The sequence below is a fragment of the Oenanthe melanoleuca genome, chromosome 4A (assembly GCF_029582105.1).
Source record: "Oenanthe melanoleuca isolate GR-GAL-2019-014 chromosome 4A, OMel1.0, whole genome shotgun sequence".
In the NCBI taxonomy this organism is placed as follows: Eukaryota; Metazoa; Chordata; class Aves; order Passeriformes; family Muscicapidae; genus Oenanthe; species Oenanthe melanoleuca.
Window position 1 is genome coordinate 14755438 of NC_079338.1, and position 60528 is coordinate 14815965.

Below are 60528 nucleotides of genomic sequence, written 5' to 3' on the forward strand. Positions count from 1 at the left end.
CCCGCAGCGCCGCTCCGCTGGCCCCAGCCCTGCGGGGCAGTCCTGAGGACAAGGGTGGCCACTGCCACCTTGAGGCCAGCCCGGGCATCGTGTTCCCAAAACCGGGGCCACCTCGCGTGTCGCGCAGCCGGGACACTGCCGGATCGGGGTGTCCCTGTGTTTTTGAAGGGGTGTCGCTCTCCCTGTGCCGGGCAAGGGCTGAGACACCCGTCACTTTGCGATGGGCAGGGCAGCCTCCAGGGCAGGGTTCCCATGGGACGGGACAGGTGCGGGGCAATGCCTTGGAGCATCCAGGACACAGGGAGCCGCTGTTTTCCCCACCCGGCTCGGCTCTTTTTCTCCTTGCCCTGTCGCAGAACCAGGTGTGCAAACACGCACCCAGTCCCCGACACTTTATTCAGGATAGCGATAGCAAAAGGAGCCACGGGAGCTGCGCTGCGGGGAAACTCCTCCGGGAACACGGTGTGAGCAGGGCAGAGCAGAGCAGAGCAGAGCAGGAGGGAGCAGCTGCCGGAGGGCACAGGGCTGGGCACGGCTGTCGCTACATCCTGGCAGGCTGCAGGTCGGAGGGAGGAGGAGGTTGAGCCTGCAGGTCCAAAGCACCCAGCGCTCCGCGCTTGCCCAGCGGCCTCGGCCCCTCCCGGCAGGGCCGCGGGGGCGGCTCCAGGACCGGGTGGGTTTTCTGCCTGTCCCCCCGGCCCTGCGGTGACACCTGCTCCAGCTGGCCCAGCTGAGTGGCCACATACAGCAAGCAGTCGCCCAGCCCCACCGTGTCCCTCGTCAGGACGGCCGACTTGGGTCTCTCGTGGTGGCCCGCTCTGCGGGGGCTGAGTGCGTGCCCACGGTTCGGGCTCGGTGGCCCACAGCGGGGCCGGCCCCGCCACGGCTCCTCCTCTGAGGGCAGCGGGACCCGCGGGCCAGCGGGGCTCCGGCACCGCTGCCCCCCGGCCGGGCTCTCCGCCTGCTTCCTGGGGGCTTCTCCGGGGCCCGGGAGCCACGCGTTGGGGATCCCCTCGAAGATGAAGTAGGCGGGGTTGGTGTAGCCGCTGGCCGGCTCCGGGAGGCTGCGGGGGCGGCTCCTGCCAAGCACGGAGAGGGAAGGGGCTCAGCATCCCCCCGCTGCGGGCTCCGGCACGGCTGAGCCCACCCGGGTACCTGAGGCGCTGCGGGGGTGGCTGGGGGCACATCTGGGGCTCTGCCGCCGGCTCAGCATCCTCCTCCTCAAAGCTGATCCATTCTGCAAAGGCAGCGAGGTCTGGCCTCACCCCACGGCCGGGGACAGAGGGCAGCGTGGCCCAGGATGTCCCCGAGCCCGGGGCAGCGGGAGGGGCTCCGTGTTACCGTAGAGCCGCTCGCGGGTGCCGCAGCGGCCCCGGGGGATCCGGACCCGCATCCAGCCGCGCACCGAGCCCGTCTCCTCGCCGCGGTGGAACAGGAAGGTCTCGAACTGCTGCGCCGTGCTGCCGATCGCTGACCTCAGGGCGAGGCAGCACTCGCCTGCGGGCACAGCGTCAGTCCCCGGGGCTCGGGGGACATGGAGCAGCCGCAACACACAGAGCAAGGTAGGTGCCAGGCTCCCTCCTGCCAAACTCCAGCTACCAGCCTCACACCCAGCAGGTTGTAACCTGGGGGAAGCTGTGCTGGCACCCCCATGCCACCGTGGTGGCCCCAGTGTCACCATCCCCACATACCATAGGACTCGCAGCTCTCCACGCCCTTGATGCTGAGGAGCAGGTGCTGGTCCCCCAGGTACTCCAGGTCGGGCAGGATGGGGTTCAGCTGTGCACAGAGAGGGGGGTTTGGGGAGCTGCCACAGGGAGGCTCTGTCTTGGGGCTGGTGACAGCTCCAGCTCCCCTTGGGGCTCAGGGTCCAGAGCCAGAGGCAGGGATGGGGATGAGGATGCTCCAGGCTGCGCACCACAGGCAGATGCTTGCAGGACCAGCCCAGTTTGAGGAAGCCAGGGATGTCACAGCTCTGGAAGGTGTTCTCCCCGCTCCGCTGCATCTCTGAGGGGGACAGAGGGGCACACAGCTCCAGCCAGGCCAGCTCACCCCCACAGGCACCCCCAGCGCCCCAGGCAGCCCCTCACCCTCCAGGCAGTAGGAGTGGAACTCGATGTAGCACTTGCTGCGGCTGGTGGTTTTCAGGATCACCTCGATGCTCTCCCACTCGATGCAGGCCAGCGCCTCGGGGCTGGAGCCGGGAGCTGCAGGCAGGTCCTGGCAGGTCAGGGTGTGCTGGGCTCACCCCAAACCCAGCCCGAGGGGTGCACACTCCAGCCCTTACCCTCCTTGGGCACAAACTGAGACGTCACTCCCACCTCAAAGGTGGCAAAGACAGGGGAGTGGTCACTGGTCACGATGTCATCAGTACAGCCTGGATGGCAGAAGGGGCAGCGTGGGGAGGGTCCCTGGGGTCCTGGGCAGCACTGGCCACGCCTGGCTGCTGTGTCCCCGGGGTGTCACTCACCATAGGAGTTACAGACCACGTGGGTCTCCGGGTGTGACTTCCACAGGATGCGGTCACACCACGAGGGGACGTTGATCCGCATCTAGAAACAGGGAACCCTCAGGTCTGGGTCCCCCTGCCAGAAGAGCATCCCAGCACCCCAAAATGTGAGTTCCCTCCTGCCCAGACCCTGTTTTAGTAGGGAACAGGCTGATGGAGCTGTGGGGACTGAGCATCACCGCGCAGCCCCTCAGCACCCTGTCCCTGTCCCCAGAAATGTCCTGCTTGGAGGAAACCTCTGGAACTCACCCCTGTGGGCTTGGACTTCTGCCACACATAGGTGTCCCGGGTGCCCCGCTCGTACCGGTACGTGGGAGGGAAGGAGATGTCACCCTCACCTGGAATCGGGACACACAGGTGGCGCGGGGGCCATGGTCCCTGCCTGTCCCCATGGGGTATCATGGTCCCCACAGGAGGCTCACAGCGATGGCTGCACAGCCCTCAGGCTCTGGGCACTTTGTGCGGGGCTGTGCCAGGACAGGGGACCCCCAAGATCTGGGGGTGGCACGGGGAGAGCCGTGGGGACCCTGGTGCCGCTGTCCCCACACTCACTGAACCGCAGGAACACCTTGTTCTTCTCCCGCTCCAGGTTGAGCTGGTCAACAGCCAGGAGGGCTTGAAACTCCTTCTTGACTATGTGGGTGAGGATGTCCTGTGCCAGGGAAGGGACAGTGACTCCCCGGGCTCCTCTCCCCCTGCTGTCCCCAGCCTGGCGCCTGCAGGGTCCCACCTGCACGTCCATGTCCAGGCGGTAGTTGAGGTCCCCGAGCCAGAAGAGGTGGGTGAAGCGCAGGGTGAGGTCAAAACCCCCCAGACGTTTGTCCCCCAGGGCCAGGGAGTGCAGGATGTCACTGTAGTTCTGGTTTCGCCTGCAGGGGGGACAGCAGCACCGTATGAGCCACACCTAGGACACCTCACTCTCAATTCTGTTCCTGCCAGCTGGGGACACGGCAGCCCCACAGCCTCTCAGGACTCCTTCAGAAACTCCCACCTGGCCCAGGGCAGCCCCATCCTCCCCATCCCTGCATCACCTGTGGGTCTTCTCGCTGCCAGAGGCCAGGTGGCAGTTGACGAAGCCAAAGGAGGTCCCGTTGAAAAGGAAGGAGACGCCCACAGCTCCCTTGTTCCCTGCAGGGATGTGCCACCTCTGAGCTCTGGGACAGTCCAGAAGTCCTGTCCTGTCCCTCAGGCTGTCCCCTCCCTCGGGCTCATCTCCCCGCCCCATCCCCTCCCTACCCAGCGTGTTGGCGATCCCGGTTTTCACGCTGGAGGTGTGGACGTGGCTGATGCGCCGCTGGTGCTCCGGCTTCACCAGCACCACCATCTTGATGCTCCACAGGCACTGCAGGGCCACCTGCGGTGGGGCAGGGGGTGAGCCTGCCTGGCCCCCATCCTGCCCCACACCCACAGAGGACAGGGCTGGACACGCAAGGTGGGTCAGCGACCCATCCCTGCCTCCTGGGGATGGCCCTCATGGAGTCTGTGGGGCACAGGATGTTCCCTGGGCTGGTTTGGGGTGGGGAAGGAGCTGTGGGGTGATGGCTGCTGGTACCCAGCCCCCCAGCTGTCGGGGCCTGGCTGTGCCCACTGTTACCACTCGGTAGTCGATGGCCATGAGGGTCTTGAGGGAGGCGCAGAGGAACTCGACCCACTCGTGGTCGCCCAGCGAGTTCTCCTGGGTGCCGATGACGTAGATGTCGTGGGGGATGCAGGCTGTGGTCTCGTCCTGCGTGCGCCCCAAGCCCCTGGAGGTCAGCCAGGAGGCCAGGGAGCGGGGTGGGGGGGTGCTGCCTGCGGGCAGGGACACGGGTCACACAGAGGGGACGTGCCAGGTGCCCGAGCTCCTCTGCAGCACGGGCTCCAGGAGCTGCTGGGAGTGGGGAGCAGCATGCCAGCCCCACACTGCTGGGATTTACAGCCCAAAACTCTCGTGGTATCCCTGTTTCTCTGTCTCCCCAACACCCTCCAGGTGAGTGGATCACCAAAGATAAAGCCCATGGCAGCCAGATTGGTGTCTTCTCCAGCCTCAAACTGACAACCAGCTCAGAGCTGAGATTTCCTGAGACACCTCCCAAAACTCACAAAGAGCCACAACAACCTCTCAGGACAAGGCCACCTTCTCCTGGCTCCTTACCCATGTTCCACGTCCCAACATACACCGAGATGATCTCAGGCTCATCCAGGTTGGAATGCTGGATCTTCATCAGCTGCAGCAGCTGGCAGAAAGCCTCTCTCTTCTGCAGGATGGTGAGTGTGTCTTAGAGAGATGGGGGGCACAGCACCCCAGGATCAGGTGCACATCAGCCCCAGGTGTAGGAGCCAGCTTGCAGGGGTGGTCTCAGCCCTGAGAGCACTGATTTGCTGCTTCCCATATTCCCAAAGGCCCCATGTTCCCCCAGGACACGCCGGTGCTGCTCACCCGCGCGCTGGGGAAGATGAAGTCCCTGCTCAGGCTCTTCTGGTTCTCACGGGCACACACCAGCCTCACCTTGCTCTGCACACTCTGGTACTTGATCAGCTGCAGGACTAATGATGGGGGTCAGGGGGGCGATGGTGGCTCCCACCTCCCACCACAGGGCAGTGTGGGATGGGGTGTGATAGGGCATGTGACAATCCCTGTGGCATCAGGCCGATGGCAGGGAACACTTCAGCCCCAAAAAGTCCCACAGGCAGCCAGCAGGAGTGCAGCAGCCCCTTACTTTTGTCGTGTGGGATCACCTCCTCCAGGGAGCCGCTGCCCCGCTTGGTGACTGTCACTGTCCCCGACTCCACATCCACCGTCAGGGCTGCACGCTGTGACTTCCCCACCTTCACCTGCACACAGGGACGTGGCTCTGCAGCTGTCCCCACTCCTGCCCTGCCCAGCAGTGACACCGGGGTCCCTCCGAGCCCCCAGCCTCACCTCAAAGTTCTGCATGGCCAGGGGCCTGGCAGCTGGCTGGGGGGCCATGGCCACGCTGGGCAGTGCCAGGTTGTGCCTTGTCACCGTCTCCTGTAGTGACTTCAGCACCTGCCAGAGGGATGGGCAGTGTGCTGGGGGCACTGGGGCAACTGGGAGCCCTGGGCTGTGCTGCCACCAGAGCTTGGTTTGACAGAGGGGTTAATTTAGGGGAGGGGTAGCTGTGCCTCCCCTGCACCATGACTGGGGTCAGGCACCTTCTTCTCCAGCGAAGAGAGGAGGTGGTTGACAGTGGAGATCTTGCTGAGGAGCAGCTCCAGGTCTGGATCGCTGCTCAGGAAACCCTGAAGGGGAGGATGGATAATTTTGGAGCAGAGCAGTGACACTGGACTGGTGGATTCCTCGCTGTGGCTCTGGGCTGCACCACAAGATGTGGAAGTCCCTGGGGGCTGTGGGGGCACCCACCTGCTCCCTGGCCGGGCTGCGAGGGGACACTGGGGGGTCGAACACCCTGGCTAGGGTCTCCAGACCCGCCAGCGTGAAGTCGATCTCACTGCAGGGGAGGAGAGAGCGGGCGGTGCCTTGACGCGACACTCAGCCGCCACAAAAGGGACAGGGACAAGGTGGGTGGCCCCGCTCCAGCCCCACGTCCCCAGGCACTGACCTGTGCAGTGCCCGGCAGGCGGTGGCGAGCGCGGTGCTGAAGTGCCTCAGCTGCGGGTGCCCGTGGCACAGAGCCTGCAGGTCCTGCACGTGGTGGGCCAGGAACTCGGCCATGAAGCCCATGGAGTCACTGGCCGGGCTGGGAGAGGGGTGAGCGTGAAGATTCCCCCCGGGCACGGCCATCCCATCGCCCGGGGCGGGCAGGGGTGCGCTACCTGCTGTGCAGCTGCTCCTGCAGCCGCTGGTGCAGCTGCTGCGGGATGTGGGTCCGGCTGGAGGGGGGAGCTCCGGGACACGGCAGCGTGTGCCCCCAGCCTCGGGCATCCTCCCCGTCTGCGGGCAGAGCCACCAGCTCAGCGGGACCGTCCCCAGCCTGGCACAGCCCCCGGTCCCTCCCCGGCTCACCCGAGTCCTCGGCCGGCCCGGGGCGGTGCACGGCATGCAGCAGCGGGGTCACCAGCCCGTTGTTGGGGTGCTGGTAGGCGCCGATCAGCTCGGGGAGGGTGCGGAAGCACTTGGCTTGGATGCCCTGGATGGTCTGGGGAGGCAGAGCAGGGGAATCACCGTCACATCCCCTCCTCTGCCAGGGCAGTTCCAGCCTGCAGTGTGTCCGGTGGGTCTGTCCCTCAAAATGTGCCCGTGGTTTGTTGGAAGAGCCAGCTGGACACCGGACCCATGGGGTGAGGAGACATCAGCCTCCTTCAGCAGAAGGGATTCTCCCTGTGGACACCCAGCTCTGTTTAGGGGGCAGAAAGCGCAGCTGCAGAGAGCTGGGCACCAGAAGAAACCCTGAGGGGACATCGAAGGGGGCAGGGACAGGCTTGGTGTGGCAGGGACAGTGTCAGGATGCGGCCCCGAGCGGGAGTGGCTGCACAGCGCCCGCATCCTGCAGCTCGAGCAGAGAACAAACCGCAGGCTGATGGCACCCAGCAGGGAGGGGGACGAGCACCCCGAGCCCTGCACAGCTGCATCCTGCCCAGGCCAGCTCCCAGGCACCGCCCCTGCACCCACCTGCACGGAGAGCAGCCCCTCCTCATCGCGGAGGATGCGGTAGGTGTAGACGTGCCTCTGGAAGCTGGAGAGAGCAGGTGAGGGGCCCCATTCCGCTGCCCGCGGCACTGTGGCAGCGCTGGGGGCCCAGCCCTGAGGCAAACACCCCATCCCCTCTGCAGAGAGAGGAACTGAGTGAGCAGTTCTAGAAATAAATCATCGTCCTCAGCTCGGGGGCTGTGGGAGGATGTGCAGTGTCCCCCCTGCTTCCAAACAGCCCAGGACAGCCCTGACTCCACCAGCACTCACTGGGGTACCCACAGCACCCCAGCTTTTGGCCAGACAGAGCCTTTGCTGTGCTGCCTGTGGGGCCACTGCACATCCCTGCCTGTGCCACCAGCCTGTGCCACCAGCCTGGACTCTGGCTCGTGCCCCGCACCCCCAGTGCTCAAATTTGCATTTTGTCTCACACAAAAAGCCAGGCCAGTGAAGGAAAGGGGTTGCATCCTGCCAAACCTGCCCACACAGATGTGTGACAAGCAGGCAGGAAGGATGCAGAGCAGGAGGGGTGCAGAGCAGGAAGGGTGCAGAGCAGGAGGGGTGCAGGAAGGGTGCAGAGCAGGAGGGGTGCAGGAAGGGTGCGGAGCAGGAAGGGTTCAGGCAGCAGTGCTCTCAGGTGGTGCACACCTGGTTCCAGGTGTGGGGATGGCAAGAGACCCCACGTTGGGAGCCATAGCCCCAAAGCATGGGAGATGCTCACAGGCCAGCAGGCAGCCCAAAAACAGCTCGGTGTGCCCTGGATTTGGGGTTATCTGTTCAGCAGTCATGGTGCTGGGCAGGGCTGTGGGCCCAGCCTTTATCCTTCTCCCAAGGACGTGGCTCCACTGCCCTGGCCCGGGGGTCACTCAGAGGAGCTGCCACCTCGCTCACCCCACTGCCATCGCTGCAGAAAGCTCTTCCAAGAGTTTTTGGCAGTGCCTGGAGCAGGGAGAGGCACAGAGGGAGGCAGGCCAGAGACAGAAGCCGCACGCAGAGGCACTCACAGCAGGCACAGGGCGTACGCCCCCTTCACCGACTCGCTGTCCCGCACCAGGAAGGAGCCGTCCCGCCCAGCCTGGGCCAGCAGCTCCTCGGCCACCACCTGGCTGATGTCGCGGTGGTACCACCCTGCTGCCGCCATCCTGCCGAGCCGTGTCCTCGTCCCAGAGCCACATCCAGTTCAGCAGGGGCTGCGGGCAGCCACGGGGGCTGCGACACCGGGCCCCCGGTGCCCGGGCGGGGTGCTGGCTGCAGGTCCCGGCGGGTGACAGGGAGCCACCGAGGTGATGCTCATGGGGACGGGGTACCCTGCGGGCAGGCAGCGTGGCAGGAGCACCAGGGGGGCAGCTGGAGGAGGCTGGGGGTGCGGATGATCCTCATCCAGCCTGCAAGGAGCACGGGGGCGAATCAGCGAGCGCATCTCTCCTTTTGGGGGGCTCACAGGAAAAGCGGCCCTGGGCCACCATCCTGCCGTGGTGGTGGCACCCAGGCATCACACTCACCGTCCCTCACAGACGCCGTGCGGGGCTCCCGGGGGAGCTGAGATTTTGGGGTTCAGCCGAGCGGGAGCGGAGCCGTGGTGCTGCTGGCTTTCCCGGTGTGTCACACCGGCCCCTGCCCGTCGGGGCGGCAGCTCGGGGTCGCGCCCTGCTCACCGCGATGCCCTCGGGTCCCGGCCCGCTCGGTGCTGCTGCGCTGCTCGCTCGGCACCTCTTCCTCCTTCTGTGCCGCCTCCTCGCTCCTCCTCCAGCCCCGCTACCGGGGCAGGGCAGCGGGGACAGAGGGGACAGTCCCGCAGCGCGCTCTGCCTGCCCCCGCTCCCTCCGCATCCTCCTCGGGGATGAAGGATGCGCAGAGCCCTGGCAGAAGGCGCTGCCCGTGGTGCAGGGTGGCAGAAAGCCCCTGAAACGCGTTCGGGGCAGGGTTTGAGCTGCCAGCTCCTGGGGATGTGCTGCCCGCCTTGGGGCCGAGCTCTGCCCTTGGCACAGAGAGACTTAACTTTTACCTTTTTATCTGGGACATTAAAACCATTTCTCCTTAATATTCTAAATAATCATACATATATTTCTGCTCCTCGAACACACTTTCCCCCCTTTCTACAGACTCACCACAACACTTAACTCACTTTAATATGTTATTATAAATTCCATATCCTTTCACATACTCTTACTTCTGTTCTTTAAATATGTTTTCTCCCTTCTTTATAGATCTACCCTGGAGCTGCTGGGGGCACCAGGCACTACAGTGGCACTCCTGTCACCACTCCTGTCACCACACCTGTGGGTGGCAGGGGATTTGGGTTCAGGGAAGGGGTCGGGAAGGAGGGAGATTTTCCCAGCAGGACAGAATTCAGACAGCACCACAGGTCTTGGGTGCAGCCCCAGGGGTTTTAACCTCGTGGCAGGGAGGGAGCAGAGCCCACTCGTGTGTGGCTCGAGCTGCCAGGAGGGTGATTTAGCAGCAATTAATTACAGATGAGCAGCAGCCACTGTCTGCTGTCCAAGTGCCTGGCAGCTCCAGGGGAGCTCAGGGGATAGATGGAGAAGCAGATTCCTGCTGGAGGAGGATGAGGATGAGGATGGAGGGCTGTGCCAAGCCTCACTCCTGACAGTTCCCCCCCGCCTTGGCATGACTGCATATCCCTGCAGCACTAAGGGATTGTTCCTCCCCACCCTGCAGCCCCAGCCCTCCAGCAGAGATGTGCCAAAACCCCCTGTGAGCCTTCCTCCAGCTCCCAGCCTCGAGAGGAACCTGTGGCCATGCCAGTGAGAAGTTGGGCCAACCAGTAAATTTTGAGCTGGTGTTGTGGTCACACAGCAGCGAGTGCAGCTCTGCCCAGCACCTGCCATGGGCACACACAGAGGTGGCAGGATTGTGTGGGGCTGGGGACCCCCGTCCTGCTGGAGCCCCAGCCCCAGCAGTGCTGCTCCCTGCCATTACTTAACAGCACGGCAGTAATTCCTGGCACGCGTGGAGGTGCCTGTCCCCTGATTAATGCCATCCACGCCACTTAATCGGATCAGGGGAGGAAGGCCTGGAGCTCTGAGGGGCTTTGGGAAATCAGCAGCGCCTGCTGTGAGTGTTTATGTAAGGTGGCTGTGGTGTGTAGTGCCAGAGGAGGAGCTGGGACAGTGCCAGAGGCACCTGCACCTGGGCACAGGTGAGGTTGGGAGGGCAATGTGGGTTCAGCAGGGCCAGACTGGGGCTCTGGGTGCACCAAGGCTCCCTGCAGAGCCTGTGGGTGCAGGAAGCCCCACGGCCTTTCCCTGGGGAGGCAGGATGCTCCAGGGCACTGTCCCTTGGGACAGAGGGATGAACCTGCCCCCACCATGCTCCACCAGTGTCCTGCCCCTCTGAAAGTGGCTGTTTGAGCTGTGCTTCACACAGTGCATGTACCTGGAGGGATGGTGGGATGAGGAGATGAGAGGAATCTCTGGTCATTCACTACACAGGAAAAAGGAAGATGGTCTCTTTCATTTCTCTATTATTTTGAGCTCTGCTTCCTTCCCTGGTGATGGTTTGGAGCACAGTGTGAGCGTGGGAAGGGATGTGGGCTCTGTCCATCTCCCCACTTTTTGGGGAGGGCAGTTATCTGCTCCCCAACTTGGGCAAGGCTGAACCACCCAGCTGGGTGAAGGGACTCAACATGAGCCCTGCTCTCCAGCTCACCACACTGTGCAGACCCTGCAGAGCCAGCGAGTGTCCCTGGCCGCAGGGCTCTCATTAAGAGCCTAATGAAGAGCCACAAACAAAGCTCAGGGTTAGGTGCCCCAGGCACAGTGCCTCACCCTGGCCAGGCTGAGGGTGCCCAAGCAGGGCTGCCTCCTCCTCCTCCTCCTCTTTCACCCGCCAGTGTGAAGGTCACAGTTCACGTGTCCCCCTGACTGTGGCAGGAATAGCGCCCGTTAATCTGGGGTGTAAGCAGCTCTCCTGTGTGCAATTAAAGAGATCACAAGTCTCAGCCCTGGGGAACGTGTGCTGGCAGCTAAAGCCCTGGCACTGGGGCTGCTGGGCAGGGCAGGGCACGGCAGGGTGGCTCCCAGTGGGGGAACAGGTGAGCGGTGTTTGAGAGGAGCTGGTACCTCTCTGATAAATGTTGTTGAGCTGATGCAGGGTCCTGGCAGGAGGCACAGCTCCTACAGGGATATCCTGATCCCAGTGCTCAGCTCTGGGGGTTGAGCCAGAACCAAGAGCAGCCCCAAAGGAAGGGCTTGAGTGATGGTGGAAGTGAGGAGTGTCAGGGAAATTAATCCACAAACACCAGAGGTTTATGTCCAAAAAGGAGACAAAGGAGTCCTTTTTGCTTTATTCAAATAAAAGAAGAGGCCATGGGACATTCCACTGGGATCTCTGAAATTTTTGGAGGATGCAGCCTCCTTTTATCCCAATTTCCCGGCCGCTTTTCCCTCTCTCTTTCCTGGGCTGAGGCACTTGAGAGGCACAGACTTCCTGGAACACCTGATACTAGAGATTCCCCTCTGATGTACAACCCTCCCTTTTAATTTTTAATTCTTATACAATTCATAGTTTTTCCCCGTTGCTTCTTTCATCTTCTGACATCCAATTTCACTTATCAGCAAACCTACAGTTTGTTTGTACAGGCAAATTTCTTTTCCCATTCATCAATCAGTGGAATCCATCCCATTGTTTCTTTTACCTCTCTCAGTGCTAACCTTACCTACCAGCAGATCTACAGCTTGTTTGTAAAGACAAATGTGACATTCCTCTCAGGAGGATGAGTGGGGCTTTGCTGGAGCAGTTTGTAGCTTGTGCCCCATCCCTAGAGCCAGTCCCACAGCCATTCCCATGGGAGGGTATCCCACACAACAGCTGTGGCCAGGACAGGGTTGCAGTGGGAATTCTGCTTGCCTGGCAGCCACAAGGTAGAGCCACTCTGGGCTCCCCACAGTCTCCTGTTTGCTGCAGCAAAGCTGGAGTTAATGAGGTGCTAATCGGGTCAGGCGAGGCCAGCCTGGGAGTTATGAAAGGAGGCTGGGCTGGCTGTGCTGGGGACAGTGGCAGCTCTGTGTCCCACCCTCCAGGGGTGGCTGGTCCTTCCCTCTCGGTTCAGGGAGGGTGAATCCTGCCTTCATCCCATCATCTCGTGCAGCAGTGTCCCCATGGGAAAGGTGTCCTGTGTGCCCTGGGCCGCGGCAGGTCACCTCTGTGTGACCAACAACACGGACACTTTGGCCATGCAGGAAGCTGCTTGTGCCTCCATCCCTCTGTTTTCCAGCCAGGAGGGTGAGGGAGAGAGTGAGAACTCCAGGCTGGTCTCTCCTGCTCTGCCATCTCCATCCCATACCATGCCCAGGCTCAGCCCATCTCCCCTCACCCTGGGAGCAGCTGCAGAGAGCCCCTGTGGGAATCCACACCCCTTCCTTCCTTCCTTCCTACCAGGAGCAGAGCTTCCACCTCAATTACCATCACCTTGCACCTAAGCCCTCTTTGCCAATCCCTCTAAGCTGCTTTCCCAGGGCTCCAGCAAGAGATGTATTTATAGCCCACTCTTACTCATGAAGCGTCTCCCCAATTAATCAACTAATAGGATTCTCCCTCAAGTCCCTCTCCCTGAGCACTCACACAGACACACACCCCCTGCAGCCCCAGCCAAGGCTGAGTGGGTGAGATCAGATGCCAGGGGAGGGACAGCCAGGGGGGATATAAGAAGCTGCAGGACTGGGAGCAGCCTGTAGTGACTGGGTGGCTCTGGGACGTGCTGGGAGAGGAAGAGGAGCACATCTGTCTGTCCATCCAGCTGCCAGGTGAGTGCTGCCTGCTCTGCTGCCTGGGCCCTGCCACGGCTTTGGGGTTCTGGGGTTTTGGAAAATCAGGCAGGGACACTGGTGCTGGGTTGTGCTTGGAAGGAGGGTGGTTTACAGTTGAAAAATGGGGGAAATGTGGATGAAAAGGATTCCAGTGTGGCCAAAGGACATGGTGGAGGGGTCAGGTAGTGGAATGGGACAGCTGAGTCAAGCCAGGGAGAGTCTGAGTCCCCTCTTTGGGGTTGGGAGATGCAGAGCAGGAGTTCAGCTCTTCTCCCCTCCACCCTTCATTGCCTCATCCCCAATTTCTGGGTCTGGAGGGAGCCAAACTCTGCTCCCACTCCCTTTGCACCTCCTCACCCTGTGAGGATTCCCAAACTTCACATCCCACAGCACCCAAGGGCCTCAAAGATCCTGAGCTTAGGATTACTCTTATCTTCCTGAGAATCATCCCCTCACCTAATGGGCATTTCTTCTCTCTCACCAGCTTCCCTGAGGTTGTGTTCAGAGGCCACTCTGTCCACGTGCCCCTGGGGGCTTAAAATCCTACCTGGGCTTAAGCTGTGCTCGTGTCAGAGCTGTCTCTTCCCTAAGAAGTTGAGCTCATCCCATTTAATATCCCAGAGAATCAGCTGGTGATCAGTGGGATCTTTACAGGCTCCTTCTGGGCTTGAGCCAGGGGAGCTTGGGCAGGGCTGGGCAGCTCCAGCCCCACTCCCAGCATAAAGAGATGGGAATGGAGGGACCCTGTGCCCTGAGACTCCTCTTCCCATGGGGCAGGTGAACTTCCCTTGACCTTTCTCTCTGTGTTTTCCTCACCTTCCTGTGAGTGACAGGACAAAACAAGCCCATTCCTACCACTGAGCCATGACAGCCAACTTCCAGCAGATGGGAAACAAACTATTAAAATTGAGAGTCCATAAGGCCTTTTGTTCCTTTTCTTGCCTTTCCCAGTCTTGAACCTGCTCCATTGAGGATCACCCCTGTGTTTCCTCTTTTCTGGAGCAACACTCTCCCACTTCATCACCTTTTTGGCTGGGAACAAGGAGCTGGCTCAGCTCCCATGTGCTGCCCCAAAGCCAAACCTGGAGCTCTTGAGCTCTGCAGGGGTGGCAGTGCTGTATCCCAAGGGCTCTGAAGATTTTTGGGATGTGCAGGATGTTGGATGGAGGCCATGGCTGGGGTTGCCTCTTCCCCAGCACCTCATCCAGTGCTTTCCCTGTTTCTCCCCACAGATCTCCACCTGGAGATTCCTGCACTGATTTAAAATGGCAGATGGATCAAAGTAAGTGTCTTTATTGATTTATTCATCTGGAATTGGGATGGAGCAGGGCACTGCAGGGCAGGAGCAGAGGGAGAGAGTGAGACCCCAGATGCTGCTCCCAGGGGCTGGAATGTGAGATCCCATGGAGCTCTGTGTTGGTCTTTCTCATTTAAGACACAAAATCCACTCCTCCGTGGTCACCCTGAGCTCAGGAGCCACACAGGGTGGGTTTGGCCCTGAATTTGCAGGATATGGGAGTCCCCAGGGACAGGACACCCTGGCACAGCTCTTGGTGATGCACCACATCTGTAGGGCAGCCCATCAACTCCCTGTGCCCCATCCAGCTTTGTCCAAGGCATTCCCAAACATCCTTCTCTGTTTTCTCCACAGGGTTTTCAAGAAGACCAGCCCCAACAGCAAGGTGAGTCTCTGTGCCCTGTCCCCTCGTGTGGCCAGCCCAAGGTTTAGGCTGTGCTGGGATCCCTCTGAAATCTGATTAATTCCTGGACCTGCCACGATGCCCCTGCAGGATTGGCTTTTCAGAACAGAAATTTAAAAATACCCTGATAATACCCTGATATGACCCCTTAAAGGTGCAGCCTGATGACAAACCCCATGATACAACTCAGGGCTTTGAAATTTGGGCCAATTCAATGGCAAACATTAACTTGCTTCCTTCCTCCCTTTCCCCATGTGCTGCCTCCAGCTTTCCCTCTACCTGGGGAAGAGAGACTATGTGGATCATGTGGATTCAGTGGAATCTGTAGGTGAGTGGGGCTGTGCTGAGGGGGAAGTACAGGCAGGAGAGGCTGGGGAGACCAGTCCCAGTGCTGTGAGCTGCTGGTAGAGCAGGAGGAGCAGCTCTGGATGAGCAAATGCCATGTTTTCCTGCAAATACCCTTAGGGAAAATAGTGGGGAAAGGGATAAAGTCCCTTTGCAAAACAACCCAGCCACACTGCTGGTGGAGACACTGGAGGAGGCATCACCTCCTTGGTAACAGCTCCTTTCAGTCACCTTCCAGCTGTTCAGAGTGGATTATTTTGGTTTAAAAAGCTGTGTTTAGGCAGCTGAGCTCACCAGTCCTTCTCCTTTTGCTTGTTTGCAGATGGTGTCTGCCTGATCGACCCGGAGTACCTAAAGGACAGGAAAGGTATTGGTACAGAAACACAGCCTGAGGGGAGGGATGGGACCAGCTCAAGGCTCAGCAGCAGCCTGGGGCTGTGCTCAGGTTAAAGCTGCTCCGTGTCACCGACAGCTCCATGGGGCAGCAAAGGACACGAGGGATCCTGTTCATGTTTAGTGGTGAGCAGTCTCATTTCTGCTGAAGTGTTTGAAATAGTTTTCCTTGCCTCCTCCTGGCAGTGTACGTGACGCTGACCTGCGCCTTCCGCTACGGCCGCGACGACCTGGACGTCATCGGCCTGACCTTCAGGAAGGACATCTACGTGCTGACCACCCAGCTGTACCCCCCTGTGCCCGACCAGGCCCCCAAAACCCTCACTCCTCTGCAAGAGAAGCTGATGAAGAAGCTCGGGGAGCATGCTTACCCCTTCACCTTCGAGGTAGGGGCTGCTCAGCCCCTCCCGGCCCTGCGGCTCCATGCTGTCACCAGGCTCTGAACACTTTGTTCCCTTTTGTCTCTCTCTGCCCAGATTGCCACCAACCTGCCCTGCTCCATCACCCTCCAGCCTGGGCCAGATGATGTGGGAAAGGTGAGCTGCTGTCCCCAGCCTGTGTCCCCTGGACTGTCCTCCCTGGCAGGGGTTGAGCTGTGTGGTGTTAAAAATGAGAATTGATTCTCGTGGCCTGTGGAAAGGGAGGATGGGCTGGAGTCAGTGCCAGATCTCTGGGAATGCAGGGGAGGAAGGAAGAAAGGGAACCTAAAGCTCAGGCAGCTCTGAGCCCCTCCTGCTCAGTGACCACATTTGTTCCCCCAGGCCTGTGGCGTGGACTTCGAGGTCAAAGGATTTTGTGCTGAGAATCTGGAGGAGAAGATTCACAAGAGGTATTTCAGGGAATCCCTTTTGGCCCTAAAACTAAACCACAGGATCTTTTTGGGGTGACCAGCTTAGGGGTCAGGCTGAGCTTCTGTCAGCCTGTGCCATGCTAGGATGGGGAACTCTGCCCAAAACTGGGGCAGTGGTCCCTGTGTCACGTCCTAAGAACCAGGTGAAACGTTCTGTGGTGACCCCAGAGAGTCCCTGTGCCCCCCTGAAGGCCTTGCTGTTGCTGTGGGGACACTGGGGGTGGCACTGTGTCCCCACAGGAACTCTGTGCGCCTCATCATCCGCAAGGTGCAGTTCGCCCCGGCGCAGACGGGCCCGGCCCCCAGGGCCGAGACCACCCGGCAGTTCATGATGTCAGACAAGCCTCTGCACCTCGAGGCCTCCCTGGATAAGGAGGTCAGCAGGGACACTGTCCCCCCCACCCAGAAACAGGGACCAGGATTTCTGGTCACATCACTGAGCCCCTTCCCATTGCAGATCTACTACCACGGAGAGCCCATCAATGTGACCGTCAACATCAACAACACCACCAACAAGGTTGTGAAAAAAATTAAGATCACAGGTGAGAGAAGGGCAGCAGGGACATGTCCCAGCACCCATCACTGCAGAGATGGGGACTGTGAGCCCCTGCCCTGTCACCAACGCTGCTCCCCCTTGTCTGTCCCCAGTGGATCAGATCACAGACGTGGTCCTGTATTCCCTGGATAAATACACCAAGACTGTGTGCACTGAGGAGATAAAGTAAGGGGCAAGGGGCTGGAGGTGGTGTGGCATTTCTGAGAGGGAGGAGGAGGAGGATGGGAGAGTGATGGGGGAGAGAGGGTGTGACAGTTTTACACCAAGCAGCAAAAATCTCTGCGTTAGAAAAGCAGGTGCAGAGGAAGCAGAGGACAGAGAAGCCATGGACAACTTCCCAGTGGTGGCTGGGAAGGTCCCTGGGGAAGGTGCACAGCTGCTCCCAGGCTTCTTCATCTCCCCACTTTGCATTTTTGAGGCCAGACAGAGCCTCTGCCCCCCTGAGAAGGAGAAGGGAGGGAGCAAAGACGAGGGGAGAAAAAAGAAGTGGTCATAGAGGGGAAAGAGAGGAGGGAACGAAAGGAGGAAATGGCCCAGCAGCTGCATGGGGAGGGCAGGGCTGGCCCTGCACAGGTGCCTGCAGTGATGCTGAGCACCCCAGGCTGGAGCTGGCTCTGATCTCTCCTGTCCCACCCTTCCAGTGAGAATGTGGCAGCCAATTCCACCTTCTCTAAAACGTACTCGGTGACCCCCATGCTCTCATCCAACCGCCAGAAGCGAGGCCTGGCTCTCGATGGCAAGCTCAAGCACGAGGACACCAACCTGGCCTCCACCACCATGTAAGAGCTGCCTGGGCTGCCCCTGCTCCCACCACACCTTCCCCCACTTCACTGCTCTGGGTGCTCTGGGCTCTCACCAAGGGCTGCTGAGCCCACCCCACCCAGATGGAAAACAGGGATTTTGTGGCATTGTCACAGAGCCACCTCCACATCCTGTAGGAGAGATGTAACTTCCCAGTTCCAATGTTGTTCAAAGCTCCTGGATCCCTCTGCAGGGCTGGGCCTTGTCTTGGAAGCTCCAGAAGCTGCTCTGTGGCTTCACCCAAATGCCCTCCCCTCTCTTCTCCCATTTTCCTCTCCTGTTAAACCCCAGTGCACCCCACATGCTGCAGGACACAGATGAACCCCTCCCATGGGGTGAGAGGTTGGGGTCTGCAGGCAGCACTGCCCTCTCACTGTCCCACTCTGCCTTTTTCCTAGACTGAGACCTGGCATGGACAAGGAGGTGCTGGGCATCCTGGTGTCCTACAAATTGAAGGTCAACCTGGTGGTGTCCCGAGGAGGGTGAGGCTCTGTGGGAATTGGGGATCATCAGCTCAGGCTGTGCTGGGGGATTTTGTACCCTGGGGAAATGAGAGGGCACTCACACCATGGGCCCCCTCATCCCTGCCCTGCTCTCCTGGGGTAACTGAGCTGCTCTCTGACCCCCACCCCACCACGTCTATTATCAACCATCTTCCACCTCAGTATAAAGCACAGTCTAACACCTCCCCTTTCCTGCCTTGGCTTATTTCTGTCTCTTCTCTCCTGCTGCCACAGCATCCTGGGGGATCTCACTGCCAGGTAAGGGGAGCTGCCTGTGGGGCTGAGTGTGGGGCTGTGCTGGGCAGGATCCTTGACAGAGCTGCTTTTCCTTCCAGTGATGTTGGGGTGGAGATGCCCATCATCCTCATGCACCCGAAGCCTGATGACAGTGAGTTGTGTGTGGGATGCTACCAAAAATCAGCAGGGAAGAGGCAAATCTGCTTCAGGGTGAAAACAACTCTGCTGCAGCTGCCCCAGTGCCAAGGACCCTGCTCTGCCCTCTGTGGGATGGGCACAGCTGTCCAGCTGTCCTGGAGTGGGGTGGGAGCAGTTTTCCCGTGGGATGGGCACAGCTGTCCAGCTGTGCTGCACCCACCCTGTGTCCTGGAGGAGGGTGGGAGATGTCCTCCCCATAGCACCCTTCCCACTGTCCCTCTTTCCAGGAAAACACCCAAGCATTGAGGGGAGCTGTCAGTTGAAATATCCTTTCTGTATTAACCTGCACATCTTTTCTCTCCCCATCCCTTTCTCCCTGTGCTTATCACTGGAATGCAGCTAAGCCAAGGTAAAGAGATGCTCCCTCTAGCACACAAACCACACAGATCCATCACAGATGGATGTGACATCCCAGCTTGAGGTCACATCCTTGGATTAAACCAGCCAGGTCTCAAAGCCCTGAGCCTGTGTCACAGCAGCCACTCCCAGAGGCAGCAGGAAAGATCAAATCTTGGGATTGGAATGTGTTCTGCAAACTTCCAGGGCTTATTTGGCAACTGTCCTTGCTGCAGTCACAGCAACTGCAAGCTCAGGCCTTGCCCTGTCCCTCAGTGTCTGCCAGCCACAAGTGTCATCACTGGACAAAATGTTTCCATGGTCCTGGTCCCCACACAGAGATCCCTGGGCTGCTGGAAGTCACATCCCTGTGTCCCTGCACATTCCCCAGCACCAGAGGCCTCTTCTCCCAAATCAGTTTATTCCAGCTGAAGCCACAGCTGGGGCTGCTTCCCTCTGGGAAGCGCAGTGCCAAATCCATTCCTGACAGCCATGGCCCTGCCAAAGGTTTTGTGTCTGGTTACACCCTGCAACAGGATGTGAGCACAGGATGTGGAAAAGCAGGCTGCACTCCAGGCTTTCACACTTATCCCCTTCACACCAGCCCTTTCCCAGCTCAGTGAGAACATTTAAACTTCCAAAGGGGAAATCTCTTGGAGATTTTCAGCCATGGCTCCATGTAGATTTTGCCAAATCATTTCACATTCCCAAGCTTTTGGAATCTTTTTTGCTGACTCTTTTTCTGTTTTCTCCCCTACTTTTCACTTGGTGCTCTCCCTTGCTGTCACTTGCTGCTTGCCATTCTCAAGGAGGTAACTCAGCTCTTTCCTTGTTTTCCCTTGGAAATGCAAAATCTTGTGTAAAACTTCACCAGAAGCTGCAGGCCCAGCTCCCCAGTGCTGGGGCCAGGCTGTGCCTCACAGTGACCTGAGTGTTCTGAGTGGGGTGACCACGGTGCTGTCCCCATTAGGAGCAGGGTTTGGGCTCAGCAGGGATTCCCCCTCCTCCTGTGGGCTCACTGTGCTCTGCTCTCCCTTCCAGTGATGAGGACATTGTCATCGAGGAATTTGCTCGCCAGAAGCTCAAGGGAGAAAAGGATGATGAAGAAGAGAAGGAGGAAGCTGAGAAAGAGGAGAGCTAAGCTGCTGGCCCCCCACACCCCAGTTTGGGATGCAGCCACCTGTAGTGTCCCCACTGGGCCACACCTGGCACCTGACCCTAACCCTCAGCCCCTCACAATCCCCATAGGTCCCCCCTCCTCCCCAGCATCCCAGCACCCACTCCAAGCCCTGTTAGTGGTGGTGAGAGCTGCTGCAGCTCCTCCTGGCACCACCACACTGGAAAGCCCCACGGTGCTCCCTGTTCCCATGGGTGCCAGCACAAGGACAGGGACAGGGTGGGTGCGCTGGCCCCGGCCGAGCGCGTCACCAGCGTGGCTGTCACCTGCCCGTGCTGTGCACAGCTCTGTGACACTGATACCAATAAACCCACCCGGTGGCCCAGTGCAGGCTCTGTGTTCTGCTGGGGCAGGGAGCACATGGTGCAGGGGGATATGAAGTGATGCAGGACCTGCTACAGCCAGACCCAGCCAAGGCATGGCTGGATGCATCCTGCTACAGCTGGCTGTAATCCCAGCACAACCACCCCTGCTACAGCCAGACCCACCCAAGGCATGGCTGGATGCATCCTGCTACAGCTGGGTGTAATCCCAGTACAACCACCCCTGCTACAGCCAGACCCACCCAAGGCATGGCTGGATGCATCCTGCTACAGCTGGGTGTAATCCCAGCACAACCACCCTGCTACAGCCAGACCCATCCAAGGCATGGCTGGGTGCAATCCCAGCACGACCACTCCTGGTACAGCCAGACCCATCCAAGGCATGGCTGGGTGCATCCTGGGTCCAATCCCAGCACAACCGCCCCTGCTACAGCCAGACCCGTTCTCCTACAACCATCCCCGGTACAGAGGGGTCCAGCCAAGCTACAGCCGGACGCGTCCCGGTTCCACCGGCTCCAACCCTACTCCAACACCCGCGCTACAGCCGGGACACATCCCGCTACAAGCCGCAGCATCCTCGCCCGGTCACCGCGGCAACCGCCCTCCCCATCGCCATGACAACCCCCCTCCGGTCGCTATGGCAACCGCCCTCCCCGGCAGCACGGCCCCCGCCCTCGCCGTTGCCATGGCGGCGTCCCCTCCTGCGGTCGCCATGGCAGCGCGCCTCCCCGCGGGGCGGGCCGGCGGTGACGCGGCGGAGGTGACGCGCGGGGCGGTGGTAGCGGGGCGGTGGTACCGGGCCGCTCGGCGCTGTCTCCTTGTCCCCATCACGGCTCCCGCTCGGCCCCCCCGCGCCGCCATGTCCGCGCCCGGCAGCGGCGGCGACTTCGGGAACCCGCTCAGGAAGTTCAAGCTCGTCTTCCTGGGCGAGCAGAGCGGTGAGAGCCGAGCAGGGCCGGGCCGGGCCGGGCCCGGGCGGAACCGGGAGGGGCGGGCGGGGCGGGGGCCGTGCGGGGCCGGGGCCGCGCTGTGCTCGGGGTGGGGGACGCGGCTGGGGCCTGGCGGGGCCTGGGAGGGGCGGCCGGGCCTGAGGCCTCCGCGGGCGGGGCCCGGGGCCCGGGGCTCGGTTCTCAGCCTTTCCTATGGCCCGGGGCTCCTTTCGCAGCCCTCCTGTAAGGGTTGAGCGGATCGTGACACCTTCCTATGGGCCGGGGCTCGGTTCCCATCCTTTCTCATGTCTCCAGGCTCCGTTCGCAGCCTTTCCCATCGCCCTGGACTCCGTCCCCATCCTTTCCCATCACCCCAGGCTCCGTTCCCATCCTTTCCCGTGGCCTCGAGCTCCGTTCCCAACCCTTCCCATTGCCCCAGGCTCCGTTCACATCCCTTCCCATCACCCCGGGCTCCGTCCTCATCCTTTCCCATCACCCCGGGCTCCGTCCCCATCCTTTCCCATCACCCCAGGTTCTGTCCCCATCCTTTCCCATCACCCCAGGTTCTGTCCCCATCCTTTCCCATCACCCCGGGCTCCGTCCCCATCCCTTCCCATCACTCCGGGCTCCATCCCCATCCTTTCCCATCACCCCAGGTTCTGTCCCCATCCCTTCCCATCACCCCGAGCTCCGTCCCCATCCTTTCCCATCACCCCGGGCTCCGTCCCCCTCCCCTCCCATGTCCCCGGGCTCCGTCCCCCTCCCCTCCCATGTCCCCGGGCTCCGTTCCGCCCCCCCGGGCCCGCAGTGCGCCCGCAGCCCGTGCGGGGAGGCGGCCCCAGCGCTGCGCTGCCCCCTGGCCGCGTGGGTTTTGTTTTGTCTCCCCTTTGTGCCCCTTCCCTGGGAATGGATGGATGAGCTGTGTGCTTGCCTTGGGATCGTGGTGTTTTCTCGCTGGGAGTGTCCAAAGAGCCACCTGGGCTATGGAAGGTGTCCCTGCCCATGGCATCCCTGGACATTCCTGCTCCTGGATGAGCATTAAGGTCCCTTCCAACCCCATCGTGGGGTTATTGCTCCTCACCCTCTCCTCAAGCCTGGAACTGGAGGTCTTGGAGGGATTTCCAGAAGTTTTCTAATTCCTCATCCTTTCCAATGAAGGATTTACATTGCTGCTGATAGATATTTGTCTAACCTGTTTTGAACCCTCTCCAATGTTCATAATTTCACAATCTTTTTAGGCAGTTTATTCTTTTTTCCTCTTCTATCCACATCCTTTGAATTTTTCTTGAATACCCAGCTTCCTGAGCAAGAATTGGAGCTTTATCTTTGTTTTTCACTTCTTGTTAGCTCTGCACTTTGTCTCTTTATGATATTTGGAAATATATATTTAAAGTTTTGAAACAAACAACCAGAGTTTGCTCTGTATCTGAAATCTTGTTACAAAGGAGGGATGGGAGTGTGAAATGTTGCTTTTCCACGCAGCCAGAGGCAGCAGAACAGCATCTGGGATATCACCTGCTTTGTTTTGATGTTTATGTCCCAGACGTGGGGATTACATAAGGAGCAGAACAGAGTAACAAAGCAGATTTATTGCTTGTCCAAAGCAAACAACCAGTTCTTTGTTATCAACACACCTGATTTGAGGGCCATGATTGAGTTTGGACCTGCAGAGGTTGATCTGCCTCTGTCATTTTGGGACTGAAATTTCCAGCTGGCTATTTCCCAGGAAGGTGTAGCTGGAATGGCCTGAGATTGGCAGCTGCTGTCAGATCACTGCCACTCCCAAAGCAGTGCTATTTTTATTTTTTTTTTCACTGCTGCTTGAAAGTAATTTTTCTTTTCTCTTGTAGTTGGGAAGACCTCCCTGATCACCAGGTTTATGTATGACAGTTTTGACAATACTTACCAGGTATGTGATAGTATTTATTTGTTTTTAAAATATATTTATATGAATAAATATATGCCCTGCTGTTCCAATTGATGCCTGGGAGCCCATTTCTCCATAAGATATTAGTTCAAGATCAGATAAGAGGTTAAAGTGTGTCCTGAAATGAAGATGAAACTTCAGGATTAAATCAAAGCATCCAGGATGATGTCAGGAATCCAGAGGGGCAGCAAGGTTTAGATCCCCTTTGGATGTGGGATAGATCCTGTGAGAAGCCTTGAGGAAAATGGGGAGAACATTGTTTTCTAGGAAGATGATGGTCAGGATTTCTGGTGATGGATATGGGAGCCTCAGGAAATGGAGAATGAATGAAATACCAACATCTTGTGACATTCTTGGTCTCTGTTATCTTTAGAGCTTCCATTTCAGTCAGAATAGTTGAGTCTGGAGTGTGTAGATGGATCTGCCAGAAGTCAGCTTGGTATATTTTGTCTCTCAATTTTTTTATTACTATTTTTTGACTAAAGGACTAAAGATAGGAAAAGCCAGGGAAGTCTTGGCAGGCAAAGAGGGGGATGGGGATGAAGAGGCTGCAGATGAAAAAAAGTAGATGTGCAAGAGGCCTGAAGGTTTGGGGAAGAATTAATTGCATCAAAGGCACTCAGAAGTATTTCATGGAAATTTCAAATGTCTGTAAAGCAGATGAGATTAGGGCTTTATCTTTTAATTCAGCCTGGAAGAGTTACTGGTTTAGATTGGGGTGATTTGAAGTTGAGGACAAGTAACTCACTGGAACTGTATCCTTTCCCTTTCCCTTTCCTCTTGTAAGATCCTCTCATAGATTTATTTATTTCTTATTGTAGTTGTTATAAACCATGGCCTTATTGGAAAATAGACCTCCCAAAAATAAATTCCTGAAACTGAACAGTTTGCTCTTTTCCAGTTACTCAGTGGTACACATTCAGCTGTGTGTGTTAAGAGTGGGGATAATTGGCCTAAAACACTCAAATCTGTTACATCAGGAGCTCTCTCCTCTTTCCTGGGGTTCTGATGGGCTGGGGCAGCTCCTTGATTGAAGTGCCTGGGAGTGCACCTAACTCAGTGCATTATTTTAAATGCCTTTGTGCTGGAATTGCTCTAGCAATGGGAATGGATGCAGACCTGCCTGGGCAATGAAGCTGCTGAATGCCTCTGGAAAAGAAGCACATTCTGAAGTGGAAGGGCCTGGATAAAAATGGCTTTTTAGCTTTCAGCTGCCCATATTTCATAGATCTTGTTTGTTCTACCTTTTGGATATTTCTAACAAGATAATTCTTACCAGACTGAATTGGGGCAGGCCAGAAGGAGCTGACAGCTCAGATACAATCTGTATGGAGATACAGGAATGTCTAGGGTTAAAATCCAGATTCAGAGGTTCTTGTGGAGCTGAGAAGTGTTGGAAGAATGCTGTGAAATGCAGCTGGTGCAGATCCCCAGATTGCTTTTATTTTATCACCTCAGTTGAAGGCAATTGAAGGCAGATAATTTCACCAGCTTCATAACAAGTTTGTGAGCATTTCTGAGAGTTTGTGCAGAAAGGGGATGCTGGAATGCAAGTCCCAGCTCCTAATTCTTCTCCTTTTTTCAGGCAACCATTGGAATTGATTTCCTGTCCAAAACAATGTACCTGGAGGACCGCACGGTGAGTGGGGCAGGGGTGGGCTGGCTGGGAGGGCTCTTCCCCCAGCAGCTGCTGGAGTCCCCCAGCAGCCTCCAGAGAGCCAGCCTTGGTTGAATCCCATCACTGGTACAACATCTGGTACTTCTGTCAGGAAATCAAAATCTTCCATGGAAAATTGGGGCTGGATAATGGCCACATCCCAGGGGATGTGGTGCCTGTTGTGTGGACCTGCTTTAGGTGCAGTTTGCTCCCAGAATTTGCAGCTCTGCCTCTGGGATTGTCAGGATGAAAAGAGCTGAGCAGACCTCAGGTACCACAGAATATTCTGAGCTGGAAAGGACCCACGTGGCTCATCCAGTGCAGCTCCTGAAGTCAATAAAAAGCCAAGGAGTTGGTGTTGCAAGTCTTGAAGTCCATCATGATTAGACCTCCTTCCTCCTCCTAGGAAGCTCCTGTGGTAACACAGCCCTGACCTACTGCAGTAAAGCAATTTGGGATTTAGCCTGCATGGGATTCCTGTTTGCACAGAGACCTCTCACTCCCTTCTCCTGGATTTCCTCTCAGTATTTGTGGGTTTGCTCATGTTTTGCCAGTGTTTGCCTTTTTCCCATTTTACTGCTGTGTGAGGAGTGTGACAGAGCTGTGGGGAGCAGGGAACACTCCTGTGTGGAGCTTTGGGGCTGCTGCTTCCAAAGAAGTCTCTTCCCAGTGTGTGTGCTGAGCTTCCTGAGAGTTTCTCTGCCATTTTACCAATAATTCCCTCTTAGAAAAGCTCTTCCTTAACCTTTGTTTAAAGCAAAGATCCCGGGAATGCTGCTTGACACCTGTGGCTGTCTGTGTGCTGTTCTAGTGGTGTGGGTTTCTCATGCTTGTGTAAGCCAGGATGTCATTCACCTGCTGCCTTGCTATCCAGAAAATCCCATTTTCCTCCCAATGTTGGAATGCTTTCCTGATTATGTAAGTGGTCTGCAGAGCCCAAAAAGCCTGTTCAAATAACAGAGGTGTGGAGTGTAGATAAGAGGAGGGACAAATACAAGCAAACAAGCTGGGAAAATTCAGACACTGGAATAGTTTCTCAGATGTGATTGATGCTGGATTTTACAATAGGCTTTGATTTCTGGGCTGGAAATGAGGAATGCTGAGCCTCCAGCTGGGATGTGTGCTTTGGTGGAGTTGATATAGCCTTACAGCAAATAATGTATCCTGAAATTGGAGCTCTGCTCCATCACTCAGCTCTAAACATGGCCTGGACAAGCCAGCAGAAGGGATCCTCATTCCTGCAAGTGTCCAAGGCTGGGTGGGACAGGGCTTGGAGCAAGCTGGGATGGTGGAAGGTGTCTCTGCCCATGGCAGGGGTGAAGTGAGATGAGCTCTAAGATCCCTTCCAACCCAAACCATTGTGGCACTCCATGAAATACACGTGGAATTTGGTTCTTTAAAACCATCTCCCAGGAAAGGCAGCTGTGTGATATTCCCAGCACTGGGATGTGTGGCATTAAGTGAGTTGGAGCCACCAGTCCTGGCTGTCAGGAGCCACATGCATGTGCCAGTTCCCCTCCTTCCTGGCAGACTGAGTGCTGTTCCTTCTCTGTGTGTCCATATCTTCCCAGCCTTGTTGGATTGCAGTGCAGGAGCAGCCAGCCTGCAGGGTGCTTGCTGCTGGGGGTTCCACCACCTCTGGTTTTCTCTGGGATCATCCAGACCAGGCTGAAGTGGTCCTTAGGAGTCCCACATCTGGCCAGCTGTCTGTGTGGCTGTTCTGGCAGGATCCCTGAGGCCTGGCTGTGCATTTCCCTTGATAGCTGGAGCTGTGAGGAGGGATTTAGGGCTTCCCCCAGTTTCTGGTGTTGGCATGTGTGAGATATTCCTGGGTGTGTGGAGGGGGGATGTTCCCAGACCTCGGGAAGTGTCGCTGCCTCTTCTCACATTTCTGTTCCATTTGAACTTTCCTTTTGTTGCCTTAGTTTTGCTTTGCAACTTATTTTTATTTATTTATTTTGATTTCACTTGAGTTTTGGTTTTGTTTTCCATTTTCCTGCTGTTCCCTTTCCCCTTGCCCTACACTTTCCCATTTCCCAGATCAGGCTGCAGCTGTGGGACACAGCCGGCCAGGAGAGGTTCCTCATTCCCAGCTCCATCCGTGACTGCTGTGGCTCTCATTGTCTTTGACATCACAAGTAGGTATCGAGCCCAGGGTCTGCAGGGACCTTGCTTTTAACACATTATCTTTACTCTGGAAGTGGTGGTGGTAGCCAAAAAGAGCTAAAATAACCCATCAGCCACCTGTGGGTGCTGGCAGGGATTGGGAATTGCTGTGTCTGTGCTGGTTGTTGGTAGCCTTTGGAAAGCTTTGCTGTTTTTCTGTTTTTCTGATTTTTTTTTTTATTTTTTATTTTTTAACTTCAAAATTATTTTTCTTTTTCATTTCTGGGTAAGGAGAGAGGTTATACAAGTAACAGCTTCAGATACCAAAGCAAAGGAATGTTGTCAGAGTAGGTAAAACAAGACAAGACCCTTTTAAATAGAAGCTGTGGAGTGACTTAGGAGGATTCAAGATTCCCATTTTGTTGGAAAAGAGACCTGGAGACTCACTCCTTTGAAAGAGGAGAGATGGAACAACCACAATTTCTGAAGAACAAACAGCCTTAGAGGAAAATTCTCTGTAACTCTTGACATGAAAGTTTTAATACAAGACAGGAAGTTATGAAGAGAATTATTTAATTGTAACTCCTTGTTATTGATTCCCCTTGATCTGGCGGGGGTTTTGTAAATCTACAGTATCAGGATTTATATAAATTTCAGTAAAGAAAACAGCACAGGTGGAAAAGCTCTGGCCCAGCTTTATTCTGTGACCAACAAGTGAATTTGTTTTACTCTGCTAGGCTGAAGTGCTTTACAATTAATAGGCTGTGATTTATCCTCACTATTTAGGGCAAATAATTTCCTGGTCTTTCTCCCAGTCCTGAAGCTGGAGAGGATTCTGGAGGAGTTCTGGTTTGGTGTAAATGATGTCAGACTGGTCTGTTTGGGGAGCACAGAGATGAGCAGGTGGTGCCCTGTGCTGGGGACTCTCCTGGCTGAGGCAGCAGGGCAGGGTGCACAGCTTGGCATCACTTTTCCCATTGTACAGGTACAGGATGCTGTTTATCCAGGCAGCTGGAAAAATTTTGCCAGTCCAGGCTGTTCTTAATAGCTCCCAGCCATGTCAGAAGAAATTAAATGACAACTGATATCATCATTCTTTAGTAACAGGCTGATCTTTGAAGATAATTTCATTTTTTTCACTATTCTTAGTGACTGAGAGGTTTAAAGTTTTTTTGATGTGCTGGACATCTCAAATGCAGGTAGAGCTCAGGCCCTTCCAGAAGGCTGTTCCTAAGGGAGGTTGGGCTCATCCCTCCTGTCCCACTGTGATTATTTGTATTTTCCCTTCCAAAATGGGTGCACACAAACCTGGACTTGTAGAAATGCGGCAAACTTGTGTCACTTCAGGTGTGTCTGTGTGGTACCTGCTCACTGGAGACCTTTCCTCAAAGAGCATTACCCTGCATATAATATTAATATTTAAATTAAATTAATTCTATAATTAATTTAAACTAAATAAACTAATTTAAAAAATTTAACAAATTATTCTGTGGTGCTTCCTCCAGTTGCCTTTTGCCTGTGAGTCTGAAGGTTTGGGGTGGTTCAGTGATGTTCATGGTGAATATTCCAGTGTAACAGCCCTGTCCAGGGAGGGTGTGGAAGCTTGGGAAGTCCAGGAGCTCTTGGGATCAGTCTGATCTTCCAGCTCTGCTGTGACACTGCCCAGGTGCTCCCAGTTTGTCACCTTGAGTTTCCTGGGGTAGAGAAGAGCCTTGACTTCTGCTCTTGTAATCAAGTCTGCCTTCAAAATGAAGCCAGAGCTAATTGCTTTAACTATAAGCCCTAATCCTCCTTAAGCCCCAGGGCATCAACTCCACATTCCCTGATGCAGATAAGATGTTGTTTTGAATCTGATGCAGGCCTGTGCTTTATCAGTTTATCTTCCTCTTCTAAACAAGCAATGATTGGTCCTGAGGAAGCTGCTTTTTCCTTGATGAGCTGCCTCATTAACCAGTGCTTTGCCTCCCTGCTGGGATTATTTGTGGCTGTAAACTGGGAACCAGTGGGTGCCTCCATAAAAGTGCTGGGAATGAGGAGCAATCCTGTTTTCAGGCACTGTGGGGTGAAGAAAAAGGAGGCATCCCAGTGTGGAAAGCTTTTATTTGGGGTGTTGGGAGAGTTTTTGAGCAGTGCTGGTTCAGCCAGGCAGGTCCCAGACCTTGGAGCTGTCATATATAATAATATCATATATAATAATACCAGTTTGTGTTTGGGGTCAAACTCTACCTGGACCAGCATTTCTGTGACTCCTGTGCTGCTCTGGAAGGGAGAACCCAATGTCCTCTGCACCACCTGAACCCTGCAGTGTGTAACATTTGCTTTCATTTCTGCTGGAATTGAAGTTTTCATGGCTTCAATACCACGTGAAAATCCCCACTGCCATCACATGAATGTGGTGTCTGTCCTGTGGGAATTGCCCCTAAAGCTTTGACCAGAGATGCTCCAGGCTGTGAGTCCTGTGGACATCCCATCCATAACCCTGGGAGATCAGTGCTGTCCTGCTGGCTACCCCAGTAATGAGGTGGGAGCCAAATCCTGGAGATGTTTGGGAGTAGCAGCATCTCAGGGCAAGCAGAGGAGGGAATTAAAGCCCTTTACAGATATCCAGGAAACAGCTCTGCTGCACTTGCATTTGGGTGAGATGGCAAGGTCACCCCAGCTGCTGCATTGGCTGTGGGAGTGGGGTGTGGAAGCTTTTCCCTGAAGGTTTTCCTGCTCTCTCTCTCCCCTCCCTGGCGGGGGCTGGCCCAGCAGGTGCGGCTGCAGCTCTGGGACACGGCGGGGCAGGAGCGCTTCCGCAGCCTCATCCCCAGCTACATCCGCGACTCCACCATCGCCGTCGTGGTCTACGACATCACCAGTGAGTGCGCCTGGGGTGGGGTGGGGACTCCAGACTGCTTGTAAAACCCTGTTATTGTATCCAGGTGATACAGCAAGAGCCCAGCCCACAGCTGGTCAGCTGTAGGCTCGTCTGAAGCCACTCTAGTTCTGGTTACAATGCATTATATCCTTGTCTTTGCTGAGCATCCTAATACAGAACAACCAACCAATACTTCTACCTAGAACCTGTCATAACTACTAACATTACCATATTCATGTTACTATTTTCCACTGTGTTTTTCAGTTTTCTTGCTGTGGAAAATTCTGAGATTCTTTTGCTACTTGCAACATTGGCTTTCTTGTTTGCCTGTGAAAATCTTTTTGCTTGGTAAAAACATCTTTTGTTTGAGGTGGATTTATCCTTTGCTCTGAGTTATAAAAACCCCTTCCAACTCACATGCTAACATAGCCTTTGCCAACTAGTTATCCAGTAAAACTGGCTCAGCAATTCTTTTCTTCTATATCAAAACTTGCTTTCATTTCTATTCCTTCTTCAGATTCTAAATTCAGAGATCTTTCTGTTATATACATATCTGTGAGACTTCCTTTTCAAATCCCTACCCATCCCAGCACAGGGGAGTGGTGCTCTGCAGTGTCCTTGTTGGAAACACCCCACACAAGCAGAACTGAGAAGTTACAACCACAAGTTCTGCAAAAAACATCATTCAGATCAGAAATATTTTCCCCCTTCCTTGTTTTTCTCTCAGAGTGGGAAATCACTGATGAGGAGTGGGGAGGTTTGGAGAAGCACCTGAGTACAAGTGAAGCATTTTCTCTGTCATAAAGGGGTTTTATGCTCAGCTTTGCTGTTTCATTCTTCCCTGCAGACTTGAATTCTTTCCAGCAAACCTCCAAGTGGATCGATGACGTCAGGACAGAGCGAGGCAGTGATGTCATCATCATGTTGGTGGGGAACAAAACTGACCTGGCAGACAAGAGGTAAGGGGGAAACTGAGCCCTGCTGCCCTGCCCAGAGCCACCAAGGCCAGTCTGGGCTTAAAACAAGGCTTGGTTTTAAACACAACATCCTTTATCTGTCAGGAAATTCTCATTGCTGGTTTCAGCAAAAGTTATTCCCTTTGCTAACCAACAAATAGTTTAAAACAAACTCACCTAAAAAATTGCTGAAGTGGCTCTGCAGCAGTTTCTCAGTGGGGTGTTTTGTCTGATTTTCTTTTTCATACTGAGTTAAAGGCTAAAAGCTGCCTGTAAAAGCAAGGAAATCAGCTGATTTTCACTACTCTCCACTGATTTCCCTCATTCTCTCTGCACGTGCAGCTGGAAGTTCATGGCACAGTTTCTCCTTATTAAAATGCAGCACAAACTTTTGTAGGATTGATCTAAAAGTATGAATTTTCCTGAGTATAAATTTCATGTTATACATTATAGTGAGCTTGTGGATGTGTGAAAGAAAACCAGATCAGCAAACCCCAAACTTCTGCCAAAGAGAGACCCAAAAACTTAATTAGACTCCTAAAATGACACAGACTTAATGTTTTGGGAGGTGCCATAAATAATTTTGCTTTAAAACTCTCAATTCTACAGCACATCAACCAAAATAACCAATGTAGTGGGTTCTTAGAAGAGCACAGGCTTTACTTTGTGTTCCTGTTTCAAATTCTTCTCTGGGTTGCTGATTTAGCAATAATTTTGTTGAATATTTTCAGAGATTTTTGTTCCTCAGGTGCAGTGTAGATAAGGGAAGGTTTTTATTTTAATGGGTGGTGCCAGAAGCAGTTGGCAAAGGGAGGATGGAGTGAATGAGGCAGTTCCAGCCTTTCCAACTGAAACATCCTCACACTTCTCAGAAATGTGGGATTTGGGTGTCAGGGGTTGTGTGAGGCCTTGAAACCACCAGGGGATTTTGATCTGATGCACAGAAAATCACCTCAGGAAGGTGGAACTGGGAACCTCCTTAATCTCACAGCAAAATAAAGCCTTAAAGTATCAAATCCTTGTCCTTTGGCTGTTAACAAGATTTTCCTGATCAAAGGAGAACAATTTACAGGTGAAATTAATGTTTTCTCAGCAAAATCTGGGCTTTTATTTGAATATCACTGTTCACTTGGGATGATGGCCGAGTGATCTGAGTGTTCCATTGTGGGACATTCCCACATTTTAAATTCTTACCCCTGCTTTACTCACTCCTGAAGTTGAACATTCCTTCAGGATATGTGATTCTGATGGTTTTGTGTCCCAACATCCCTGGCTGTTTGCCCTGCAGTTTTTTACTTTTCATGCCCAGCAGGAAAAGCAGGGAAAATTCCACTTTTGCCACTTCACTGAGAAGCATTTTGAGGTGTCCCATGCTTTGGACATTGGAAATACTCCTATAACTTGGTGCTCAGAGCTTTAGGAATAGAATAAAAACATGTACAGTTAATTTTGCTTGAGAATTCCATGTGTGATGTGCTCATGGTCTGTCTCTGAAATCATTCACAAAAGCAAAATCCAAGATGTTGTCCCTGAGCCAGCTCTGGGTTTTGACCACTGAGCCTCTTCCATGCCCTCCTGGGAGCTGGGAATAACTGCAGCTCCCTGACATTTCTAATTCCTCTCTAAATCCAGTTTCCTGTGAAACTAGAAAGCCCAGTGGGATCATTTCAGCCTTGGAGTATTTCCTGATGGTGCACAACAGCTGGCCCAGCACTGCTGGAAGAATTAAAAATACCAGAAAATGGTTTGAAGCAGCTACAGCTGAAGTTCATGCAGCAGTGGAAATTCTTATTTTGGGAGCAGAATGTGACAGCAGTCCTGGTGTGGGCTGGGATTTGGAATGGTGGGGAAGGGAATATCCAGGTGTCAGTAACAGGAGCTGCCTTGCCTTTCTTTTCAAATGAGGTTGGATTTGTGTGAGGCTGAAATTCTGGGCCTGTAAGGCTGGACAAAGCCACCTTTGGTGTCACAAAGGTGATATTTTTCGAGGCAGAATGCAGGGAAACCATTCATCCTCTGATGAAAACCAGGGATGAGGCAAGTTCTGAGGCCAGAAAGCTGCACTAAAAATAGCCCTGTTCCTGTTCAGTGCAGCCTGGGAAGTTTTTCATTCCACTCAGTGTTGCTTCAATTGGTGGCTGGGGTTTTTTTGGTTGAGTTTTTTTTGTTTTTTTTTTTTTTTTTTCCTTTCTCTCTGCAGTTTTCTTTCTCTCATTTTTGGACTCTCTTGCTTTGCTTTGGTTTTTCTGCTCTGTGATTTGTTCTCATTAGTGGAGACAGGTTTCTTGAGGGAAAAGCCCAAGAGCTGAATGTGCTGTGTGCTGAAAGCAGTGCTAAAGCAGGACTTAATGGGACACAGGGTGGTGCTCAGAGGGGCAATTCCAGATTCTTGTCCCCAAGTTGCTGCACTGTGGAGCCTTTCTGGAGCCTTTGTGTCACCTCACAACATTCCCTCTGTGAGATTTGGGAAATTCCCTGTCTTGGTGTGGGGATTTTTCCTTCCTTGGAATGCTGTGGATGAGGCTCAGATGTCCTGCACAAGCTTCATCATCTGCCACAAATCCAGTGGCAGCTTCCCTGAGGTGGTTTCACTCCAATCTGAGTGAAAGCCTTGGGATGGGCTGTACCCTCTTGAACTAGGAGCAGCAATCACTCCTATCCATCTCTAACTCTCCCTTCTGTCCCTTGTGTCTTTTTTCCACTTTTGTGCAGGCAAATCACCACAGAGGAAGGGGAACAGAGAGCCAAAGAGCTGAATGTGATGTTCATTGAGACCAGTGCAAAGACTGGCTACAATGTGAAACAGGTACATGCAGCTTGTGTCCTCAGGCAGGAATCTGTGCCTCCCTCCCTGCTCTGGGGCTGCTCCAGGGTGGCTTTGGGAATTTCCTCCTGTTTAATGCCAGTCCCTGAGATGTTGCTTGGTTTATGTAGCTCCTTTCCTATTGACTCAGTGATTCCGTGTCAAAGCTAAACCTGGAAATAAAGGAGAACTCCTTCCAGAATATGCTGAGGGATGGGAAAATGGAATAAAAAAAGATTGTTTTGTGCAGCCAGTCAGCTGGAATTTGGTTTGGTTTGGTTCACAGTCAATGCACTGTTTGCTGAAATCACTGCTGACATCAGTGGGGAGAATTGTTTCTGCTGATGTACTGGAGTAGAAGTTCCTCCTTCTGTCTGCCAGCCAGAGAATCTTGAAATATTTTAGAGGAATTGAGGTTGGAGGGGACCTCTGGGAATCACCTCTTCCAACCCTCCTGCTCAGAGCAGGCTGCCCAGAGCTGACTCCAGCTGAGTTTGGAATATCAAAGGATAGGGACTGTCCAGGTGCCAGTGTTTGATCAACCAAACAGCAAAATAACCTTTACATTTTTGTTTTAAGTAGAATTTCTCAGATTTCTGCTTGTGCCCTTTGCCTCTTGCATGTGGTTCCCCTCTCCACTGGTTCAGGGGTTTTCATAGCCCTTCCCAGCTCCAGCACATCCTTCCCAGAGTAACTGCAGCTCCCTGGAAGCAGCAGTGCTGCTGAGGAGTGGCTGTTTGGCACAGGACTGACCTGAAGGGCTGGGCTCTGAAAGCTCAGTTATTCCACAGAGGAATATTCAGGGCCAGCTGAGTGATCAGAAATCCTCAAATGTGCACTCTGTGTGCACAAGCAGAGGCTGGACATGGTGAGTGATGTTTAGTGAGTGCAGGAGTTCTGTGAATCCCTGGAATAATGTTGTCAATTAATTCCATGTTCTTTTCAAGCAGGAACAGGTAAAATAAAACTCTTTTTTTGTAGGCATTGAATAAATATTTTAATATAAGTTATTTAAAACCTGTTAAATTTCCTACATAAAATTCTCATGGCATTTTTGCTCACTGCTCTGCTGCTAAAATACCCACTTAATGAATTTGTACAGCTCAGACTCTGAGTCCTGCTGTAAACCAATGTTTTTAACAAGAACTTTTTTTCTGACAAGCCTTGAGCTTCTCCCTTGCTGCTTTCCAGCTTTTCCGCCGTGTGGCTGCTGCCTTACCTGGGATGGACAGCACACCAGAGAAGAGCAAAGAAGACAGTATCCTTGTTTTCCCATGGAATTGGGCAATTATCTGGTGTTGAGTTGGGCTTACTGACTTCCTTTGGCACATTTTGGGGACAGCCTTACTGGGGTTTTGCAGGGGTGTGCCTGTTGGAGTGTGAGCAGAGGGCTGGAGCAGCTCTGCCATGAGGAAAGGCTGGAGGAATTGGGATTGTTCAAGCTGGAGAAGAGAAGCTTTGGGGTGACCTAATTCAGGCCTTCAGGACCTGAAGAAGCCAAAAAGAAAAATGGAAAGGGAGTATTTACAGTGGCTTAGTGTGACAGGACAAGGGGGAATGGCTTCCCACTGCCAAAGGGCAGGGTGAGCTGGGATATTGGGAAGGAATTCTGCCCTGTGAGGGTGGGGAGGTCCTGGCATAGGGTGCCCAGAGAAGCTGTGGCTGGATCCCTGGAAGTGTCCAAGGCCAGGGTTTGGAGCAGCCTGGGAGAATGAGAGATGTCCCTGCATGGCAGGGGGTGACACTTAGTGATCTTTAATATCACCTCCCAAGCCATCCTGGGATTGTATGACCCCATTTATGGGCCAGATATAAATGTTCACAGCTTAAGTCCAGCACAGGTTTTGCTTCTTCATTCAAACTGAGGCTGAAATTTCTACAGCTTTAAACCACCAGAGTTTGTTTCTCTTTTTGTCCATCCTCTGCAAGTTCTCACCATGTCCCTGGCTTTGCAGGCCATGGAGAGACACCAACCAACCCTTGCAGACCTTTTCTAGGTGATTCCTTGACTATCCCTGCAGTGATTGACATCAAACTAGAGAAGCCCCCCGAGCAGCCAGTCACGGAGAGCGGGTGCTCCTGCTAACAGCCCCTGCCAGCAGCACCCCCGGAGAACATCCTGCTCATTGCCACCCCTCTGGGGCTGGAAACCATTCCTCAAGAGAGAATCCCTGTGTACTGGTGGGGAGCAGCCCCGGCCGCCCCTCTCACTGCATGGTTTGAGCCCTGAGTGCAGAATGAGTGTCCTGTCTTTTGAGTTTTATTTTTTTATGTTGTTGCACTTTGGCACCGTGGTGCCCTTCACATTCCCTCTTTCTCTCTCTCTTCCTCCCTTTCTCCCCCTGTTCCCACCTGGAGCCTCCCTGCTCAGATGTATCTTGTGAATGCCATGGAAAAGCTGCCGAGTTAGGGAAGACAAAAATGAAGCTTTGGAGGGTGGGTTTTCCACCTTCCCTCCTGCCTTGCATCCTCCCCCTGCCTTCTCCAGCCCCCTGTCCTGCATCCCCACTTCCTCTGGTAAAAGGCTGCTCCTTAAACTTCAACCAGTCACTTGGACTTGCCTTTTTGGACTCTGCAGGTTCCCTGTTCCAGGCTTTGCTTCCCGCAGGGCACACACCCCATGAGCTCCCTGGTTTCTCCTTTCTGTGGATGATCCTGGCTAACTCTTGCTCACAGCCTCTCAGTTTTGCCCCTGGAGTCACACAGGGCCCTGGAAAGCCCCAGACTCTGAGAGCTTTGGCCTTGTTGCTCCCATTTGTGTGGCAGGGACATCCCAGAGCCTGCTCCCCTCCACTGGAATCTTTTCCCATCCAGAGGATGTTGGTGAGTGTTGGCTGCAGACGTGGGGGAGGAGGAGGGAACAGAGGCTTTGCAGCATGAGGCTGGGTGGGGAGAGATCCTCAGGGATTCTGGAAGTAAATAGTGACCTGGAATCCATCACTGCAGGGGCAATACCTGCCCTGGGAGTCATGGATGCTCCTCAGGCTCCTTCCCTGATCTCCCTTCTCCTGTTCCTCATCACGGGAGCAGGAGAGCCACAGCAGAGGGAAGGGCAACATTCCACCCTCATTCCCAGACTGCTGCTTGATGGAATCATTCCCATTGTCTCTGCCCTTGGAGCAGAGCTCTGGGGTGGGACCAGCAGCCATTTCACTCCTGGGGGAGTTTTTACCTTTGCCAAAGCTGAGGGGAGCAGTGGCAGGGAATTCCTGTCACAGGGGGTGGAGGATTGGAGGACTGGATGCTGCTGAAGGGAATTCTGGTGTCACTCCCCAACCTTGGAGGTTGGGAACTGCCTCCTTTCCCCCAGCCCCTGGTTTTGAATTAACTCATAGAGCTTTTCAGAGATGTCCTGGGGTTTTGGTTGGTTTGTCAGTTGGCAGAGAGGAGAATTGCACTGTCCTTTCCCCACCTGGCCTGTGTGACAGGAGGACGCTGTGGTAGGACAGTGACCACAGTGTGGGGGGTCAGTGACACTCCCTGCCCTCCCCTGGCAGGGTGTCTCTCACTCCCTGACACCTGAGGAGGGGAGGGGACAGCGCTGAGCTCCCCAGAGTCCCCTCCCTCGGGGCGAGCTGGCTGCAGGAGGAGGCTGGGATGTGAGTCCCCATTGATCCCTGCCCTCGGGAAGCTGCTCCCATTCCTGTACATAGCCCATTGTGGGAATTGCTGGTGTCAGTGTCCGTGTCTGTAGAACAGGTGTTGCTGTCCCTCTCACTGGCAGCTCTGCTGTCCCTTCGTGTTGTTCGAGTCACGGACCGGGGCGGGAGGGGGGATACCCCAGTTAGGGGGCGGGGGGTGATTAGTGGAATCCAATAGTTCCCTTCCCATGTTTTTCTGGATGTGTTCCTGCCGTGTGTCCGGCCCTGCTGTCTTGTAGCTGTAGCGAGTAAGTGTGACTGTAACTCTGAGTAAGGACTGTGTGACACAGCCACAGTGTATCACTAAATAAATAAAGTTATTTCACCAACACTGCACTCTCCTGCTGCCACAGGGCTGGGGGGGTACCAGGGGTTTGCTCCGAGGTGTGACACTGCTGTCCTGAGTAGGGATGGAGGAGGAGGAGGAGTATGAGAAGGGATGGAGGAGAAAGGAAGGACAGAGGAGGAAGATGAGGAGGAATGGAGGAAGAGAGGAGGAAGGATGGATCAGGAGGCATGAAGAAGGAAGAGGAGGAGGGATAAAGGAAGAAGGATGGAGATGGAAGGATGGAGCAGAAGGAGGGACAGAGGAGGATGAGAAAGGACTTTGCTGACATTGTTGTGAAATATGGAATATGTAACAATTTTCTCAGGAAGTCTCTTCTTTGACCTTTCATCTTTGTTACTTTCAAGCCTAGTCAGCAAAAAAAAAAAAAAGAGATTTAATCCAAGAAATTGAGCAGCCAATGAGCTGAAGTGATGTCCAGGTGTTGGAATGAGAAATGACTTGTGGTGGAATTGTCTCCTTGAGGGTTAGGGCTGGGTCAATGATCTCAGCCCAGGGGGAGGCTACCAAAGCTTGGGAAGGATTCCTGTTTTGGGATAACAACAGGACCCTGTGGATCCAAACATTGGAGCCCTCAGGTGAGCCCTGCCCTGCAACACACCTGGGACTGATCCTGCTGCTCCAGAAAGACCTGCAGGACCTCTGCCAGCACTGAGCCCCTGGCACTGCTCCCTCCATCCCTGCAAGTGTCCAAGGCCAGGTTGGACAGGGCTGGTGGCACTGGATCATCTTTAAGGTCCTTCCCATCCAAACCATTCCATGATTTCATAAATTTGTGCCTCCCAGCTCAGTTTTGTCAGTCACTAAAAAAAGTCCAGCTGTTGTTTTCCCACCAGTAACTGAGTTCTGGAGGATGAAATGGATTCTGCTGGCCTTAATGCTTTGCTAATTAACATATCCAAGACATGAATGTGCCTTGGGAAAGAATCCACTCTTTCCTGTCAGCCAGGTGAGCAGGAAAACACCTGAGTCATTCCTGGGAGGAACTGCCTGGGGCAGGGCAGACCTTCCTGGAGCTCCTGGCAGGGAATGCTCTGAATCAGGAGGGACAAAATCAACGCTGAAATTGGATCTGCAGCTCCCTGTGGAGAGAGCTCCTCTTTCCCAATGGAACATAATTGATTCTGGGAAACCAGGGTGAGACCAGACAGGTGGTACAAGAGGTCTTCATCCCCTTCCAGGGCTCCCAGGATGTTCATTCCCTTGGTGGAAAAGCTAATTTTAAATTCTGAGTGAAAATCTCTTTTCCTGTCTTTTCCTCACTCCCAGCCTGGCTCAGTGTCCTGCCCTGCTCCTGGAGTTGTGCTGGAGCTGCCACAGCCAAAATCTTGCCTTGCTCCTTCCTGGCAGTGCTGGAACACACTCCAGGTTAATCAGGGGCTGATTTCCAGCAGAGCCAGTGGAAAAAGCCCCTGACACAGCTGCAGATCCCAAATTTTCTCCTGCAGGCTGCAAGGGTGACTGGAGCTGAGCCTTGTCCCAGCATTTCCTTGGAATGGTGCTCATGGTGGGTACATCCCAACCTCCACACAGACTTCCTGAGTGGGAATTCAAAAAGCTGAATTCAAGCTGCTGTACTTGATTTATTGATTGTTTTTACAGAAAAAGTGGAAAACACTACAAGGAAGAGAAGGCCAGAGCCAGGGTTGTCCTGAAGCCATTACAATGTGATCCCACCGGGCATTTGCCCCTGGATTTGCTGATAATTAACATTTCCTTGGTAATTAACATTTTCAAACATTCCAGCCCTATATTGTGGGGGTTTTATCAGCAGAGAGGCACAAACAGCCAGAGCTGTGCACAGACTGGGGCTGGATTTTACTCCTGGAATTCCCAGCAAACCCAGCAATGCAGAGGTGGGACACAAGAGAAGGAAAGAATTCCATGGCACAAGAGTGGAACAGGTGAATTCCTTGGAGGACAATGCCTGTGCTCTGCTCAGGAATGCTCAACAACCAGGATCAAAGGACCCAGAACCAGCCCAGAAATCACTTAACTGAAGTCTTGCTAAAATCTTGATGCTGCTGGAGCAGCTGCCCCCAGGACCCACTTCCCACCAGCTTTTCCCAACACCCATTCCCAGGAGCACAGCCTCAATCCCCATCCATCTTCCAGCCAAATGAGCCCCTTGGCATCTCTCCACGTGGGAAAGAGCTGATCCTGTGCAGGACAGTGGTGCCTCCAGTGAAAGCTGAAAGGTGAGGAGTCATCTCAGACGTTGGGAAAGAGGAGTGGAGAGGTTTTGGCAGGATGGAGCTCCCTGTTAGTGAACTGTCCGTTCCTTCTGCCGCTGGTAATCTGGGAGGGAGGGACAAGGAGAGGATGATAGCCAGGGGGAATTACCCAAAATGTTCAGGAAAACACACATTCCCAAGTGGAGGCAGTGTTTGAGACCCTCTGGCTTTAAAAGTGCACCTCCACCAGTCCTTTCAAAGTGATTTTAGGGCACTTAGAACAAAATTACTTGTTTGAAATTATTTGTTTGAAACCCCCTCTTCCCCTACTCCTTTTTTTTTTCTTCTTAATGGCCACTTTCCATGTTATGAAAAATTCTGGTTTGGCTTGACTTCTCCCCTTTTTATCCCTCAAATCTTGGAACTTTATGGGTGCAGTAGCAGAAACTGGGAATTAACCCAGTTCTTCACAATTCAAACATCCTTAGTGAGGGACATTCACCACTGGCACTTGTTATTCAAGGATAATTAGCTTAAATTTATGAGCTCTATATTAACTTTTCCAACCATCCCACCTTCCTGCTCTCCAAGTTTTCCTGTGTGGGCAGATGAAGCCAGGCCTCATTACCCTGATGTGGTGCCAAATCAGCAGTCAGTGACCTTGGGCTGCAAAACTGGGGTGGAATGGGCAGGGATTTATGGAAGCTTGCTTCCCAAGGAGCATTCCAGGACTGGGCACTTACTGTAGGGGAAGTACCGGACACGCATGGTGATCTCCCGTGCCGTCTTCAGGATCTCCACAGCCTGGAAAACAAGGAAAGAGCATTCCATGGGTTCTGTGCTGGGCTGAAAAGCTGGAAGGAGGTGGATTCCCCATCCCAGCACTCACCTTGCTGTGCTCAATATCCTGGAAATCCACATCATTCACTGAGAGCACCTGGTCCCCCTCCTGCAGCCCAGCCCTGTGAGCATCCGAGTCGGGAATCACCTGGAAGGGAGAGCAGGGATGGCAGCGCTGGATCTGCCACAGCTCCCCTCCCACACGGCCCCAGGGAGCAATTCCAGGGGCTAGGAGGAGATCAGGGAGTGGTGCAGGATGTTCTGAGGGCGTTGTGGCAAATCCCAGCCCCGAGCCTCCCTGCTCCCACAAGCCAGGAATGGCCCAAGCACGGACACACCTTGGAGATGAAGATTCCCAACTGCGAGGCTTTTCCTCCACGGATGTTGAAGCCCAGCTGTGGGAAAAACCAGCAGGGAAATGCAGTCACCAGGATCCTTCCCTTGGACCAATTCTTTTTCCATTCCCCAGGGAATTCTCCCTGTCCAATTCCCCAGACCCTCCTCCCTGCTCTGTCTCCAGGATGGATCCAAGGCGTGGCTGCAGTGCTCAGCCAGGCAGCAGCACCAGCCCCTCTCTCCTAATTCCACCGGGAATACCTGAGGAACCCCGTTCCCAGCACCTCCACATCCCAGGATACCACATCAGGAATGTGATAACTGATAAAAGATTCGTGTTAATAATAAAAGTATTAGGGTTTGTATAAACCAGAATACTTAGGTCTGAAATGAAGCATGACTCAAAAGAAAGGGAAATATATGATTAAATCATTTTGGTTTAAATCCTCCTGTTATGAATATAATGTTTCTAAATAAGTTGTATCTACTGAGACAGCTTGCAAAACAAGGCTTTCACACAGCCCAACAGATTCTGCAAAATCAGGTTTCCTGCCTTAGTGTAACCAATTGCAGCCTATCCCTAAGACCAGACTTCCCAACTTCTGCCATTTCCTTATCTACCAAGAGCAGATGGTTATCTATGGGACTTGCAAATTGTCTAGAGACTCACATCGTCCAGCGATCCCACGAACCACCAGTGCTTACCTGGCAGAATTATGACAACAAAAAATAACAATGACTGATGACTACAAGGAAACCATGCTGTAAAAAGGGAGCCTCAAACCACAGTTCGGTGGAGCACGGAGTGGGCAGTGACCCCTCTGCCTCCCCAGCGCTGCTTGCTCTGTCTATATAAAATAAAACTATCTAAATTTTGCTAGATATCGGGACTTCTGTTTCTCATTTATAACAGGGAACAACCCCTCCCCTTACCCACCGCCTTGGAAGCTGCCACCCTGCGCCAGGACGCTGCCAGTCGGGAATATCGCAATCCCAGCGCCTTTATTAACCGGGAAACGCGTCCGTGAACGCGACACCGCGACACCGCCTCACCTGCGCCCCGGGCGGCTTCTTGAGGACGATGGTGCGGGGCAGGAACTGCGTGAGCTCGTTGTTGTAGTCGGGGTGATAGACGCGCTGCGGGGGACGCGCGGCGGCTCAGCCGGGGCCGGGCCGCGCTCCCCCGCCCGCCGGGGCCCCACAGCCACCGCCGCCGCCCCCGGCCGTCCCCCCGCTCCCCCCGTGCCGGGCTGACCTCGTGCGGCGGGACCCAGGCGGGCGGGCTCTCGTAGGGCGGCAGGAAAACCACCGGGAAGTCATCGTAGGGCACCCGGCCCTCCATGCTGCCGCTGCGCCGCGCCCGGGACGCGCCCCGCCAGCGACGCACCGCGCTGCGATTGGCCGCGCCGCCAGCTCCGCCCCGCCTCCCGCCTGACGCACCCGCCCGCCATTGGCTCCGCCCCGCCCCTCGCCCCGCCCCTCGCGGTGCCCCGCCTCTAGTGACGTACAGCTCTGCGATTGGTTGTGGCCCCGCCTCCCGGTGACGTTCAGCCCCACGATTGGCTGTTCTGCAGCCCCGCTCGGTGATTGGCCGCGGCGGCGCGCGGCCCGGTTTGAACGGCGGCCGTTGCGGCGCCGCCATTGGAACGGGCGGCGGCAGTTCCAGGTCAGTCCCGAGGCCGCCCCGCGACACCGGGCAGGGCCAGGCCGGGCCCGCTCCTCCTCCTCCGCTCCTGGCCCGGGGCTTCCGCTCCACCCCGAGCCCCGGCAGGGCCGCTGCACCCCCCTCCTCCCCCGCTCCGTCCCCGCTCCCCTCACGGCGCTCGTGTCCCGCAGGCCGGCCATGGTGCGGGAGGACGAGAAGGGCATCCCGGTGCGCGTGGCGCTGCGCTGCCGGCCGCTGGTGCCCAAGGAGACCAGCGAGGGCTGCCGGATGTGCCTGTCCTTCGTGCCCGGCGAGCCGCAGGTGAGGCTCGGGGGCTCCCGGGGCTCCCGCAGCCCGGGGCCGGCTCCCAGCGCTGCCCCGTCCCTCTCCCCCGCAGGTCGTGGTGGGCAATGACAAGGCCTTCACCTACGACTACGTGTTCGACCCGTCCGTGGAGCAGGAGGAGGTTTTCAACACTGCGGTGTCGCCTCTGGTCCGAGGCCTCTTCAAAGGTTTGTTCCAGATTTTGCTGCTTTGGAGCCTGTTTTTCTCCACAGAACGAGGGGGGTGTGTTCCCTGAGGCTGCCTGTGTGAATTTTCATGGATACCAGAAGAGTTTGGGTCTGAAGGGACCTTAAAGTCCATCCTGTGCCGTCTTCCACCATCCCAGGTTGCTCCAAGCAACCAGCCTGGGATTGGACACTTCCAGGGATCCAGGGACAGCCACAGCTCACAGCTCGTCACCCTCACAGGAAATAATTCCTTCCCAATATTCCTGTAGCAGTGGGAAGCCATTCTCCCTTGTCCTGTCACTCCAAGCCCTTATAAAAAGCCCCTTTCAGTCCTTAAGAATAACAATGGATTGTTAAACACCCTGCTCCAGGATGCTGCAGTGGAGCTGGGAGGGCAGAGAATTTGTGTTTCTGATTAGCTCTAATAAAGCATCCACTCTTAAAAAAAGAGCTGAAATAATCATTTTGTCTGTGCTTTATGGAGTTTTCATTGCCTTTTTTTTTTTTTTTTTTTTTTTTTCTTTCTTCGGTGTTCCTGACTGTGATCTATGCTTAAAACTGATGATTTTTCTGGAAGAGTGGTTTTCAAATATGCAGCTTTCTATCCCCATGTGACTCATCCTTGTGCCCTTTGTTCCCTCAGGGTACAATGCCACTGTCTTGGCCTACGGACAGACGGGGTCAGGGAAAACCTATTCCATGGGGGGCACCTACACTGCCAACCAGGAGTATGAGCCCAGCGTGGGGGTCATCCCCAGGGTCATCAAGCTGCTCTTTGAGGAGAAACAGCAAAGGCAGGATTGGGAGTTCATCCTCAAAGTTTCTTATCTGGAGGTAAAAGTTTAGTTTTTGTCAAGTTAGGAATAAAGGGAGTTTTGAGGTCGCCTCCTTTAGGTAACAGATATTGGTTAAATCAACCCCTCAGACTCCAGGAGGTTTTGTCAGTCCTTTCTGGTTCAAAGTGTCTTTCTCTAAAGGTGAAATGAATAAAATGTGATGCCAAATCAGCCCTTATTTCAGCATAACCACCCCTTTCTTTGGCTGGTAACTCTGAGCTGCTCCTCTGCTGCTTCCAGATTTACAATGAGGACATCCTGGACCTGCTGTGCCCCTCCCGGGAGCGTTCCCAGCTCAGCATCCGGGAGGATCCCAAGGAAGGCATCAAGGTGTGCCCTGCTGGGGGTGGGGGCTGAAGGGGTTTTTGTGGAGTTTTCTGTCATCCCTAAAGCTGTGGGGTGGGGCTCATCCACTTGTTGGAAGCAGCACAGAGAGATCCAGGGGGATGGATCCTCAGGGAAAGCACAGCTTGCCAATGAGCACATCCAGTCCTTCCTGCTCATCCCCTCTCTGGTTTGTGCCCCTGGGAGCTGCCTCTCTAATCCTTTATTCACACAAATCCCCTCCCCAGCAGCCCCTTCCTGTCACTGCACAGCTCCCAGCTTGGCCTAGGATATCCATGGATTTGTCCCCGGAGCTCTGTCTCCATCCCAGAGCCCAGCTGGCTCTGGAACAGGCAGGGGAACTTGGGGATGTTTAGGAACAGGTGATGTGAAGTGAAATTTAGAGCCAGTTTTTCCTGGGAGTTTTCATGCCAGGCTTCTGGCTGGAGGTGACACTGATTTTTGAGATTGATTGGCATAGTCTGAGGTGCAGGGAGATTTTTCTGATCCCAGGTGGGATGAAGAGGAAGCAGAAGATAAACAATGTTTCCTTCCTGGCTACAGATTGTGGGGTTGACAGAAAGAAATGTCACCTGTGCCCAAGATACTGTGTCCTGCCTGGAGCAGGGGAACAATTCCAGAACTGTGGGATCCACAGCCATGAATTCCCAGTCCTCCAGATCCCATGCCATCTTCACCATCTGCATTGATCAGAGGAAGAAAAATGACAAGTGAGTGTCACTGTGCAGCTGATGATAGTGACTTCCCCAAAATTTCCTCATCCTGGTGCTGAGCTGTGCTTCTCAGGGCTGCTCAGGTTTTGACTCTCTGAATTTTTAGCTCCTGGGCTGCTCCTTTTCCACCTGGGAGTGTAAAAGAATTTCTTTCTGCCCTAGGAATTGCAGTTTTCACTGCAAGCTACACCTGGTGGATCTTGCTGGCTCTGAGAGACAAAAGAAGACCAAGGCTGAGGGAGACAGACTCAAAGAAGGTCTGTGAGCTGGGAGTGGTGGAGTTTGGGTTTCTTCTCACTTGGGAGTTAATAAAAGAGCAAAGCACTTCTCTTAACCTTTAATCTGCTTTTTTAACCTTGTTGAAGTTTTAATAAAGGCAGGAAATGAGTTTGGAGCTGTTGAGGTGGCTGTGCTCACTGTGAGCTTTGTCTGCAGGAATCAACATCAACAGAGGCCTCCTGTGCCTGGGGAATGTCATCAGTGCTCTGGGAGAGGAGAATAAAAAGGGAGGGTTTGTCCCTTACAGAGACTCTAAGCTGACCAGGCTGCTGCAAGGTGAGAGAAGATGATGACAAAGCCTAAACTTACAGGTGTTGTTTAAATAACAAAGCAGGAGGAAACTCCCCAGCTCAGAGCTGCTGCTGCAAAGGGATTTATTTGTTTGTTTAATTCCTCACTGATGCCAGGCCTTTCCTGGACTCTTATTTTAGGTTGCAAATGCAGTGTGATGAACTCAAAACAAATCTTGCTCTCCTGCACTTTGTGTGACAGGAGGAAACAAGACAAATTCAGGGCTTATTTTTAGTGGGGAGAAGGAGAAGTCTGGGAGCAGAGATCTGTTATTGTACCTTAATTATAGCAACTCCCTGGGTGATGTCACAGCCAGAATGAAGCTCCAGCTGTCTGTGCTTTCCCTGGGATTTGTTTTCTTAGCCTGCATAGCTGGTCTTTATTTTTCAATAACTGGGATTTGTCTTTTAATGCATTTTATTTAAGCTAGTCTTTAATTTGGGCACAGCTTTAGTAATGAAATTACTGGGGTTTTTATGGTAACTGCATAATTTGGTGCAAAAGCCCTTCAGTATTTTCCATGTCTGAAAGTACCTCATTAAAACCTTGATTGGGTTGGATGTAGAACCCTTTTTTTTTTTTTTTTTGTGATCAGTAGCTCTAAGGAGCCAATTTGTATAAAACCAAAGGATGAAGTTCCATGCAGCTTTGTGATCTCTTCTTACCCAATAATTCTTTTAATTGGTGAAAATTCTGGATATTCATGGAATTCTTATTACTGGGGGGAAGGAGGAAGGAGCAAATCTGAAAGAGCCAGGCTAGACATGGCATAAAGAAGTTATTTATTAGGGCAATAACTGGGGCTTCTGGGGTGAAATATTTAGTTTCAAACCCTGATTTTGGCTTTTAAAAACCCACTTTAATACAAAACTGAGTGGGCAGAGGAGAAAGTAATGAGTGAGCTGTTTAATCTGCGTTTTGGAGGTGCACTCATGGTTGGAACCCTTGAATCTGACATTTCAGTGTCATTGTTGCCCTGATACTTTGACACTGTTTCTTTTCCTTCCCAGACTCGCTGGGTGGGAACAGCCACACGCTGATGATCGCCTGTGTGAGCCCAGCAGATTCCAACCTGGAGGAGACCCTGAACACTCTGCGTTATGCTGACAGGGCCAGGAAAATCAAAAACAAACCCATTGTCAACGTGGACCCCCAGGCAGCTGAGCTGCACCAGCTGAAGCAGCAGGTACTGGGACATCCCTCATGTTCTGAGCTCAGCAAAAACCCCAAGGGAAGGCACAAGCTCACAAAAAAATGCAAATCATCCCTAATGTGCTTTGCTGTGTCACTGGAGATGGCTGGGAAGGGGAGATGGAGAAATTTCTTGGAGTTTTCCTGCAGCCAGGGAAAAGTGGTGATGGTTTAAATGGTTTAAACTTCCCTTTCACCCAACAAATCATTGCCTGGTGAGCTACAGGCACAATTAGAAGTACAGAGATGGTTTGGTGCTTTCCTGACATCTGTCTGTGCCCAGCACGGTGGGAAGGGAAGAGTTTTCCCTGGAGTGACCCCAGAGAGAAATGGCTTGAAATGCTGTAACAACAGCACTCCTTTCCTCAGACTGTGGCAAAAGGAGAATTATGGAGCAGAGGGGTCAGGAATACCAAGGGTCCATGCAGCTGCTACATTTACAAACAATAATTATTTGTGTTTGCAGGTCCAACAGCTCCAGGTGTTGCTGCTCCAGGCTCATGGAGGGACCCTGCCTGTGGCTCTCAAGTAAGATTTGTTATTTGATGTCCTATGGATATGTATTTATCACACTCCAGAAGTCTCTGGGTCTCCTTAGCTCTGGGCAGTGCTGTGGAGAGAGGAAAGAACAAAATTGGTTGCTTCCCCCCCACCCCTTTTGTCAACCTTACTGGAATTCCCTGGGATATTTAGTTTAGTAGACAGCATCTCATGGTTGAAAAAATCTGTTGCAGGAGGTAAAAATGCAAGCAGGAAACACCTCCTGAATAAATTCCTGTCTCTGAGACCCATCCATCCCTGTTCTCCTCACTCCTCTGGCAGTCCCACCTCCATTATCCTTTAAAGCACAAAATCTGGCACAGAGTTGGATTGTGCAGGTGTTGTGTTCTGGGGATGTTTCAAAACCAAGTACATGGAGTTCACAGCCTCTGTTTGGAGGTTTTTTCCTGCATTCTGGAAGTGTCCAAGGCATGGACAGAACATGGAGCAGCCTGGTCTGTGGAAGATGTCCCTACCCTGGCAAGGATGGGGCTGGAAGATCTTTAAGATCCTTCCACTCCCAAACCATTCTGGGCTATTTATTGTAAACTGTTTAGGGAATAATAATAATTTTGGAGGTGTCTTCAGTGCTGTCCCAAAGCCCAAAGTCACACCCAACTGCTCCTTGCTGTTGCAGTGGTTTGGCCCCCTCAGAGAGCCTCCAGTCCCTGATGGAGAAGAACCAATCCCTGCAGGAGGAGAACCAGAAGCTGAGCCAGGGGCTGAGTGAGGCTGCTGGGCAAACAGCACAGATGCTGGAGAGGATCATCCTGGTGAGTTCAGTTATCCCAGGAAAGCTCTAAATTGCTGGGAGTAAATCAACAGCACTTCCTTTATTTATGATATACTGAGAATCTCTCTTAAATGCTCCTTTCACATTGATTCCAAAGCAATCAGAACCAAAAACCTGCCAGAATCTGTTGGCCTTTAGTTTCCTTTTGGGAAAACAAGACTTGAATCTTTCAGCTTTTTAATGCTTCAAATGTTTTATTTTAATATTTTAAATATTATTGCCTGCAGTGTCTATCCCTGAAAAAATTGGTGTGAAATCCAAACTGGTGGCCCTGACCATGAAAGATCTTTCAGTGCATTGATTTTTTACACTGCCAAACTTTTGCTGCAAATTAATCAGCTGATTCCTGGATTCTTCTACAATTGAATATAACTCTAATTTCTTTTAGACAGAGCAAGAAAATGAGAAGATGAATGCAAAACTAGAGCAGCTCCAGCACCATGCTGTGTAAGTGTCCCTACACCCTTCTCCTGGGAATTCAATGTTTTCAGTGGGATAAACTGATCAAATCAGCTGGGATTTGTTCATCCAGAATTTATTCAGAGGTTGAGTGGGGAAAGTTGTTCTTCCCTGGCCCAAAATTGCCATGGACTTGTTCCCTTGTTTCCAGGTGCAAGCTAGATCTGCAGAAGCTGGTGGAGACTGTGGAAAATGAGGAATTAAAGGAAAATGTGGAGGTGATCCGGGACCTGCAGCAGGTGCTGGCTGAGCTGCAGGTAAGGCTGAACCCAGGGAGGGGGGAGTCATCAATTTACTGAGGAAGTCTGGGATTCCACTCCAACAACTTCCCTCAAGGAGTTAAAAGTGTAAAAAGAATCTTGAGATCCACTTCAGAACTGTCCTGTTGTGCTTTAGTGTTGCTCCTTGGGGGAAGGAGGAAAACCCATGTAAATCCATGCCAAGAAATGAAACAAAGCAATGTTTGCCCCAATGAGGGCATTTTCATTTCTACCTGAAAAAGCCTGATGCTGGAGCTTGGCTTGGACTTACACTCCCTAAATTGGATGGAGTGTTCTAAACTTGGTGATTTTTATGGACAGTGTAAATTGCAGGGATCTGACATTGTTAAATAGAAGCTTCCAGGCTTTTGTCTAATGGAGGAATTTCAGTTTTCTGTCACTGGACATTCCTCTGTTCTCTCCTCCTCCTCTTCCTGTTCTCTCCAGTGCTGGAGTTCAGGGAAGATTTCAAAGAATGGCTTTTCCAGCCAGACAAGGAGGAGGATGATGGTCTCCTTCCAGTGAAGCTCTGGCTAGAAGAGAATCACATTGTGCTTTGACATAATGCGCCAACAGACTGTTATTTACTTCATTTTATTTCATATTTCCCTTTTCACCCAAATCTTCTTCTCTGTCCATCAGAGTGACAACACTGCCTCTACAGAAGCTGCTGCAGAGCTGCCAAACTCTGAACAAGATTCTCCAGGTGTAAGTGAGAGGCTCAGCATTGCACGCCTCACTAGAATATGGTTTTATCTCCTCATCACTTTTTTCTGCTCCCTCCTGCTAATTTTCTAACCCAAGTGCTTAATAAATCATCCTTCTTGTCTGTGCTGTTTTAAACTCAATGTGTTCAACGTCAAGAACCTGTTGTCATTTCTGCGTTTCTAGTTTTTTACATAAAAATGAGTTTGAAGCTCTGTAGAAACAGAGATGAAGTGAATCAGGGGCTCTGGATTGGCCTCTCCTCATGGCTGTGTCTCCTGCAGGAAGCAGACTTGGGCCAGGAGTCCAAGAGAGCCTCCAATGACTTCAGCACCCAGCACGCCCTGCGCCAGGCACAGCTCTCCAGGGAGCTGCTGGAGCTCAACAAAGCCCTGAGTCTGAAAGAGGCCCTGGCCAAAAAAATGTCTCAAAATGATTCTCAGCTGGGGCCCATTCAGTGCCAGTACCAGGTAAAGCTGAAATCTTCCTTGCTCAGTTTGTTTTCCTCAATTCCTGTTCTGATTTGGGTCTATTCCTTAAGCTGGGCAGTTTTCCCTGCTGTGCTGGGAATCTCCCATCTCTGAAATGATCCAGTCAGGATGTGACAGTAACTCTGTGCCCACCAAAAGCTCCAGACTGTGCTGGGCCAGCTCTTGTGACCCTCACACTGCTCTTAAAAGGGTAGTTTAACAGCCTGCTATGTGAAGGAGTGGGATTTTTCAAGAGTCCTCTGTCTCAAAGCTTTGCCTCAGGGTGTCTTTCCAAGGTTTTTATTTGGAGATTTATTCTTCTTGTCCTTTCCAGACCAATATCAAGGATCTGGAGTTGGAGGTCAGCAATTTGCAAAAGGAAAAGGAGGAACTGGTCCTTGCTCTGCACATGGCAAAGAAAGACATCAACCAGGCCAAGTAAGAGAGCTTTGCCTGCAGCTCTGGGGGTTCTTAATGTGTCTGGAAATCCAATGTCTTGCACTTCCATCATCTGTAAAAGCTCTTTTTTTGATATAAAAGTGTCCCTTTAATGTGCCAGGAGCTGCAGAGAAGCCTCCTGTGGGCTTTCAGCAGCAGCAAAGGTGACAAAGGCGACATTTTCCATGAGGTGTGTCTGAAGCTGGAGAGGATTTGTTGTTGTTTCTCTCCAGGCTGAGTGAGAGGCGCAGGAAAAGGCTGCAGGAGCTGGAAGCACAAATTAATGAGCTGAAGAAGAAGCTGAATGAGCAATCCAAGCTCCTGAAGCTGAAGGAATCCACAGAGCGCACGGTGTCCAAACTGAACCAGGAGATCAGGGTAAGCAACCACACACACCTCTGACCTGAGCCATGTGGGCAAAGCAGCTCCCAGGCAGGAATTCCAGGAGAAAATCCCAGGCAGGAATTCCAGGAAAAAATCCCAGGCAGGAATGATTCCAGGAAAAAAAAAATCCCTGTAAGGAATGATCGCAGGAAAAAAAAAAAAAATCCCAGGCAGGAATCCTCCCAGGGAAAAAAAAAAATCCCAGGCAGGAATCCATTTTCTGTTTAGGCAGACTGAAAAGAGCAGTTTTTGGCAAAATTCCTGTGGCTGCATGGCCAGAATAAGCAGGTGACTACTGAAATTTGGGAGGAAAATAAGTCCAAAGTATCTTCTGACATTTTTAATTTAATGCCTCAATCAAATAATTTGATTCCTCTTTGCTATCCCTAAAATGTGTTGGTCTTCCCTTTATGCCTAAAAAAAAAAATCCCTGTTTTTAGCACTCTGAGAGTGTCCTGAGTGGGAGCACCTGGCAAACCCAGGGGGAATGGAGGCTGAAGCTCTTCAGGATGTAAATCCTGGATAACTCTTCCAGCCACTGGTGTTTTTCAGGAAATGAAGCAGCAAAGGGTGCAGCTGATGCGTCAGATGAAAGAAGACACTGAGAAATTCAGGCAGTGGAAGCAGCAGAAGGACAAGGAGGTGATCCAGCTGAAGGAAAAGGTGAGCAAAAATCCAACCAGCCCCTCACACTCTTCCTTCCCTGAAGGCTGCAAGGTTTCTTTAACTGGGAAACATCTGAGAAGAGCTGGGAATGCTTTGAAGAGAAGCTTGGCTGGTGTGGCTGCCACTCTTCACCACTTGGACTTGTTTGTGGCTGCAGATCTTCAAGCTCTTGCCACAACTGTGTCTCTGCTCTAAAGCAGAAAAGCAAAAATAGTCAATATTTGAAGGATTTAAAGTTGTAGGGTTTGGCCTCAGCATGGGAGGATTTTAAACTTCCAGAGGAAAGTTGGATCTGGAGGCTGGTAAAATCCAGCTCACGTGGAGTTTGGTGTCACAGCAATTCCTGCTCCTCAGGGATACTCAGGCTGGAATTTTGGGGCTGCAACTTTTCCTTTGTCATGGAAAAATGTGACTTTTCCAGCTGTTTTCCCTTGCAGGACCGGAAGAGACAGTATGAGCTCCTCAAGCTGGAGAGGGATTTCCAGAAACAGGCCAACGTCCTCCGGCGCAAAACAGAGGAGGTGAGGAGCCAGCATCTCCTGGGAATTCCCAGCCAGTCCCTGAAATCTGCCAAGTGGGGCTGGAGGATACACAGAAACCTCTAAAAGGAGGTTTAGAGGCTGGAAAAAAAAAGCTTTTCTCTCTGTAGAAAAATCCCCATTTCTGCCTTGGGGTCTTTGTGGGATCTCAGTTAAATTTGCTCCTTAAAGGAATTTAGAGGCTGGAAAGAAAAGCTTTTTTTTTTTTTTTTTCTCTGTAAAGAAATCCTCATTTCTGCCTTGTAGCCTTTGAGTCCAGTTAAACTTGCTCCTTGAAGGCCAAATGACTCTGGGTCCCAGGTTCCTGTGGCAAATCCATGCAGATCCCAAGGCAGAAAGTAGGAAATGAGTTTGGGTGGTTGGATCTACAAGGTTAAAGCTCAAAATTCTTTCAGGATGGCTTTGTAAAAAGAAATGCATCTTCAACCCCTCATTTTGGCTATTTCCTTCTGCCTTCAAGCCTAGAAGGAACTTCTCTTTAAAGGAGGAATGGCAGCAAAGGAGATAAATCAAGGGCTAGAATCCTTGAGTTAAACCAGGATTATTTGGGATTTATTAACCTCGTGCTGTCACTGTCCCAGTGTTTGCCCTGGGCTGGGAATCCCTGGTGTTTCCAGCTGTAGCAGATGATTTGCAGTCCCTGTTCAGCTCCTTGTGGGATCTTTTCCAGGCAGCAGCTGCCAACAAACGCCTCAAGGATGCCCTGCAGAGGCAGAAGGAGGCAGCAGATAAACGGAAGGAGACCCAAAATCGGGGCATGGAAGGAATTGCTGCACGAGTCAAAGTGAGTAACAGCATCCCAGCACTGGGCAAACTGGGATTTGCTGCTGGCCTGGGTGGCTGGAGCACAGCAGGAGGAGCAGGGAATTGCAATGGGGATTATTCAGTTTCTCTGAAATGCCTTCACACAGGGTTCAGTCCTGGAGCTGAGCTCAACCATTGGGTTTTGGGGGTGATTTTTCCAGAGCTGGCTTTCAAATGAAGTTGAGGTTCTTGTCAGCACTGAGGAAGCTCGAAGACACCTGGCAGACCTGCTGGAGGACAGGAAAATCCTGGCAAAGGAGCTCCTTCAGCTGAAAGAGAAGAAAGATGCTGGAGAAAACCCCCCTCCAAAGCTCCGGGTAAGAGGGAAATTCCCCTTTTCCCACCCCACTCCTCCTGTTCAGCAGGACTGGATTCATTATTCTCACTCCTGCTTGACCTGTTCCCTCAGAAGGTGGGGATGGACCCCACCCTTGGCTGCCTTTCTGGAGGAAAGGGTTAATATTCCTGTCCTCTGATACATCAGGGACAAGAAGTGCTGAAGGAACTTGTAATTAATGGAATTTTGGAAAATATTTTCCCTGAAAGGGCAGTCAGGCTTTGGAATGGGCCGCCCAGGGGAATGGTGGAATTACCATCCCTGGAAGTGTCCAAAAAACATCTGGATGTGGCACTTGGGGATATGGGTGACCTGCCAGTGTTGGAGGAATGGTTGGACTCTGCTCTGGGAGAGCTTTTCCAACCTCAAGGATTCTGAGGGATGTGAGTGCCTCACTCCCCTTAGCAAAGGCTTTTGGCAAGGAACAGGGGAGCTGAAGCTGTGGGGAGGTGCCTGGAGGCTTTTCTAGCTGGGATTTCTGGGTGTGTGTGATTTCCTGCCCTGGATCCCTGTGCTGTGGTTGCAGAGGCGCACGTACTGCCTGGCTGACCTGCAGCCTCCAGACATGGACCTCTCCATCTCCAAGCAGATTGAGAGCCTGCAAACTGAGATGGAGCTCAGGTGAGCACTGCCACAAAGCTCATCCTTGTCCCTCATTTCCATCCCAGCCCTCTGGGAGGTGGAAGAGCATGTGAAACACACAGACTGCAAATGGTGAGGGAAACTGTGGGTTTTCCTGGCTGGCATTTTTCTGAAATGTGGGGAAAATACTCAGGTGCTTTGGGTGTTTTGTGCTGTTAGTGAGTGGAGGGGAAAAACCTCCACTTTTATTTGGGAGATAAAACTCCCCAGGGGAGCAATGCAGGCTCCAGGTGCTCTACTGAGCAGCAAAAATCTCAATTTATATTACTTTACTTAATATTCTGGGAGCAGTAACATTAGCCCAGAAGCCAGCCCTGCTTTTCTGCTGTGTTGTAACCCCAAATCTGTGGATTCTTCCCCAGGAGTGCTCAGATAGCAGATCTGCAGCAGAAACTCCTGGATGCAGACAATGATCGAGCCAAGCAGCGCTGGGACAGCATTGCCACCATCCTGGAGGCCAAATGTGCTCTGAAGTACCTCCTGGGAGAGGTAAACCCTGCATTTTCCTCTTTTAGCCCTGGAAACAAAGGCTGAAAGTCTGCTTAGCCACAAACAAAAGGAAATGACCAAAGGAATTTGAGTGGAGCCCTCTTGTAGAGGAGGAGGTTTATTCCCTTCTCAAGTCTGTATTGGAAATCTGAAAAACAGGGAAGTGGAATAGATAAGGGTTTGGAGATGCCAGCTAAATGCTTGTATAGGAAAGCAAAAAGGCAAATTTCAAATGTGGAAGAGAAGAAGTAGTATCTAAAATTCTTCCTGAACAAAAAGGGAAACAAGGGCAGTGCTGGCTGAGGTCAGGGGAAGCAGTGGAATTGGTGTTGAAATGGGAAAAAGAAAAATTTGGATAGTGTGAGATCAGGGAAAGAGCAGCTGAAGGACAGAATTACCTGTTACTTTGGAAATCAAAGTAAAAGGGAGAAAAGGAAAATATTCTGAGTGTTGCAGGAAGGGAGGTGAATTCAGAGCTGTGAACAAGACCCTGAGCTCCCTGCTTTGCACTTCCAAGGTGTCTGGCTCTGAATCTCTCCTGGTTTCCTTGGTGCTGAGGGCTGGTCCAGTTCCTGGGGTGGCTGGAAATTACAGGGATGCTCCCCCTCCACACTGCAGCTCCTGTCCCAGCAGGGAATCCCTGTCCCAAGCCATCCCTTGCTCTTGTTTTCCAGCTGGTCACCTCCAAAGTGCAGGAGAGCAAACTGCAGAGCAACCTGGAGCAGAGCCAGGCCAGCTGCACTGATGTGCAGAAGATGCTGATGGAAGAGAGAAACCACATAGCAGAGCTGGAGGCAGAGTTCCAAAATCAGATTTTGGTGCAGGAACAGCAACACCAGGAAAAGGTGAATCTCAGCTCATGGAAATCTTGGAGTCTGATCTCCAGTTCTGCTCAGAGAAAAAGGCAAAGGGGGATGTGCTCAAATGAAGCTGGTGCTGAGTATCAACTAATGTTTTTTTTTAATTTTTGCAGACAGTTTATTAAAAGCCAAAGAAATCTCTGTATATGTCCTGTGCAAATTAGTTTTTTCAGTAACTTTCCTCCTGCTTTAAATGAGGAGGTTACATCTGAGCACAAGATCACTTTTCAAGTAGATCAGGGTGGAATTGTGCTGGAAGCTGCAGGAAATTTCCCTGAGCCTGGACTTTGATGCCCAATGCCCCTTTCAGGAATTCACCCCTGTTTATTCCAACTTGCTTGCAGGTTCTGTACCTGCTCAGCCAATTCCAGCAGAAAGAAGCAGCAGAGAAGAGATTGGAGGATTCCCTGAATGAGCAGGAGAGAAAACTGCAGGAGCGACTCCAGTTCCAGGTGCGGTGGCTGGGGAAGGGGAACCCTTTGGGATACCTGGAATTAGGAGAAGGATGGATTGTGTGCAGGCTGGAATAACCCTGGGGGATTTTCTCTTATTTATCTCCAATGAAACAAATTTCCTCTTGTCCTGCAAACAGGAGGAAGAGCTGGAAAAAATGAGGGAGATCTGTGAGAAAAACCAGGAACTGCTCCGGGAAAATGACAATCTGAAACAGGTAGAGCCTTGCACAGACACCAGAACCTCGTGCCAGTTGGGTTTGATGGATTTTTGCAGAGCTAATTCTTGGCCCTTTTGACAGAAAATGCTGCTCCTCCAAGTTGCCAGTGGCCAGAAGCTCAGGCACATCCAGCAAAGGCCACCTGAGTCTCCAGACTCTTCTTTTGATTATGTTCCACCCAAGGTAAGAGATTTCACAGTTTGTATTGCACCTGAAAAGTCAATCTTGGTTATTGATAATGTGGTTTTTTGCTTTCTCCTAAGCTGCATTTACCTTGTTCTTCTCATTGAAGTGGCCCCTTCAGTCCTTTCCAGAAGGGTAATGCAAGAAAACCTTGCATTAGTTTTTGATTAAGAAAAAAAAAGGCAAACAAACCCCAAGCCTGTTTCCTCACTGGAATTCTGACTCTATCCTCCTTCACAATCCTGATTTGTTTTTCTGGAGTATTCTCAGTCTGTAAATTATGGAGCAAGGCAAACTTTGCTGCTTTGCAAAGAGCCAAATCTTAGTGCTGGGAGGAAGAAATGATTTAAAACTCTTTGGACAGGAGTGTGACACTTGTTTTTTATCATGTGATGTGACAACAACTCAGACTTCCAAGGATTTGTCATTAATACTTTAAATGGATTGGATTTTAATCCTGATAATTGGATCTTTTTTTCCCCTCCCTTTTTCCACAACCTTCATGGCTGTGAGGGGCTCTGAAAACCTTAATAAAACATCACAGGACCTTATTCAAACCTAATAATGGTTACTAAAATCTGACCAGTGGGATTTTTGGTGGCCTAACCCCTCGTGCTGCTGTGTCACAGCCCAGGGCTCGCCGGCACACAACGGCCAAGCCCCGAGCACCCAGCCCTGAGATGGATCTGGAGGAGCTGCAGTCTGACTCTGGGGACCTGGAGGATGAGTGGCTTCCTGGGAAAGCAGGCAGAGGAGGAAGGAAAAACCTCATGGGGGTAAGATCCAGCTGCCCTGGTCCAGTGTCTGTTAGGGAATTACTTGTGTCCAAGTGGGAGGTGTGGGGTCTCCACTGTTCTCAAAGTGGCAGGGATGGGTTATTTGGGTCCCTGGGGATATTTGGGATCTTCCCACAGACACAGCAAAGGTTGTCTGCAGTCAGCAACACATTCCTGGACAGGTTTTCCCTGTCCAAGTCACTTCTCCCATGTCCTGTTGTGCTGCCCATGCCTGAGATGGCCTCTGCTTTGGGAACAGCCCCATCAGCAGCCAGATCCATCCAGGGAGCCAATTCCAGGGGCAAAAAATGCCAAAAAAAAAGAAAAAATTAAGATGGCCTGTTGTAGATCCCTGTTCTCTTTTTGGGAATCTGCAGCTTCCAGTGCTGACAGAGCCTCAGCTTCCATCTATCTGTGTCAGTCTGGAGCCTCAGCCTGGGGCTCAGGAAATTCCTGAGGCTTTTGGGGTGGGGACTCCCTCTTTTTGTGGAAGTGTGGCATAGAAACTGGGATCCTTTGGCATAATCTCAAGTCAGGCACTGAGTCACTGAAGGTACTTATCCTGTAGATTCTGAACATGATCTGTAGGTGGAAGGATTTTATTCTGGATATTAGGAAGAAAATTATTCTGGGATGTAGGACTGGCAGCGAAACGCATCAAGGGGCAGCTTGGGGATGTCCCTGTCCTTGAGATGCTACAGCTGGCAGGACCTGGAGCATTCCAGGAGCATCCTGGCCATTGGTCCCCTTCCCTCTGCAGTGCTCGTGCAAGGGGCGCTGTGGGAACAGGCAGTGTGGCTGCAGGAAGCACAAGCTGGGATGCACCGACGGCTGCAGCTGCTGCCCGGCCACCTGCAGGAACAGGGAGAGGGGTCTGGTGAGTGCTGCTGCCTCTGGGGGGCACAGGGGCTGCAGGGCCTGGATTTGGGCAGGAGCAAAGCTGGATGAAGGGGTAATTGCCACACAAGCATAGTTTGTCCAGGCAGAGCAGGTGCACTTTGCTGGAGCTCTGTGAATGTCACTAATTAGTGCCTCTCTGGTAACTGAGGACAATTTTCCACTGCAGGACCAGGCTCTGCATTTCAGCAAAGACATTTGGAGATTCACAGCAGAGATTTTCCTGTTCCCACTTGGTATCCACAAATCTGAGGACAAATAATTTCAGTTTTCCTTTTGGACTCACTAAATTAAAGTTGTGTTTTTGGCTTCAGACAACACAAAACCTTGACTCATTCCCAGATTTCTTTTTAAGAATGGAAGGGGATGGTTTGGGGAGGGGGTTGTAGCAGTGGGAAGGTTCATGAGAAACTGATGTTCTTTGGAGGATGTTCCTATTGGGAATTTTGCTCTTGGAACTCAGAGATGTGGAGCAGGGACATCCCACAGTGCTCTCATTATTGCCTATTTTATGGAGCTGCAACAACCTGTACTGTGGAAAACTTCCCAGCTGGAGAGCAGGGGGATGTGGTGGGAAGGGAAAGGATGGAGGTTCTGCAAGAGCTTCACCCTCTGCTGCCCCTCAGGAAACCACAACATGTGAGGAGCACAAAAGGGACTCGGAAGGGTCCTTGAAGCTGGAAGACCCCATGGAGACAAAAGCAGAAGAGAGCTTCTTCCAGCCTGTGTGTGTCACTCCAACCACAAAGGTATTCACTCCCAGGGGAGAGCAGAGCTGCTCAGTCAAGGATCTTGGAGGAGAAGCTGCTGCTGGAAAACTCTGCACAGCTCCAGGCAGCTCGTGTGGAAGTTGAGAATTCCTAAGTTTCCACAATGCAATGATACCACAGCTTGCCATGTTTTCCTGCAGCACCTTCAGCAAGGGAAGGGGGGAAGTGAAGAGCTTGCAGGGTAAAATCACATCTGTCCATGTTCAAAGTGACTTTCAGCTGTTCTCTCTGACCTGACACATCTCATTTCTCAGCTAAACAAATTCCCTTATCCCATGGGAACCCTCTATTCCAACTGCTGTCTCTTCCTGCTGGGTCTTGATATTTTGTCCAAAAAATTATCTTTTTCCTGACTTGAGTAAAAAAAGCAACTCTTGGGGTTGGCCTGGCTGCCTCTGGTGGGTGACTCCAGCAGTGCCTAACCCCAGGGCTCGTCCCTTGCTTTCCCCCAGGTCCTGCAGGACATCACAGAGCAGGAGGCGCTGCTGAAGGTTCCCAGCAGCGCTGCCTCCCTGCTCGGGAGGGACGAGGAGTGCCGGGAGAACCAGAACCCCTTTGGGAAGAAGAAGAGGCTGCTGAACAGCAACATCAGCTTCTTCTCAGGCTGCACCCCCATCAAGGAGGAGCTGAACTGACCTGGAGCTTTCCCATCCCTTTAGGCCACATTCCTGGTGACTTTGGAGGGAGTTGGGTTCTCCTGCTGGAGCAGCAAGGGAGTCAAACTCTGCTTCTTGCTGGTTGTGTCTCTGTAAATATTTGTGTGTTGGGGCAGGGGGAGGGTAAGAATCTTTCCTCTGGAGTTTTGGGGGTGAATGGTGTTGATTTTCCAGGTGGGTGTTCCCAGCTCCCTCCCTGCTGCTGAGCTGGGACTGTTGGGTACGGTTTCACCATAATCCTGAGAGGACTTTGTCTTTGCACTGGAGCTCTGCTCCTGCCACTTCCCACGGAGCCTGAAGGAAATTTCCAGCTGCCCTGGGAGATGCATGAAGTGAGGCCCTGGCTGAAGTCTTAAACCAGCAGCTCTGAACTGCTCAGGCTTTCTGGCCCCTTTGGCCGCTGGACTGTCTTTATTCAATGAATTTGGAACTTATGTGAATAATGTAGGAATTTTAACCCTGGTTTGTAGTTAATAAAGGAATTACTAAAGGAACCTGGCTTGGAGTTGGAATTATTGTGCCCAACATTCCCCAGCTTCCCCTGGGTTCTCTGCACCAGTCCAGGAGCTGCTGCCACTGGGACCTGCTCAGGTCACCCCAAACACAGTCCTGCTGCTTTTCCTTGCCCTCAGCCTGAAGTTGTGAGTCTCAGCAGGCAGAAAAGGTGATAAATGTAATTTTTATTAAATTCATTTTCCCCCTACTGCTACTGGTGGTGACCCAGCCCTTCCCTGGGCTGTGAAGAGGGATGTGGGATTTGGGCTGTAGTTTCCTTAAGCTGAGAATCTCCTTTATTTATCAGTTGGATGAGGGCTCTACCAACAGGAAATCCCAGGATGGTTTGTGTTGGAAGGGACATTAAGGATTGTCCACTTCCACCACTCCAGGCTGCTCCAAGCCCTGTCCAGCCTGGCCTTGGACATTCCCAGGAATGGGGCAGACACAGTTTCACAGGGAGGAATTCCTTCCCAAAATCCCAAGACTGTAAAGGCCCTGAGAGCTGTAAAATATTTCCAAGTGATTTAAATGAGCTTGGAAGTTCTGAGGGCTTATGCCCTAACAGAAGATTGTCCCATCCCAAATGCCAGCCCATCCTTCAGGCTCAGTCCTGAGCCAGGAGTTTGGTGCTGAAGAACAGACACAGCACAAAGGCACCAAATCTGCCAGGGGAGTGAGGGGAGCTTGTCCTGCAGGATGAGTGAGCATCCCCTGGGAGCAGGACAAGGACAGAGGGAGCTGCATGACTGATAAAATTCCATCATCCCACTGGGAGATGCTCCAGCCAGGGGAGGAGCCAAGCCTTTCCCACCCAGATAAAAACTGAGATTTTGGACACCAAGGGACCTTCTTTCCACTGGATTCCAGAGGAAAGCCAGACCTTTCCACATCATCCCTGCACCTTCAGAGGAAACTGCACCTTCTCCAGGAGCACTGCTCCAGCTGAACCACATCTGCCACTGCAGGAGGATGCAGCCACCATTGAATGGGACTGTGCCAACACCCTGACTGACTG

General features: G+C 52.7%; 5 protein-coding genes across 5 annotated transcripts; 3 read left to right on the top strand and 2 right to left on the bottom strand.

The window, feature by feature from the left end:
* Positions 1-377: 377 nt before the first annotated feature.
* On the bottom strand, positions 378-9239 carry LOC130253176 (phosphatidylinositol 3,4,5-trisphosphate 5-phosphatase 2-like). The gene is given in 27 exon segments (XM_056491515.1): positions 378-1079; positions 1156-1237; positions 1342-1497; positions 1692-1779; positions 1919-2007; positions 2091-2207; positions 2288-2377; positions 2471-2552; positions 2759-2847; positions 3062-3161; positions 3240-3378; positions 3541-3637; positions 3746-3938; positions 3940-4004; positions 4007-4300; positions 4644-4746; positions 4929-5035; positions 5209-5323; positions 5412-5519; positions 5666-5752; positions 5874-5961; positions 6073-6210; positions 6287-6404; positions 6477-6609; positions 7083-7146; positions 8105-8485; positions 8603-9239. Coding segments are annotated over 26 exon segments (3417 nt in total). The 5' UTR covers positions 8242-8485; positions 8603-9239; the 3' UTR covers positions 378-541.
* Positions 9240-14271: 5032 nt separating this feature from the next.
* ARR3 (arrestin 3) lies at positions 14272-20343 on the top strand. The gene is made up of 15 exons (XM_056491817.1): positions 14272-14353; positions 14474-14550; positions 14836-14896; positions 15236-15280; positions 15493-15692; positions 15783-15842; positions 16068-16135; positions 16397-16532; positions 16614-16698; positions 16805-16877; positions 17354-17491; positions 17912-17995; positions 18251-18274; positions 18352-18404; positions 19829-20343. The coding sequence occupies exons 1-15, from the start codon at positions 14272-14274 to the stop codon at positions 20341-20343; spliced, it is 1701 nt and encodes a 566-aa protein (XP_056347792.1).
* Positions 20344-20940: 597 nt separating this feature from the next.
* LOC130253177 (ras-related protein Rab-6A-like) lies at positions 20941-37497 on the top strand. The gene is made up of 8 exons (XM_056491516.1): positions 20941-21225; positions 23067-23125; positions 24729-24782; positions 29661-29766; positions 30614-30725; positions 33435-33528; positions 34717-34783; positions 35547-37497. The coding sequence occupies exons 1-8, from the start codon at positions 20973-20975 to the stop codon at positions 35609-35611; spliced, it is 810 nt and encodes a 269-aa protein (XP_056347491.1). The 5' UTR covers positions 20941-20972; the 3' UTR covers positions 35612-37497.
* Positions 37498-39075: 1578 nt separating this feature from the next.
* Positions 39076-42289, bottom strand: PDZD11 (PDZ domain containing 11). The gene is made up of 6 exons (XM_056491517.1): positions 42118-42289; positions 41916-41999; positions 40865-40921; positions 40576-40674; positions 40430-40490; positions 39076-39810 (listed from the first exon to the last, which is right to left on the bottom strand). The coding sequence occupies exons 1-6, from the start codon at positions 42202-42204 to the stop codon at positions 39776-39778; spliced, it is 423 nt and encodes a 140-aa protein (XP_056347492.1). The 5' UTR covers positions 42205-42289; the 3' UTR covers positions 39076-39775.
* Positions 42290-42461: 172 nt separating this feature from the next.
* Positions 42462-59509, top strand: KIF4A (kinesin family member 4A). The gene is made up of 31 exons (XM_056491518.1): positions 42462-42528; positions 42699-42828; positions 42905-43019; positions 43663-43853; positions 44096-44185; positions 44744-44910; positions 45076-45170; positions 45349-45468; positions 46494-46669; positions 47141-47202; positions 47852-47987; positions 48396-48454; positions 48618-48723; positions 49369-49434; positions 49716-49901; positions 50236-50339; positions 50573-50717; positions 51276-51386; positions 51827-51910; positions 52599-52712; positions 52894-53049; positions 53596-53690; positions 54074-54200; positions 54875-55045; positions 55405-55512; positions 55653-55730; positions 55815-55916; positions 56546-56692; positions 57453-57569; positions 58216-58338; positions 58812-59509. Exons 2-31 carry the CDS (start codon positions 42706-42708, stop codon positions 58992-58994), a joined length of 3657 nt encoding a protein of 1218 aa, XP_056347493.1. The 5' UTR covers positions 42462-42528; positions 42699-42705; the 3' UTR covers positions 58995-59509.
* The last annotated feature ends 1019 nt before the right edge of the window (positions 59510-60528 follow it).

What these genes read in the sequence shown, in the direction of transcription:
- LOC130253177 (XM_056491516.1), top strand. Translation starts at nt 20,973, where the DNA reads ATGGCGGCGTCCCCTCCTGCGGTCGCCATGGCAGCGCGCCTCCCCGCG. An exon ending in CTTCCTGGGCGAGCAGAGCG is followed by an intron (nt 21,226 to 23,066) that starts GTGAGAGCCGAG and finishes TTTCTCTTGTAG; the next exon opens with TTGGGAAGACCTCCCTGATC. An exon ending in CGTGGTCTACGACATCACCA is followed by an intron (nt 29,767 to 30,613) that starts GTGAGTGCGCCT and finishes TCTTCCCTGCAG; the next exon opens with ACTTGAATTCTTTCCAGCAA.
- ARR3 (XM_056491817.1), top strand. Translation starts at nt 14,272, where the DNA reads ATGGAGCTCTGTGTTGGTCTTTCTCATTTAAGACACAAAATCCACTCC. An exon ending in GGCCAGATGATGTGGGAAAG is followed by an intron (nt 15,843 to 16,067) that starts GTGAGCTGCTGT and finishes TTGTTCCCCCAG; the next exon opens with GCCTGTGGCGTGGACTTCGA. An exon ending in CTGGGGGATCTCACTGCCAG is followed by an intron (nt 18,275 to 18,351) that starts GTAAGGGGAGCT and finishes TTTTCCTTCCAG; the next exon opens with TGATGTTGGGGTGGAGATGC.
- PDZD11 (XM_056491517.1), bottom strand. Translation starts at nt 42,204, where the DNA reads ATGGAGGGCCGGGTGCCCTACGATGACTTCCCGGTGGTTTTCCTGCCG. An exon ending in AGGATATTGAGCACAGCAAG is followed by an intron (nt 40,491 to 40,575) that starts GTGAGTGCTGGG and finishes CTTGTTTTCCAG; the next exon opens with GCTGTGGAGATCCTGAAGAC. An exon ending in TGTCCGGTACTTCCCCTACA is followed by an intron (nt 39,811 to 40,429) that starts GTAAGTGCCCAG and finishes CCTCCCTCCCAG; the next exon opens with ATTACCAGCGGCAGAAGGAA.
- KIF4A (XM_056491518.1), top strand. Translation starts at nt 42,706, where the DNA reads ATGGTGCGGGAGGACGAGAAGGGCATCCCGGTGCGCGTGGCGCTGCGC. An exon ending in TCAAAGTTTCTTATCTGGAG is followed by an intron (nt 43,854 to 44,095) that starts GTAAAAGTTTAG and finishes TGCTGCTTCCAG; the next exon opens with ATTTACAATGAGGACATCCT. An exon ending in TGAAGTACCTCCTGGGAGAG is followed by an intron (nt 54,201 to 54,874) that starts GTAAACCCTGCA and finishes CTTGTTTTCCAG; the next exon opens with CTGGTCACCTCCAAAGTGCA.